The 71,202-nt window shown below is 35.9% G+C and overlaps 8 protein-coding genes and 1 pseudogene across 10 annotated transcripts in view; 3 read left to right on the top strand and 6 right to left on the bottom strand.

The window, feature by feature from the left end:
* The first annotated feature begins 18,006 nt into the window (after positions 1–18,006).
* Positions 18,007–21,806, top strand: LOC106657879 (tankyrase-1-like). The gene is made up of 5 exons (XM_014379575.2): positions 18,007–18,257; positions 18,544–19,070; positions 19,152–19,668; positions 19,756–20,131; positions 21,280–21,806. The coding sequence occupies exons 1-5, from the start codon at positions 18,255–18,257 to the stop codon at positions 21,588–21,590; spliced, it is 1,734 nt and encodes a 577-aa protein (XP_014235061.1). The 5' UTR covers positions 18,007–18,254; the 3' UTR covers positions 21,591–21,806.
* Positions 21,807–28,856: 7,050 nt separating this feature from the next.
* On the top strand, positions 28,857–32,797 carry LOC106657895 (otopetrin-3-like). Of its 2 annotated transcripts, XM_014379592.2 has the most exons (9): positions 28,857–29,858; positions 29,916–30,140; positions 30,224–30,474; positions 30,604–30,827; positions 30,952–31,494; positions 31,605–31,864; positions 31,922–32,055; positions 32,119–32,351; positions 32,442–32,797. In XM_014379592.2, the coding sequence occupies exons 1-9, from the start codon at positions 29,836–29,838 to the stop codon at positions 32,742–32,744; spliced, it is 2,196 nt and encodes a 731-aa protein (XP_014235078.1). In that variant the 5' UTR covers positions 28,857–29,835; the 3' UTR covers positions 32,745–32,797. The 2 variants fall into 2 exon arrangements, with proteins under 2 accessions (XP_014235078.1, XP_014235079.1); XM_014379593.1 differs by lacking the exon at positions 28,857–29,858 and having other exon boundaries at positions 30,131–30,134.
* Positions 32,798–35,533: 2,736 nt separating this feature from the next.
* LOC106657884 (probable enoyl-CoA hydratase, mitochondrial) lies at positions 35,534–37,810 on the bottom strand. The gene is made up of 5 exons (XM_014379581.2): positions 37,592–37,810; positions 36,429–36,763; positions 35,987–36,311; positions 35,846–35,913; positions 35,534–35,769 (listed from the first exon to the last, which is right to left on the bottom strand). The coding sequence occupies exons 1-5, from the start codon at positions 37,674–37,676 to the stop codon at positions 35,704–35,706; spliced, it is 879 nt and encodes a 292-aa protein (XP_014235067.1). The 5' UTR covers positions 37,677–37,810; the 3' UTR covers positions 35,534–35,703.
* Positions 37,811–38,401: 591 nt separating this feature from the next.
* Positions 38,402–39,805, bottom strand: LOC106657816. Its single transcript, XM_023461834.1, has 5 exons — positions 39,781–39,805; positions 39,415–39,692; positions 39,136–39,309; positions 38,706–39,064; positions 38,402–38,438 (listed from the first exon to the last, which is right to left on the bottom strand). The coding sequence occupies exons 2-5, from the start codon at positions 39,442–39,444 to the stop codon at positions 38,402–38,404; spliced, it is 600 nt and encodes a 199-aa protein (XP_023317602.1). The 5' UTR covers positions 39,445–39,692; positions 39,781–39,805.
* A 72-nt stretch (positions 39,806–39,877) lies between these two features.
* On the bottom strand, positions 39,878–41,082 carry LOC106657817 (SET and MYND domain-containing protein 4-like; the record flags this gene model as incomplete). The annotated part of the gene is made up of 1 exon (XM_014379494.2): positions 39,878–41,082. A coding segment is annotated over exon 1 (903 nt), but the record flags the coding sequence as incomplete, so codon positions are not given.
* Positions 41,083–41,335: 253 nt separating this feature from the next.
* LOC106657846 (isoleucine--tRNA ligase, mitochondrial) lies at positions 41,336–45,760 on the bottom strand. Of its 2 annotated transcripts, XM_014379530.2 has the most exons (13): positions 45,167–45,760; positions 44,983–45,105; positions 44,748–44,910; positions 44,476–44,680; positions 44,103–44,407; positions 43,457–44,033; positions 43,246–43,384; positions 43,013–43,170; positions 42,790–42,933; positions 42,493–42,712; positions 42,168–42,420; positions 41,910–42,106; positions 41,336–41,823 (listed from the first exon to the last, which is right to left on the bottom strand). In XM_014379530.2, the coding sequence occupies exons 1-13, from the start codon at positions 45,368–45,370 to the stop codon at positions 41,608–41,610; spliced, it is 2,904 nt and encodes a 967-aa protein (XP_014235016.1). In that variant the 5' UTR covers positions 45,371–45,760; the 3' UTR covers positions 41,336–41,607. The 2 variants fall into 2 exon arrangements, with proteins under 2 accessions (XP_014235016.1, XP_023317568.1); XM_023461800.1 differs by lacking the exons at positions 44,983–45,105; positions 45,167–45,760 and having other exon boundaries at positions 41,337–41,823; positions 44,476–44,676; positions 44,748–44,823.
* Positions 45,761–45,843: 83 nt separating this feature from the next.
* LOC106657847 lies at positions 45,844–47,668 on the bottom strand (annotated as a pseudogene).
* A 47-nt stretch (positions 47,669–47,715) lies between these two features.
* Positions 47,716–50,944, top strand: LOC106657923 (protein CLP1 homolog). The gene is made up of 4 exons (XM_014379638.2): positions 47,716–47,799; positions 47,895–48,008; positions 49,319–49,653; positions 49,734–50,944. Exons 3-4 carry the CDS (start codon positions 49,558–49,560, stop codon positions 50,892–50,894), a joined length of 1,257 nt encoding a protein of 418 aa, XP_014235124.1. The 5' UTR covers positions 47,716–47,799; positions 47,895–48,008; positions 49,319–49,557; the 3' UTR covers positions 50,895–50,944.
* Positions 50,945–70,247: 19,303 nt separating this feature from the next.
* Positions 70,248–71,202, bottom strand: part of LOC111694285 (extracellular signal-regulated kinase 1-like) — a 1,786-nt gene continuing 831 nt past the window's right edge. Inside the window, exon 4 of the mRNA XM_023461833.1 lies at positions 70,248–71,202. This exon is cut by the window's right edge and continues 70 nt beyond it. Within this exon, the coding sequence (XP_023317601.1) occupies positions 70,248–71,202 (955 nt within the window).

The raw sequence follows: 71,202 nt of genomic DNA, 5'->3' as shown, positions 1-71,202 counted from the left end.
ACGCTTGACGCAGTAGTACGAGTCAACGTGTGTATTTCACTTTGATCCGAGTTGTCCGAGACCCGTTTTTCACCAAAACGTTCCTTGCCCGACTTTGAATTGATGCTGTTTTTCTCGTCGGCGGTCGCTTAGTTGCCTAGTCGTGTCGGAGAAGCAAACGAGAAAAAAGGACAAGTTTTATCTTCCCTGAACAAATCAGCTCACGTCCATGCACGAGCAGTAAGCGAGACAGTGAGAGTGAGAAGGCAAGGGATCTAATGGCAATCTGCAATAACATGAAATCGACTGACGTGACCCCGACCGAGCGTTGACCTGACAATATCGTTTCCTAATTTCCGTAATATACACCGAGAAGCGACGAAGAAGTGTTTACAACCTTTTCTCGCTCAATATATGTAAAATACACGTTCACGATAATTGTGTTCTTTGGAAAGCTTGCAGTTTAGTCGACGATCTGCATTTCATTACAGGCCATTCAACAAAACTTTAATTAAATAAGAAAACACGCCTATAAAGCAGCGGTAAAACTTACAGGATCAGAAATTATGTAACGTAAAATTTTGTGTATCGAATTATTCGTTAATACTTTTACTTATAGATTTATAATAGAGTATAAAAATTGACGGAATTGAATCATCGATATGAACGATGACTCAAAAGAGCCGAGAATACCAATCCAAACTTTCTCGTTTCAAATCAACTTTGGAAAGACGCAACTTGTATTTTTTCAAGATTCCCTACAAAATTTACGAATCAAACTTCACAAATACCAACTTCACGAAAATTTCACAAAGTCATTAGAAAAGTTAATATGCAATTAAAATCTTCATATTACAGTTTTTGCTATATTGCGTATGTAATCTATGGCAGTGCCGAATCTGACATGTTTCGGGTAAAATTTCTCCATCGAGCGTAATTTTTTTCTAAGCATCACACCACTTTCTTTCGATAAACCTTCAATTGATTTTCCTTGCGTAAGTTCCACTAATTTTACCTCAGTATCGCCCTTAAGAAATTCCTTCGATGCAGAGTACAGATTGGGGTGGAGTTTACTGACTGGTCAGTTCTGAAACGATTTTACAAGCTTTCAGAGTTACTGTTTGTTGCATCCTGACCCTAAAGTACAACTATATATTGCGTCCTTAACTCAATGAAATGTCTGGGTACTATGACAACTGCACGAAAACTCCATATGAAATAATCCATGAAAACACAGACAAGATGGTACTGCTTTTTAGTATACCCAATATTTTCGCAACGTCTGATTATTTGTTATTTTCACATAGTTGCCACTTTCTCTAACAAGCTCAGCAAAGCAACATTGGCTGCACAATTGATTATCCCAATAGTTTTTGTTTTGTTTTCCTTTATGTTATCGTAAAATTAATCGACTTTATAGAAAAGGCCTTCTTTCGTGGCATAGGCCTGTATACTATTTTTCAAACCCAGTGGCCCAAAAATCGCTCTTCTCGCTTTGCGCAGCGACAGGCAAGTAGTCACTTTCGGGACACTGGTATGAAAGTTTGATTTTTGCGAAGTATAAATTTCATAAATAATGTGTTTTCGGGAAATTCGTTTCGTAATTAGTGCATTCGTGAAATTGGATCTTTGTGCCACTCCAACCTAAAGTAATAAATGCTCCCACCGAGCAAAATTAAAACATGACTTTTGGCTGGGGGATTCACCAAAAACTGAATTTCCACTTATGTAGAAAAAAAGAAAGTCTCATATCAGACACGACAAAACCGACTTTCCATTTTTTTCACCCGTAGGTGCAATATATACTTTTTTGTGGTATTGGTATTCATGAATTTCGATTCGTGATTATGGCTGGATATCATTTTTCAGCACTATTAATTTAAAATTTCAAAGAAAGATCAAAACTCTGTTGTTTACATATATCATCAGCTGATACGAGATGCGCGTTTAACGCCAAATCTATAAACTATATTTATCAAGTACAAAGCCGAAACTCTGGCTCGAGTACTCGCACATGCGTATATGTAGAGAAAAGCGGGAGCCGCTGCCTCTGTCAGCGCGACGTACAACAATAGAGTCAACATTTCATTCGTTGAGTTTCTCTCGAGTCGCGAATGGTCGATTAACTTGACATTGTATGGTATATACGCGATGCTTTGGTACAGCGGCGTTAACTGGCAGAGAAAGAGAGCACACATAGAAGATGCGAGCGAGCGAGAGAGAGAGAAATAATGAACTGAAGCAACCGCCAGCGAGGCTTCCGCTTTGCTTTCCGTGTACCACAAGCTCGCTCATATATAGCGTGTGCGAGTCTATAGGAAGACGCGTGCCTACCAGATATGATTGTCTCTACGCCTATATACTTTCTCTCTCTGTCTCTCCGTCGCAACTCGTGAAGAGACAGAGGGAAACTCTCGAGGATCAAGGTGTGACAATTGAACGATGTTACGTGCATGCCGGTCTTTTTCGAGCACTAGCTGTATAATGCATAATCAGAGCTTTGCTTGTATAATATCGAAGCTGCCGCTACATTTAGTAAAATGTGTTGCTAGACTTTTATTCTTCAAGTTCTACTCATTATTATGACTTCAGTACATTTTTGAGAAAGGATTAACCTGCCAAAAGATCATAATTTTCATTTATTTTTAACGCATCATTAAAAAAAATTGTCAATTTTTATTAATTTTTTCAAATACGGCGTTAGATTAATCATTTTGCATTGCTATTTTTAAAATTCATTTGTTAAAAAAGAAAAACTTCGATTTTGAAAATTTGATTACACATCAATTGTATTTACTAGGATCATTGTACACTTGGACTGGTGGCATATGAGACAATACTAAAAAGTAGTGGCATTGGTTCATCCAGATTCAAGATGCTGACCAGAAATATCTATATCCAAATATTTATAACCAAAAATTATGTGGCCATATCAACAAATTTCGAAATCATCAAAAAAATCTGAAAAATTAATACGTATTTTTTAACTAATTGAAAAACTTTTTGTTCTTTTCTTCTTTTTCGAAGTCGTTTTGTTGAAATGAAGAATCGCATGGTTAAACATTTTGGTATTTTAAACTCAACTCTTTAGATAAATTTACTTCATTATACAATACGTTTTTTATTACTGCAATTTTTCTTTTGAAAACAAAAGACTTTAGTAAAAAAAGAACAAAAAAGTTTTTAGATTCGTCCCTTTAGAAATGAAAATAATTTGATTCATTTTTTTCATATAGAAACATTTCGAAAATTATAAAAATATATAAGAAAATTTCTGGAATTTTTAACTCAAAAACGATGAATTCTTAAAATTTATCAAAGAACTCATTCATCAGTAAACATTTTTCCTTATATATTTTTGGGTTCCAGTCGACATTTTTGTACTTAAAATCATATTTTACTAATTGGAACTGTCATTACTTTAAGAGAAGGACCCATGGACGCCGAAATTTGAAAAAAATGAAAGCCATTGTACCGAATATGCTAGGACTAATAAAAGATTTTCATGTGAAAATTCGAAAAGAAGAACAATTTTTTTTTAAACCATCCTTAACTTTTAACCTGTTTGTTATGTCGAAAATCTGATACCAGATGCGGAAAGTTCATTAAATTTTACTTAGAATATGCTTACTCGCAAGTTCTCCAGATCCCATTTTCAGCAAAAGTACAACCGTTCAAAAAAGTATCAAAAATGTGTCCGTCCCGGACTTAATGAATTAAGATTTAATTAACTTTTTTAGAAGTTGTTAAAGAAGTCAAAAAGAGAATTCCAGGAAATTCCGCCTACAATAGAAAAAATGTATCTAAAGTCTCATATAATTTTTTTTATAGTTGAATTGAAAGATCAAAAAAAAGAGTTTTTCACTATTTATAAAGGGAATGTCCTCTTCAAAAAATCTATGTATTATTTTTATCTCAAAAAGAAATACTTTTTAGGAAAAAAATTCAAACAGCAAAGAACCTTAGAATTAATCAAGGAATTTGTCTAAATTTGTATAACATTTTGAGTTACATGAGTTCTTTAAGCATGATTTTATTTCTTCCGCATTTTAGTGTTGCTTCATGTACTTGAAGTGAATTGACGAAGCTCAAAATTCGTATTTTTAATATTTTTTTTCTGTCTTCCTCATTAAAATAAAATCTTTCATGTCATTGTATGATTACTATTTGTTTGGTTCATAAAAGAGAGGAATAAAGTAGGCACGTGCACACTAGTAAAAGGCAAAATTCTAAAGCAAGGCAAATAAATAAAATTGTTCACTCACGGTGAATAGTTTGCCGCTCTTCAATTGCAGTCTGTACAAAATTCATCTCTCTCGCTCTATATTTCAAACGTGGATCCCCTCTTGCATACACTACCACACGTCCGTCGAGACTTGACGAACGACTGCGACACGATGCTTGCATACATGTGTAAAATGGGGGAAAACGGAAGTTAATGTGATTTCTCCGAATTTAAGTGACTCGCCTACCCACCCTCTCTCTCTCTCTCTCTCTCTCTCTCTCTCTCTGGCTGTTAATTACATTAAAACGAGTTGTTCACTAATACGTTTAAAGAAATACTCTCTCGACTTTTTCACTCACAAGCTCACGTACACACGTGCTTGGTGCACATGTATCTATGAGTGCGATACAACCACACATGCGAGAGAGGAAAATATTATTTTCTAATTTTTCCGTATAACACTCGTACATACTGATATCGCTTTTTTTGCTTGATACATTTTTTTCGTACACACAGTTTGAGCTCGAGCTTTATGAAAAGTTTCACGTGTACAATGTACATGTGCAACTGTTTTTATTTATAAAGTAACCTGTTCATTTATTAATCACGTTTTTATTAACGTACTGTATTGAATTATAAATTAATAAACATTTATCAAGCGCGCAAGGCTCTTTTTTATATAATACCTTTTTTATATAATATAATGATTGGTTAGCAAACAGTATGGCCAACTGTTAGTTATTTATTGATTAAACCAGACCATGAGCATTGTTCAGATTTATTATAATTTTTTTATTTTCAAGTTTAGTGACAATTTCCAAGAATGTCGATCCGTTAAGAATAAAATCATCAAAGTGCGTCAAAAAGTTTCTCTATCGCGTCCCGTTGAAAAATATGCATTCGCATTAAAATTGTCAAGAATCACGCAAAATATGTATAAGCAATTATTAAGAGCATTTACAATACACATATTCATAGGAGCTTGAACGTCAATGTAATTAGCATGACGCAGGGCCTCGGTGCTATATACTCTTGCGTGCGTTCTGAGTAAGTGGGCTGCTGCTGTAACGATGCACGAGAGGGAGGCCGCATATATGTATATGTGGAGAGGGACTTGCTGTTATCGTCTAATGGTTTTATGCGGTTATTGACGTTTTAGGCCAAAATCGAATTACTCGATACAACCAGCCATATGTGCATATACATCCGTACTTGATGTGCCGCACTGTGCCGTGCAACCACCACCACCGCCACCACCTATATAGATTCCCTAGACAGCTATTATTGCCTTCAATATATATGTACCAAGAGAGGGAGAGAGAAGATTTTCCACAGAAGGATCGATTTAATATTATGGCTTAAAAATGCTGAACTTATAAAACAGCGCAGAATGAGCTCTATTATAAGTTCTTGGTTTTAAAAAAATGCCAAAGCTGGCAGTGAATTCGCTGGAACACGTTTATTCAAAAATATGGCTAGAATTAAAGAAAAAACAAGCAACGCACTTGCAGTAGCACATGAAGGGGCGAGTTAGTTAAAGGGCCGTTCGCAGTTGCTTACGCGTGGATTTAATTCGACAAGCTCAAGAGAACTGAAAATACAAAAGATGAACGAGCGTGCAATATTTCGCGCCAGGCCTATTGCACGGCTGCCTCTGAGCTTCGAAGTTTCACTTACCCGCTAAGGGCGTAACTGCACATAAAAACCATCTTTTACACTAGACTGCTTTCATTTTTGTTGACTGACGAATTTTTCAATGAATGTTTGCTGATAATTCGTGAGCACGACTATGTCAAGAGAGAGAAATAAGTTTAGTTCACTGCGAAAGAGGAGAATAATAATAAAATCTGACAAATGTAAGCTGATTACGTGTCAATTATTTTTTACCCCTGTTTATTGCTCAACAAATGAAAAATGCTCTCACGATCATGTGTTTATAAATTCGTCGTATAAAGCATTGTTTGATATTACGCGATATGAAAAACTAAACGTGAACCAAGTATTATATAACAACGTTGTAGCAGCTATCGCAATAGCAGATCCGAGAAGTTATATTATATCGTGTATATAAGCCGCAGAGTACACAAAATGAAGAGCTGTTCGAAGCTCAAAGTCGAGTGCAATCTAAAAAGCTCTCAAGGCCAACTACCGTGCAACTAATTGTTATTCATTTTGTAATCTGTTTTTTATGACGTTGCGTTTGAGCTAATCAACCAGCAAATCCACAACGTAATGAACATTTAACTATCCATAAAGCTTAATTTATTTTTTATCGATTGTTTTGATAATTTTCAATGTTCATCGCAAGCTCTGCCGTAACGATTTGTGCAAAAAGCTTCGCTGACTGTACGCTGACATGATCATTGCGTCCGAGCTAAATATTTCAATTAGTGCACAAAAATGTGCATGTTCAGGCATGATGACGGACCGAAAATTTTAGGTAAGAACCTGTGTGCGGCCGGAGGCAATGACGAGCCGCGAGTGATCGAAGCCGCATTAAAGGCGAGCTGCTCTATAAGGCTGCTACAAGCTACAGTACTTTTAGTCATAATCCTTTTCTTTGATACGCTTGCTTTGATCAGAGTCCTTCGATTGGCACACTACTACTGCCGAGTGGCTATACTCTCCTGTGCAGTCGCATTGAATATATGCAGGTTCGTATTGATGCTACGTAGCAGCACGCCATCAGTTTTTCACTTCTATTTTTACGGCTGCGTGCGTGCGCGACTGTGGAGACTATGAGAGTACTACGCGTCTCTATCAGCTTCTCACCTTTTTCCACTTTTTTCTTTTGATAAAACATCAATGAATAGATGGATTAGCTCTCGCTTCGGCGTATTATAGCTCAGCGACGCCAAATTGTCCTGTATGATCCTGCGTGTGCTCGTTGCACCGCTTGCGAATGATACGCGCGCTCTCTCTCTCTCTCTTTCTTTCTATCTCATACTTTTTTTCCATATCTATACTTGACTCGAGTATGGTATCAATTGTAATTAAATAAAAATTAAAAAATGTATCTCACGAAATCATTGTGATACGTGTGTGCCTGCATCAGTTCTAGCAGTTGATCGGAAAAATCCTCGCTGCGTCAAGCTGCTGCGTGTCCGATGTTTTTTAATTGACTATTTTTCGCGCGTAAAGACAAGCAGCAGTTCGAGTTTTACTCTTGCATACAACACAGTTGCAGTATATACATTTTAATAAGCATTTTTGTTGGTGCGATGGAACTTGAAATTTTTCTTTTGAAGACCATCACACATAGGAGTGAGGTTAAAAACATCTGTATCAAAAACTTACGGCAAAAAAAATCTCTTTTTCAATCATGCGAACAAACAAATTCTTTTAAAAAAAATTTCTATAAGAAAATCTCTCCAGAAAAATGGTGGAGAAAAAAAATCAATTACTTTTTCGTAATTATTTTATAACATTTTTTCCCCGGCAAATCAAGAAAAAGTCATCTTCATGTCCAAATTTTGTTTTAAAAATATTTTCTTGACCACATTTTCGGAAGAGAGATTTCCTTCTGTTCAAGAGATTCGCAAAGGGTCGATATACATAATTTACAACAGTTTTTTGCTCGTATATATATGAAATTATCCGCTGTCTTATAGTTATCAGCGCAGATGACCAAGTAAATATTTACTTGATTATCGATAAGTTTCGAGATAAAGAAAAATAATAATTTGCCTTACACGGGATGTACGATTTTTCGAAATAATTCTTTTCCCCCGTGAAGCAATAAATTAATTAACCTTGATACAAAAATAACAAGAGAACTGTTAAATTACAACAAACAAAAATCAGAATTGTTCCTGAACGTTGAAACGGAGTTTCTTCCTGATAAGCAGTTATGAATTTAGAGCTTAATTACGTATGGATTCCCCCTGAATTAATTGACTCGCACGCCCGGTCGCCCTTATGAGTATGCTGAGCTCAGGGTTTAAGCACGCACCGAATAATAGAAGGTTTTGGGTTGCAGCGCAAGCTGCACTCTAACATATAATTATATCATACTTGCCCAGGCGCCTTTCCCGATTAGTACGGCCCGAAGCGTACTATGTGCTGAAATATAAGCGCACACTCGCGCACACGCACGACACAGAAACTTGTACCTATCGCTGCGCTGCCTGTACAGTATTGCTCGTAAACTCCAAACGTAAATAATACAATACAAATTCGATGATCCGGCCTGTGATCGAATTTTCCACTCTAATCAAATCGAAAACAATACTGTTTTGAAAGAAAACGCTAAGTTTTTCACGATTTTCACTTTATTCGTTGATCAAGCTTTTTCAAGAATTTTCAAAATAACATTTTTTATTGTTCTTCCTTTGTGACTAATAATAGTGTATAAGTTAAAGGATAAAATACTTTCTTGATAATTAATAAATGACATTTTTATTTTATTTTATTTTATTGTACAAAATTTGTGTTCGACCAATTAAGTGGAAAAAATACACAGATAGCGTCTAGAGCCAAAAAACACTATATTTAACAAAATAGGTTCCTAAAACCCAGAGGTTACGGTAAAATATTTTAAAATACTTTTTTTGAATTCCTTGTTAAATTTCAATAAATTTTGATTCTTCAATTTTTTCGATTGAAGCCTCCTAGCTCGTTCTAGAGCATCGCAAAGATTAATCCGAAATTCTGAAGACAATTTGAAAAATAATGTTTGATGAATGTCTTGAAATCTTGCGATAGAAATTCTCAATAATATTAGAATCAACTTTTGAAAATAGTTCTTATGAAAAATTATTTGTCTTCTTTAAATTATTCATTACTTATCAAAGTTATATTGGCATAGTTAGACGGTAGTAACCGAAGCTTAGTTACCGGACTCAAATGACCATTAGTAGTAAATATATCATTTGTAGAATAAGTCGTAGAAAGTTGTATTTGTAGAATATTTTAAATTCTATAAATTTTAGCATAAAATATAAAAAATTCATCAATAAAAGAAGTCTAGATTGTATGTATTTAAAAAGTTTCGAGTAACTGCTGTAATGTGAATGCGTATAAGTAAGCTTTGCGCAATCTGATCCACTGGCTTTTCATAAAAACATTGTTGATGTCACAATACGTGCAAAGGTTGACGTGAAAAATTACAACATTTTCATCGCGAAAAATATGTTTCACAGTTGAATTATCTTGGAATTTTGACATTTTTAACTCTGATTACTTGGTTTTATTGATAAGTCATTGAAGTCATTGAATCATTGAATCATTAAATTCTAGGCATTGAATAATGTGATGTTAACCGAATCGATATTTGGAAGAATCGGTCTGATGCATTCACATTACTGAATTTTATGCATATAGTAGGCTTCAATCTCACAAGTGCGAAGTATATGCAACAGCAACAGGATCTGAAAGCCGAGAATTTCTAATGGACTTTATAAAGAAAGCTGCTACACATGCATACGTACACAAACATCTATACGCGTCGACTAGCTAGTGGTACTTAGAAGCGTATACAGACGAAGCAAACACTTTGAATTTGATCTCAACTCGGCGTTATTAATCCAGTTCACTCAGTCGAACTAAACTTCGACGCGTGTCCGCTTTCTCGTACGATTATAAAAGCACGTGAAAATGAGTAGTAATACGTATATCTATTCATATTGAATGATATTGTAGAGGAAGCGCCTAAAAGTGGGTTATTGAAAAAATTCTAGTTTGCCGATCTCATTCATTCATTTGAGCTTTCTTACAAACAAAAATTTTTCACGCTGCCTAGCTTGTTTTAAGAAAATAATTGTCATGGCTTTCAGTTGTTAATTAATTTAAAGCTTTAGGGAGCTTGTATGTTAAATGATTAATTTTAAACTTCATATTTTTGCAATTTTGGATTATTAAATTTGTCAAACACGTATTACAAACAAAAAATATATCAGAGATATAACAGAAAATAAACATATTTTTTTATACGACAGACTAGGGGGCTTTGCCCCCTTGCTAGCTCCACTTTCCAACCCCCCATTTGAATCAATATACGCTGCCGTTCAATCACTTTTGCCATACCTAAGTAAAAAAATAGTAAACTTCAAAACGTCATAACTCAGTCAATAAAAGTCGTATCAGGATTTTAAAGATACCATTTGAAAGGTCTTTTCAAGTCCTTTCTAACCATATAAATAAGTATTAGGATTTTCAGTTATTCACTTATTTTTGTGAACAATTAACGAGTCGAAAAAAAAGTTTTTCTGGTCTTTGCTACTTCTGCTATCAGTTTAGTAAGAAGACTCGTAAAATCATTCTGAGCCTATCAATTTGTAGGTTTTGTCATCTCATTTACAAAGTCGTTTTTAATTTGAAAAATGAAAACAATTATTTCTCAACAGTTAAACCATCGTATCTGCGAGGATCATTTTTTAAGTAGTGAAAGCTATTATTTTTTATAAAAAGTCGAAAAGTTTAGCAAAATTTCCCATCGTATATGAGCAAATCCAGATTTTTTTCTTTCATTTCGCGGGCTGAAATCAACACCAAAAATTTTAAAAATGCTTAAACACGGAAAATTTTGATAGTGTTTTTGTTTATATGCACTTTTGTATCACATATACGAAATAATACCATTTTTGCATTGAAAATCACATAAAAAGTTGGAAATCCCTGAAAATTTTTTGGAGTAAGCTTAAAAAAACCCATATCTGACGTATTTTCTAATGAGGAATCTAATGGTGACCTTGGTGGTGGGGTCAGAACTTCTGACTTAGAAGTTATGCGAATAAGCTTTTTCAACGTAAAATTGAATTTTACCAGAGCAAAATAAGTTTTTTCAAAAGCTATACAAGATTTTATTCAAAAAACATGGTTTAAAAAATAGGGAAATTCGGAAATTTAAAGATTGTTATTAGTAAATGATGTAATCTATTAATTGGCACCACTACTGCTGAGCATGGAGAGCAGTAGAGAAATTTTCCCCCTCTCTCTCTCTCTCTCTCTCTCTCTCTCTCTCTCTCTCTCTCTCTCTCTGTCTCTCTCAGGGAGTAAGCAACACAATTAACTGAATGTAGGGGACAGTATAGTGGCGTCAGTGGCAATCCCTGTGATCATCAGAGAGAGAGAGAGAGAGAGAGAGGGAGAAGAGTGTGCGCGCATCAAGCTATCCTCCTATCATGTAGTTTATATTGCCCTTAACTCTCTTGCTTTCTCATAGAGTTCGCTTACCTCTCTTGATACACAGCACCCCTAGAGAGAAACATACTCTAATATTGAGATTTAATGTTGTAGGTGACTGCTTATTGATCGTAAGTAAATGTTTGCCCTTTTAACCTTGTTTAAAAACGTACCTTAAAAAATATTGTTGACATTATGAGGGCATAGGTAAATCCGCTGACTCGTTCATATTCTTTCAAAAAAATCATGTCAATAAACACGGATTTACCCCCGTAATCACGGATTGTCGCAATTTGTCGTATTCACGGTACCCTCGTTGGTGACCCAACCTCACTATTTGGGTTTTTTGTTTTTGTATGACTCAACGAACGCAAAAAAGACCGTTTTCAAACGAAAAAAAGCGCGATAAAAAAGTTCTGAATTTGGCCGAAAATATCGAAATTCTTGATGCATTGGCAGCTGGTGAAAAGCTGACGAAATGGTTGTAAACAATGAAGAATTAGAACCTATACTTACGGACAAAATTATTGGAAAAATTTTGGTCAATGCAGAACAAATCATTTAACAAGTCTTGAAACATGATTCAATCATGATTTGCAGCCTTGAATTTATGCAAAATATTAAAAAATTATTGCAGTGTTACAAAAATTTCTACAAAGATTTCGTGCGCAGAGCAAAGCAAAAAAGTTTGACTGAGTATTTTTCTCGGATATAAATTAATATTTATTATAATCTTGATTTTTGCTTTAAAAAAATGTTGTTTTACTTATTCTTACATTGAAATGTCAGCCAGATGAGGTACCGAACACCCCTTTTCTCATAAGAACAATGCTTCACAATGCAAGCTTTTTTTGATGCGGAAAATAAATGTTTGTTGCAAATCTTTTTCAGTGTGTCATAATGAATATTTTTGCAGTTTTTGCAATTTGCAGTTTATATAATGAATGTTAAAATATCATTCGGAATTATGCAGTTTTCCGCCTGCGTTCTCTGATCAATGATTTATATGAACTATACGTATCCATGTATGAAGTAACAGCCTCGTTACTAATGATTCAGCGCAGATATTAAGTAGGACATAAAAATAACAAGTTATGCGATGAAGCGCTTAGTAAGAGGCTCTTACATCTTAGGCAAAAAATTCAGAAAATTTGGTAAGTTTGTATCAATATTACTTTTAAGTGAACGCAATAATGTTATTGATGATAAAAATTTTCAGTGGGCCAAGAGAAAAATATGTACGCAAATAGACTGGAAGCAGACGTACGGGTTTCGTGGCAAGCGAGCCGTACCCATTGATATTGGTTCGTTGTCGACGAAACTTGCACGATTTGTGACCATTTCATCTCAACGCTTTATCATAATGCACTGTTGCAGATATATCGATTGCGGTGCACCCGTTTATTCGATAGACATTTTTCACACGAGAATCCTGAAACGTTAATTTTACACTAAACATCTATATAATTGTAGGATCATAGCGATTGAAGAATTTGCAACTGGCATAGCAGTATCATCCAAACTTAAACCTTAAATGCGATGTATTTGCGAGTTTAGGCCCGCTAATTCCAGGCTGAAGCTCTTATCCGCATGAACGTCAAATATTAGCTACTCTCTCGCTCTCAAACGAGTTTATAATTAGCCCAGTTGCTCGCATCAGTAACGCGCCTAGTCGACGTTTATATACGAGAGACGGAGTTGAAGCACGCGCAAGCTCGAGCCGCACGGAGCAACTGAGATTTCGTGTATCAGCCTCGTTTGGAGCAACTTGATCGTTTCTACGTGCACTCGCGACTTTCGCGATAGGTATTCTACAAGTGCTCGGATGTGCGCGCACGCACAGCTACATGTATATATGCATAGCAATCTAGCTTTATGGTGAAGAATTGAGATACATGCGTTGCCACGTGTTGTTGGGCTGCAGATTTTTTGAAACTTGCACGGAAACCGCAGCATTGTGAGCCTCAATTTCGTGACATGGATAGCGTGTGCTGCTGCTGCTGCTGCTGCTGCTGCTTTTGTGTTGCACGCGTATCATTGACGCGCCAAGCCTATGGAAGGCTAACCGCTACTCAAACTCCGTCAAGGGGCGGTCGTTCGTTGGCTCCGCAAAGGCTGGCTGACATCCAGCAGCAGCGCCGAAATCGCTTTCTCTCTCTCTCCCTCGCTAACTTGCTTTAGTATATAGCCAAACCTCGGCACACGTGGGGCTGAGCTTTAAACGCGCGTACATTGCATCCAGAGAAAGGTAAAAGCCATCATCGTTATACTCTCTGCGGAATATATGTGCACAAGCGCTAGTGTATGAATACATGGACGCATGTTCACTTATATTGGGATACGTAAGCGCGTGTGCAAGGATATCTCTCGCGATACCAGCCTAACTTGAGATTAACTTGAGGCTAATTCACTTACGTACATATAGAACGAGACTCGCTACGGTCGCGCTTGTTCGCAAAGCCTCTAGGCCACCATTAGTATTAGAGCCTCGTGGTATTTAGGATTAGTTTTCCGGTGTGCCCTACCATACACACACCCACACACGCACACACACACATGCATTAGCAACCGAGAATTCATACTTTACATATAAGCTATGCAAACACGCAGACAAGTTTCGATATATCGGTAAAATTACGAATCGAGATACTTATAATTACTAGGGTTACTTTACTCCTTAACTACCGATTCAAGTACACACAACACATCCTCGTTTGATATCTTATCGATTTCTAGTTTTTTTACCAACTAAAAGCGTGTTTCTTCTCATTCGTAAGAATTTGTTACGTTACTTCTTCAAAAGCTTTTGCATTTAAACTGTAAAGTTTACTCACCGATTAATTTATACTCCAGATTATTTTCTCAGTGAGTTTTTTGTTGTTGTTGTTCCTTTACGTATTTGCTCGATAAACTACTTTGCGCTTCATTGTGAGTGACATAAAATTTTGCCGGCTTTTGCAAGAAATAACTTTGTGCTCTTAACTTGACAAAGTTCAATCATCTCTTCATTTAATTAAGGAAAATCATCCTGTATATACAGTGCATAAACAACTGAATTATCATAACTTATTCATGAAACTAGGCAACTTTAAAATAGTACAAACAATATGCCAACTGAAGCACGAAGGTCGTTCTGAGCTCGAGCTGTACAAATGCATGTATTTATAAATGCATGCGGCCATCAGGAGGTATAAGTCATTTTCAAACAAGAAAAGAAAGAACGTATACAAGTGGATCAAAAGAAAATTCATATCTTTAGAATGACAACTAGGATCCATCTTTGTGGTTGTTGTATGTTATACACATCAAAGTTATACACACGCCAAGCACATGTTGCATCAACTACTCAGATTTCTTTCATATATTTATGCATGTATTTTCAAATGATATTTAAATGAGCAGAGAGTAAGAGAGAAAGAGAGAAAGAAAAGAAGATAAAAAAGTTTCATCGAGAGATTGAACTACCACCTTCCTTCTGGTAGACGAGCACATGTGCACATACTCTTATTACGTACTGAAGAGCGAACTAGAGATAAAAGCAAAAGTCGTGCAGGACAAAATAGGGCGAAAACGGCTGCTTTGCTTAGATATATAGTCCGAGACGAACTTGGAGTTGATGCGTATATATGTTTAAAGTATATGGGGGGGTACCAGAAAGAGACAGAAAGAAAGGAGACTGCAGAAAACTTGCGTTATTTTCACAAGGTTCTAGTCTTTATTTAAGTTTACTCTCTGTCTCTCTGTCTCTCTCTCTCTCTCTCTCTCTCTCTCTCTCTCTCTTTCTCTCTCTTTCTCTCTCTTTCTCCTTCTCTCTTTCTTTCTCTCTTTTTCTCACTTCGATCACTTCACACATACTTCAGCATCGTACATACCGTTACATATACACACATAGTTGGTAACCTTTGCCCTGCACAAGCATACTTTCATTCGAAAGTTTTTATCTATTTTTTTGTCTCCATTTTCTCCTGCTGGTAGTAGCTAGTTTAAATATTCACTCGCAAGCAAGTTTTCCGAATATATATGCGTGTATGGGACAGGTGAAATTGACGCTAAAGAGTGAAAAAGAGGTACGAAGTGCTTTTCTTTCTCTATCTCTCTTTCTCTGTCTCTCTCTTTTTCACTAAATTTTTTGTACTTATTTCGAAATAGTTTGTACTTGCTTCTGACGTACTTTTTAAATGTGCATACACCATGAGTCGTGTGAAATTTTTTCATCATCCATAGTTTTAACGATTTTATAACGTATGGCAAAATAAAATTTGAATTAATGAATATTTTCCCACGCGTACAGTGGTAATTTATTTTAAGCTACAACATTTTTGAGTGTACAAAATTATACGAGTATATTATCATAAAGGTTGATGAAAGTTTTTGAAACCTGTGCAGCTTATTACATACTTAAAAAATTCGCATTTTGAAATAGATTATCAAGGTAATAAATAAGATGTGTAACATTTTAGTATATTACTGCCCTAGGCCGCGAAAAACAGAAAAGTCCCAGAGTACGTGTAATTAGAGGCCGAGGCGAAGCCGAGGCCGATAAACATGTGCTCTGGGGCTTTCTTTTTTCGCGGCATAGGCCTGTATACTATTTTTCATACACAGTGGCCCGAAAATCGCTCTTCCCGCTTTGCGCAGCGGCAGGGAAGTAGTCACTTTCGGGCCGCTGGTATGAAAATTTATTTTTTCTTCTTCAAATGATGCAATCGATAGGTACGTATTATTTTAGACGTTAAAAATGTCAAAAAATTGAAAAAATCGAGAAGTATTAATTTGAATGCGTAAATTTTACCATGAGTATTTAATTGTCAGATATAAAAAAGTAGTGTAAGCATCTAAACATTATTTTTGCCAATTTTTACTGACAAAATGCTTCTTTGAAGCCAACAGAAAATAATAAAATTAAAAATTTCTTGTAATAAAGAACACATTTCGAAATATAAAAATTTTGTTCTCGTAGAAGTGTGTTGTAAAAGTAAAGCTTTGACGAAATTATTAATGATGATGTACAATATACTTATACTCTTAATTCAGATAAACATAAATGTATATACTTATGATGCACATATTTTACTCGTTCAAAAAGTAGACCGTGGAAACTTTACTTAATACAAATGACTCATTGTGTATATCGCATCCAAAATATGTACACTTATAAAGGTGCATTGTGTATCACGCGAGGGCGTAAAATGTACTACTCGAGCTTGCCGAGCGCGAGCTGCAAACTTCTATGAGACAATTCTCTACTAACGCCAGTTGCTATACTTATATATAAGATCGTGTATCATATACAGGCAACGGACCGTCGAGTTGATAGTAATTTTCTAAACGCATCGTAAAACTACACCCTATGCATAAGGAGATCTGGACCCCACATTTTTATCGTCCGAGACACGCAAAGTTTCTTTTATTTTTAACTTTTTCTGTAATTCGAATTTCGACAAATGGCTCTATGGCGACCTTCACTTTGTCTCTAAGAATAAGTAGTTAAAATTGCAGCCCATTCCATTGCGTAAATTTCCCGGAAAACTGGATTAAAATTTTTGATCCTGACTTTTGATCCATGGCTTGATCAAAATTTTCAATCCAGTTTTCCGGGAAATCTGCTCAATAGAATGGGCTGTAATTTTAACTACTTATTCTTAGAGACAAAATGAAGGTCGCCATAGAGCCATTTGTCGAAATTCGAATTACAGAAAAAGTTAAAAATAAAAGAAACTTTGCGTGTCTCGGCCGATAAAAACGTGGGGTCCAGATCTCCATAAGTCAATCGCCCCTCAAACACGCAGCTACAAACTTAGAAATGTAGTGCGATATTGCATGCAAATTTCAGGGACGTTTGTTTCTATATGAATGAGTTTACACGTGTGTAAGGAAAAAAGAGCGCTAAATTCTACTCTTTTTCATATAGTTTGAGTTTCCTCTAAATTGAAAATCAGACACTTAGTAAATATTTTTATGAAATCAAATAGTCACTCAAACGCTAAAGTGTTCATAGACCATCTTGCCTGCACTCATCGAACGGAATGTATACTGTATTACGCTTTGTATTATGCATTAAAATATGTATACTACCAAAAATATAAACTATTTAGTATATTTTTAATTATGCTATCTATTCATGACCTGGTCAAGTTAGATGAACTTGATCTTAGTCCTTCTTAATTTATAAAAATATTCTTGGTGTGCGGTTCCCGTGATTGTTTGACTTTTTCGTTTGCTTCGTCGCTGCATATCTTTGTAATAATGAAGAGAACATTTTTATTGATACTAGGGCAAAAAGACTATTTCTATTAATATTTACATTGTACAAAACTCCATTTGAAATTAATTCATATGTTTTGGTAATAATTGTAAAATCTACCTACACCTCGTCAACAATTAATTCAATACCAATATATTATAAAATGAATTATTATACATTTAACAAACCAATTACATACAATCTAAAAAACGGCGACTATCAGTAAGGATTTGTTATCATGCCTTTTTAAGATATCATCATTGTATTTAATATTATCAATGATAATATTTATCTCTTGCTTAGGACACTTTGAACAATTTGGATCAGCTAGACGATAGTGTGATTGAACTAGTATACACACACGAAATTAAATCAACTTAACCGTGTAAACAAATTTCAAGTATATCCACAGCATTGAGTGAGAAAATTTTGATTGCTACAATTACAAATGGGCGATCGGTGAGAAATGAGCTCATGGGTGCCCCGAAGTCACGAGGCTCTCTGACTAATATTTTTTTCTTATACTTGAGATCTTATCGTTCCTGGTAGTTAGCATTAGAAAAGAAGAAAAAAGTAAAATCTCCACCTCAGTTTTGTTCCATCTTGTGAGAGACTCATTTTCATGAATGTTTGCAACACCAGCATTTAGTGTTTTGTGTTAATTTTGATTTTTTTTCGCAAAAAATGGTGAGTTTTAATTTTTAATTTATTATAATCATACGCTAAAAATTGATTTATAAATGTATTTAAATTATTTAAAACTTGGTTAACCTAATTTTCTATACTACTGAAAGTGCCAAATTTTATGAAATTCTAATGTTTACGTTATTGATGTACGTATGGAGTAATTTCTGTTGATTTATTACGAGATAATGTGAATGAATGATAATTACTAAACTCAATAGAGTCTGAAATAGTTGAAATATCGTCGAATAAAATAGTTGTTTAAACGTCAAAATGAATTAAAATTCAGATGAGGAAAAGGAAGCTGACCGTAGACTCGTCAGGAGGAAAGAATGGTAAAAATAATAAAGGCAGTGAACAAAACGCCATGATATGGAACGATACAAACATAGACTCGGACGACCCTGCGCTTCCTCATACTCGACCGAAGACAAAAAAATTTGGCAAGACTCTTCCCCCTCTCGAAATCAAGCCTGCTCTATCCGACGGCATATTGTCGCCAAATCTAGTGACGCCTCCCACACCAGGACTGTTGGAGGCACTCGATAAATTCTTACCAAGAACGCCTATCTTCGCCGACGTGTACGGCAATGTCAAAACCGACGAGGTAACTAAGTGGATATTCAGCGATCACTGGAACAATGAAACGCGCCTCTGTCAATACTTTAGCACGAAACCTTACGACGAAGTGTGCAATTTTGTAAAGGATGAGTTGCAAAAGCGTAAATTACGCTCCAAGTGCATTTGCTGCGGCAACTCTCTGTTGCATTTGTCGATACGGGTAGGCTACGACAAGATATCGATGCTGCTTATGAGGTATTGATAATACTTGCTCGAACATGAACGTGATTATGCTCCGACCAAGCTCACTGGTTTGTTTTTTGCAATTTGTTCAAGCGAAAATTTGATCCACTGCAAGAATGATCTGGGCGAGACTCCACTGCACACGGCATGCGACGTTGGCAGTCTGGAAATCGTAGACGAATTGATCGAGAACGGAGCCGATCCCTCCGCCAAAGATAATAGTGGCATAGCGCCGGTTTACATTGCACTGGCTAAAGGTCGTAGCGAGATGGTGGATTTCTTCATTCAGAATGGTACCGATGTGAATCAACCGCTTTCACAATTTTACAAAATTATGCCGTTGCATGTGGCCGCTCTCAAAGGCTTCTCCTACATAGTTAGCATGTTGCTTCACTACGGTGCCGATCCCGAGGCACAAACGAAGCAAGGCCACAGCGCCGCCAGCATTGCCATCGTTTCGAATCATACGGAATGTGCTAAACAAATCTTGGCTACCATACCGGATTTAAACGTAGATTTGAGACACATCAATAATCAGACGCTTCTGCACTTATCGTGCCAATACGATCGAGAGGAATGCGTGAAAATGTTACTTCTTCTGGGAGCCGATGTGAGTTCTGTCCTGCCAAAATATCTCTTTATTCTCTCGAGCCTCGCGCAATATTGCGTCCTTTCTTCTCTCGTTCTTTTTTCTCAGATACATTTGCAGGATGAAAACGGAATGACAGCTTTACATATCGTAGCTCACAAGAATCACCTGAATTTAATGCAAATACTTTTGAGTTATGGTTGTAACGTCAACGTCACCGACAAATGGAACCGTACACCCCTTTACTCCGCCGTGATGAGCAATCACGCAAGCATGGTGAAAATGCTGTTGACCTACGGTGCTAACACGGACTCAATCGGAATGGCTTTGCACAAAGCATTGAAAAACAATCAACGCCAAGTTGTCATGCTGCTGTTGAATCATGGCGTCGATGTTCAAAGTCGAGATTTGGTCGGCAACACGTTACTCCAGACTACCGTCAAACAAGGAGACGTTGAAATAACTAGACAGCTGCTTCGATTGGGTACGTTTTTTCATATTTTGCATTACAATTGAAAGCTATAATTAGTTGAACATAGTTCAACTGGATCGATGTGACAATTTCATCAGTTTCACACCAGTTCCTTAAAAACCACCATCATAGTATAGATAGCGTTAACAAGACATATAAATCCTTAAATAGAATTTCTTTTCTTTTTTTAAATGTGATTTCTTCCCTTTTCTGTAGGCATTTATACAAATTTCAAAATGATTATTTTTCGCCCAGATACTACTATTTTCGCGAGCCTTTTTCCCATGCTTGAGAGCTGCATTTTTCTTACTTTGTGTTTTCTGGCATTTAATTTTTTTTTAAATGCATCTCACTTATCCTTATTTTAGTTGCAAACCGTTTAAACTACAGTGTCCGAGTTTTGTACACTTGTTTGTATAATGAACAGTTACGATCACTACCTCAGGCGAAGTGATTAGAGCTGCAGATAACTCTACGCAAAGACTTGAGTATTTACGTTTTCTTTTTATTGTCTTAATTAATCTTAATTATAAATCTATTAATCAAGAGCGACCTGAGGGTTCTATCACTTCCCCCGAAGTCCCGGACACAATTATTCATATTCTGAAAAAGTGTACGCGACCCTGGGGCTGTAACTTCAACAGTTCGTTCTGAAAGTAACACTACATCAACGCGTTTCTGAAAAATATTACTAGCCAAAAAATACAAAAAAAGGAAAATTTCATTTAAAAATAAAATAAAAAAGCCGATTGTAAGGTATATGTGTCGGATTAAGGGGGGGGGGGGAGGCAGATTTTTGAGCGAAATTTAAGCCATAAAAGTATTGTTTGAGAGTGACTTATAAGTTCCATCATTCCTAAAGTGCTTGTGTTCGTAAGCATTGATGTTCTGAAAAAGTGTACTCTGAAAGTTACGACGGATGACCAAAAACACTACTCGACAGAAAACGCAAAAGAAGAAAAAATTTAACCCGTAAAGCATAGGAAAAAAGCTCACGGAAACAGCAAAAAATTTTGGAACTTCGAAAAATGCAATGAAAAGGGGAGAAAAAATCCTACTCAAAAATCCAATAAAATTTTTTCGATTTTAAGGAGCTTTTCCCCCCTTAAGTCAATCGATCTGTTTTCTTTGCTACAACTAATATCTTTTGATCATCTTAGGTGCCGATGTTAGTTTGATTGGGGGAATTAATTCACTGATGCCGGATGCGATGAGAAGTAAAAATCCTCAACTCGTCGCTTTGTTGTGCGATGCTGGTGCCGATGTCGATAATCCGAATGAAGACGGCACTACACCGATCGAGCGAGCTATGCTCATAGGAAATCACGAGATCTTAGATATCCTTTTGAGATACACTAAAAAGTCTGACCAAAAAATAATGACTAGAAAGGCAAGCCAGGATCGTGACAATCCGCTCGAATATCACGCAGAAGAATTGAAACAATTATGGGAAAAGTTTCGTTACGAATGATGTTTTATGGCTTTCAGGATTTTTATAATTAATTCAACAAAACATAGGACGTTTTGCGTATGCATAAAATTTCAAATGTGTAGCTGTATTCAGAGTAGAACTATTTCATATGATTGACATTCAATTGTGACAATGCAAAAGTACCATACTTATTAATTGTTAAGGTTAACTTACACGAAAAGCTGCTTAGCTGAATGAAACTTGATTAAAGGCCAAGAGTAAATGGCGACGAAGTACCAAATAAGATTAAATCTCATCAATACGTAATAAGAAGATGTGCGCGTACCCGAGAGAAATTGGGTAAACCATTACTTGATGACTTAAAAAACAAACTTGAATATTATTTATCAAACAGTACCACTATTGATTGTTAATTACTGAGAAGACTAATTTTCTCAGTCTGCGTGATCTTTTTTGTCATACGCGAAAAGAAATCATTGATTTCAAAATGTATCGATCCACATAAGTATAATTTGAATGAAAAAGGGTATCAGCTTATTTCGGGCTACCTCAGAAGTATCAGCTCGCGGTACCCTGATAGAATTGCAACATTTTTATGGGAAAAAGCGTTACACCAATGGTGTAAAAATGTTGCGTTTGACCAGGGTATACAGCGGGCTATAGGCTGGCACACCTTTGATAAGTTATACATTTTCAACGGGTTCAATTTGAATATATACAACCTGAAAGACTGTAAAATTATCATTTTTTTTATATGTTTGTGGATATTCAATTCTAGTACTATTATAATATTAAGTCCCAAAGTCATTTAAAATTTGTCTTGGAAGTATAAAAATTATTGTATCATTTTTTGTAATGGTCAACGTACGCGCTAAAATTTAATCACGTGAGCTCAATATGTGGAAAGGGAAAGTTTTATTTATACAAATTTTCATCTGTTACAGCCAATTGTAATCAGTGGTACTACAATACATGTAATCCTGGATAGAGTCAGAATTATATATATAAAAAATATAACATTGATCAAGAGACTTTTCTCATTTTTTATTCTGTACATTTTTTGAGAAATAAAAAAATATATATGTATTAAATGGAATGTGCACAAAACAAGTGTTTTTAATCTTTTACTATCAAAGATAATATTTTTATCGATTTACCTACAGTTTTGTGTAATTTGTATGTAACAAAGGACTGTATTTTGGTTCAATGTATCATTTCTATTTTATCTATAGCATGAGGCACAAATCTTTGTTAGGTATGATACATGACTGTTACTATTTCTATCATTGTGCCATTCCACACTATTATTATTTCGATTTTTGCATAAATTAGTCCATCAAAGTTTTTATTTATAAATTTCACCAGGACGGACGGAAAAATTTTACCGAGCTGAAATCGGATTTGAATATTTATCATTTGATTGTGTGATATACATTGTGTACATATAACATCAATTCAAAAACTAAGTCATATATTCGCTTTTTTATGGAACGTAAACACATTCAACGTTTACGTTCCAACGTTTTCGTAAACTCAACTAAAACGAAAAATTTTTTTACGACTAAAAAGTGATACATGCTCATGGGGGTGCTTTTAATAAGTTGATTAAATAAAGTGAAAAGTATATTCATTAGGAATGAGAAGAGAAAGTATGCACAACGCGTAGATTATTCTATTATAGAAAAAAGAAGTATAAATAAAATTATTTTATTTCTTGAAACTTCATGGTTTTAGTTGAAGGATTAGTGAAATACGCTTTGCAAATACCAAAATAGTTTAAATATGATTAGAAATTCGTTTAAAATATTTCTAAAAGCTCTAACTGCCAAAACAATATCACAAGCTGAAGCAATTTAAAACCAATTGTACCGTCTGCAATAACGAGTATTCGAAGGTATCTAACATTTCATGCACGTTACACCACCATCACAAAAATATTTATGTATACGTGTATATCGATGGTACATTTGCACGTAACATGCCACGTATTTTACAGTGGCAACAGTATAATACATACGACAATGTTAACAGTGTTCCATCCTGCATTCAACATTCCAAAATTTAAATTTGAGCTCTTTTACAACGTCAGACACATTTTGTACTAATATATTTCCTCTCTTCCCCTTTCCCTCTCTCTCTCTCTCTCTCTCTTTTATATGCTTTTTATATGCTCTCAAAATTGGGTGAATTTTTTTTACAAATTTTTTGAAGGACGCTTATTACTTCTGGAATGCGTAATTAAAAAAATGTTAAAAAAGCGATTATATATAGCACACGTAAGTCCTTACGTTTAGCTTTACAGATTCCGATATCATCATCATCAATTCAGTAAAATATTGAATTTTCACCTCATGCGACCGTCAAAGTGTTTTTTTTTCAAGCGATCCAAACCGAGCATGAATGGAATCTTTTCTGCTGTAGAAGTACCACTGTTATAACACAAATACGGCATGCACGAGGATTGTGTGTCAATTGTTTGTGCACATCTATTTTGAATTATATTAACGAGAGCATTATATGAAAAGAAATAAAGGTAGTGAGAGAGAGAGAGAGAGATATATAATGTTAGCAATCATCATCGTGTGAGCAAAATTTACATTTCCATTTAGTATCGACGCGCGCGAGAGAGGCCGAAGTTGACCAAGAATTCCACTGGCAATTGCTTCGCGTTCATATTAACACAATTTCCGATAAATATAAAAGTGGGAGATACGCTTGCACGCTCGATCGAGTCCTGATATAAAAAGCGACGAAAATGAACGAGTGCGCGAGCTCAGAGTTGCCGATTGGAATTCGCGCGAGGCAACCGATGTGCCACCACTAGCGAGCATCAACAATTGTTGCAAGCCTCAGTTTTTTTTGCCTTCGTCCGTCGCGACAAAGGAGAGTTCTATATATGAAATCTATTTCCGTATGGTTCGAGAACGTCGAAAGTTCTTTATTATACACTGAAATGCGCGTGCATGAGTGCTAGGAGGACAGTCATTCGTTACTCATCGATCCCTCGCTTGAATGAGCGCGAATTTGTGCGCAGGGCAGAGTACAGATAGGAGGCAACGACTTCATTCGTTTATTTTTGCTCTGAAAACTGCTGCTACCACTACTGTGCACATATAATAAAAGCTAAATAGAATCGTGATTCATGCGCACACGCTCGTCTGCATTGTACAGGCTATCTCTCTTTTTACACATACACCCAAACACACACACGCACACAAACACACGTACATTTACCTGCTATATCTATATTGTTATGCTCTTTTTAAGCTATATATAAATGGTAACATGGTTTTCCCTCATTTTCCATATTTTTCGCCCCAAATTTAGCAAAAGTTGCGTTTTGGTCTTTCAAGTAATATATTTCAATTCTAGCCTTATTGAAAGATATGAACTACTTCATTTTTGGACTTTTATGCTATTCTTACATTTTTAAGGAGTTTCGAGTTCATAAACATGATTTTTTACCACAAGGAATTAAAATTTTAATCCCTTAACAAAATTTATATCTAATATCATTCACCACAAAAAAGCAGAATAAAATTTGAACAATGAATATCTAACTTTTAGGCTCTGTAGATCCAAGAAGAAAGAACAGAAAAAATTGTCTCAAAAAATAAAGGGTTGAAAATTTAAGGATTTTCATTTTTTTCAATTTTTTCTTTGAAAGTACATAATTTCTTTAATTTTAACTTTGGCCCATTGCACTAATTCTGATTTAGCCTATTGCATTACAAGTGGCCATTACATATATTTCAAATCAGTTGCCTCTGTCTTTATTTTTCTCGCGCTCCACATAAATTGCAATTGTTAGCAAAATCGCACTCAACCGGTACCATTGAGATTCTCGCTGAGTATCGATAATACAACAAAAGTGTAATCTACCGGCGTAATATAATGTAAGTTGAGTCACGATCAACGTGAAAAGTTTCGAGCTCAACTTGCTTTTTTAAGACCTCGATTTATGCAATAAGCAATGTCCACATTTCGTTTTATCAAATTGTAATGTCGTATACTCTGCAGAGGACGCGAATCAGGAGCAAAAGAGAAGGAGGCGTTAACGCCATCGCATATAACTATCTATTGCGCGTACATATATAATACTCTCTCACACACATCGCACGCACAATATAATACCCACACAGATGCGTATAGGCTCGCAGCTCGTGACAGCTCTTCCGACAGGCGCAGAGAGCTTTCGCCACGTTCCAGGTGACATTTTGCGGCTGCCGCAATGCCTACAACGAGGCATCTAATTATTCTGCGAATCTCTCTCTCTCTCTCTCTATATATATATATATCTCGCTTGATTATGCTGCAAGACTCGAGTTTTGCAGTGATGCGCTGCAAGCGTCTGTGTGCAACAGTCCAGCGACTCGAAAATATTCGTGAGAACTCGTATTATTCATCTACGGTCAACAACGATTAAAAAAAGTCGTTAGATGTATTTTATCATTTGTATTCGCGCGACTGTGCACAAGGTGAGGGGTTTAACGAAAATTAGGAGTTTCTGCTGTATATATGAACAATTATTGATTAACAATGATTTACAATATCATGGATAAAATGTATCCATCGCGTGTAGCCTTTAGTTTTATACGTTATAGGTTCGTGCACGTATGTACTACGTACAAGCAGGCGTATACGAGTGTATCAGGTAGCTTTATATTCGAAACGTAAACAAAAACTTTTCATTTCTTCAGATGAGCGCTCAAGCGTATACGTATCTATGCGTCTCTGTGTGTCTCTGTGTGTGTAAGGCATTATGTACGTGTGGCCTATATGCGTGTACGTAACAGAGTGTGCCGAACCTGTATAGATTTCTTTTGTTGGCCTTTAATTGAAAAATATCGAAGTCAATTGTTGTCGAGCAACGTGGCGGCATGTGAACGCATACACCTATGCATTATATCAGGGCGTCGTGTATCGCGCACCATACACGATCTGACTCCATTTACGTACTGCACCTTTATTTTTCCCATTAAAAATATTTACATGTACAGACGTAAAAATAGCAGTAGCAAAATCAACGGCTTTGCTCTAAAAATGTATACTGCATGCAGGCGTATATATATGTATGAATGGTTATTATCATCAAGGCAGCTTATTGTTTTTTCCTCATCAGTCGACATCATTGAAAATTGTTATTATTATTAATATTCACGCTTGATTCGAACCAAATGATTCGCACACCTCGATGGCCCAACCTGTGCTATATTAATTGCGCGCGAGCACAAGCAGATATCTATGTACATGTGTGTGTGTGTGTGTGTGTGTGTGTGTGTGTGTGTGTGTGTGTGTGTAAAGTGCACGCGTATACACAGCTAGACGTCACCAATGCTCATGGGAAGGAAAGAGAACGAGCTTGAATGACACGTGAATTTCGTGGCTCGCATTTATGCACGTGTATAGGCACTGCTGCTGCTACTGCTGCTTGGGAGGGAGTATGCGTACGAGCATATTTAGATAGACACGCTGTTGCTAGAGTAGAGCTCGCATTCGATTGCTGAAAATTGATTCGTGGTGCGTGAATTGAAATTTCTCATCATTCCCCTTGGTCCATTGATGTTGGCGATGCATGTGCAGTCGCACTATAGCCGAACATTGCAGTAACTCACCTCCACAGCGTGCTCAACATGTGTGTGTGTGTGTGTGTATAGTTGCGGGTGTGCACGTAATACTCTTATAGCACGGCGCCCATTCGACGCTCAGCTACAGCTCTGATTTTACTCGGATATACCCGTTATATTACTATTATATTACAATATTCAAAATTGGAATGCGATGCAAGACGTTTTTGGAATTTTCACAGAGTTCCAGCAGAAAGCTCGGAGCAGCTCTAATTCGTGAAGGAGATTTGAAAAAGTTGACGAGCTCTTACATCGAGAGTCAACGGAATACTCAAGCTTCGAGTAAAATATGATGCTTAAAGCGTGTCATTTTCGTTGCGCCGCGAAAATTCCAACTTCGATATTAACACAGAGTAAAAAAGAGACAGAGATAAAAAAGGAAGGGAGCTGAGAGAGAGAAAGATAGAAAAGAGCTGAGCCAAGAGTTGCTGAGCGACAGGAAAGAGACCGGTAATGACAAAATCGTTTGGTTGCAGACATCAGGGATGGTTTAACGCATGTTGCAATGGTTATAGCGTGCGGAATCGATTATTAAATTTTGTTTCTCGCGCACGAGCGCGAGAGATGTGGGGGGCCAGGGCAGGCCAATTGTCCGCGACGGAAACTCATATCCGGGTACTTCCGTAGGCAATGTTGTCGCTCTAGCGACGGTCCTCCCTTCGCACTTTCTACTTACCCAATCCTTGCACTAAGGGGGGAGAGAGAGAGAGAGAAAATAACCAAACGCGCAGATAGCGGCTTGAGCCCATCAGCAAACGAGTAATGAAGTCACTTCCGGAATTGCAAGCTCCCTCTCACCTTGAATTCTCTCTTCGATAGGCAAAATTTGACTTTTCTCTCGCGAGCGAGGGTGTGAACAGCGGGCGTAGCTGGCAAGAGAGCAATAAATTTATGTATATATCCGTGCCGATGACTGGAATATACTTGAGAAACGGGGGACTTACGGCCATCCACCGAAAGTTCCAGTACGAAATCAAACAACGAGTTCGTAAAAAACACTGCATGTTTGCAGGTTCACTGCAATTAGAGTCATTTAGCACGCCACCACTAAAAGCTCAAAAGCACGAATACTTGTGCGGACATGGCGAATAATCGCGAAACTAATACTACCAAACCAAGTCTGCAAATAATATGCCTGTTTTCGACGCAGCTTCTTATCGTGTTAAATTATTTCAGAAGTACTATTACAATGTTATAGAACTCAATCTTGTATAATGAATGTACGCTCAAAAAAGTTATTCTGTGGGACCTTTCTATAACGAATACAACAAATTTACCTCAATAACAAAGAAAATCCAATATTTCATCCATGCAAGTGTAAAGATTCGGTTGATCAAAACATCTAAAAATAAAAAAATTCCACCAACCATCGACAAAAATAATTGTTGTCACGATCTTCATCCATGTTTCGGTTAAAAATTGTTCGCGTTATATATCTCGAAACACAATAAACTCATCACACAGACTCAGAGAGAAAAAGCTAAAAAAAAGAAAAAAAACCAAATGATAATAATTAATAAGTCAAACAATTCAAAAAGCAATCACTTAGACACCGACGTGTCTCTGGTAGTGGCGTCGTCGCGTGTTAGTTTTGCAACGCGATCTCACTGCTCGTGTACAAAACTAACAAATCGGGATCACCAATAGCCACACGGAATCGGTAGTGCAGAAGTAGCGCATCGCTTACATCCATGAGAGTCCGTCATTCGATAGTCGTTTCTTTTTTCTCTCTTTCTTTTCATTTCACTCAAAAAGTCACGATCATTATCATTGTTGTGTTATTATTGGTCCGAAATTCCCATAAGTGTTACGAAACTTGAATTAGATGCATGTGAGCTTAAATAATTGGCCGTGTTTACGAGCTTGGCGGTGCTTAGTTGGATGCCAGCTCATCGAATGATAGCATTTTGAAAGACCGATAGTAGTAGCGTATACATATTGTATATACATGTGAATTTGCACATGTGCGTGCTCTTGTGTGTGCGTATGCGTGAGTGTTTCGAAACAGTGATATACCTTTTAGCGCTTAATTGCACAATACATGCTCAAACATTATAATAAAATTATTATACTCTATAAATAGGCCTGTATAGGTAGACTACATAAAAGGCGTTATTGACTTAATGGACGAGCTCGTCGTACGCACGCGAGACATCGAAACATCCACTCACTGGAATGCGATTGTAATCGTATTTTACTTTCGTTTCATCGATGATTTTGTTTGCTTCTACCGGAATATTAATTTGCTCGCAGCCTCGACTAATGTCATTACGCAGTATCCCCTCACTATAACTTATTGTGTTTAGAAAATATTCTATTAGAGCCGAGATGTTTGGGTATTTTTATTTTAAAAAATAATGAACTTATCTGAGAAATTATCTGCAAAGCAGTTTTTATCAATCTTGAGCTGAGTTGGAGGATAAAGAGAAAATATTGCATAATCATTGCATGATGTTTAAAAAGAACAGCGAGCTTTTCATCGAGTTTGTATTTCCGTCGAAATTTTACAAACAGTGACGATTAAACATATTGGGTTCAGTCTATTTGCAATTTTGTGATAGTAATTTGTAATAGTATCTAACTCATTGCTGACGGGTGAAAAAGAGCGAGCTCGAGCAACCGAACAGTCGCTGCAGGCATAAAATTGCAGTTTCGAAATGCTAAACGGATCGCTCAATGCGTAAGTATAGTACATTACGATGCAAGTGCCATATAAGTAACACTTTTTTGACAACAGCTACGAGTGCGTGGATACTCCACAAGCAACGTCGAGCCAGATGCAGGCGGCTTCGCAGTCATCGTCAACCAGCAGTCCAAGAGTTCCCACGCATTTATCGATCGATTTGGAGAGCGGCGCGACCGAGAGCGAATATGGTCCTCAGCGTGGCAGATCGCAGAGCCTGCGCCGTCAAAGCATATCTCTGAACGCCGTTTTAAATAACCATCGACGCGCATTGTTCGGGTTAATTTTTGCTCTTTAATCCACAAGATTATTTTCGAAGGAGCATTTTTTTAATGATCAAATCGACACGTTGTGAATTGCAGTGCGCTGTTCACGCGCGTCGGCAGCAACATGTCCTTGCCGTCGTGCGTGCAGGACCAAGAAGCTCTGAGCATGGAATTGAACGAGGCATCCATATCCTCTAGCAGCAAGAGCAATCGTCCGGTAGACCCGGAGTCGACGAGTCGACCAATACTGTTGCAATTGACGTCCGCCACACCGATCGTCAACGTCAACGGCGCGGCTGCCACTGCCGTCCACAATTTACCGCTCGCAAATCTCAATCTCGACAAAGGTTCGCCATTTTTCTCTTGCAATAGTTTTCTTAAAAATGTTTAAATTCTGTCTCTGTAGAAAAAAAATACATGCTTCATGTTAAGATGTTAATATTAAATATGTACGCGCGCAATAATATGCCAAGCAGATAAAAGTAGAAACAGTTTCACGGGGGCTGGATCCGGGCCGGACGATCCATCTGGAGGACATGCCAAGCAGCAGCAGCAGCAGCGGCATACACGGCTGAGACAACAGCAAGCGCAACTGATGTCGAGCATAAGTACCCTCTACGCGAAATTGCTCGTAGTCGTGGGCGTAGCCGTGCCAGTGACGGCCAGCGTCAGCCAGCAAGTACCTGCAGCACTCGACCAGGTGATTGACCTATACTTACTTACCTCGCCCAAAGTGCGGCAATCAGAGCCTCTAACGTCGAGAGAGCTTTTTCCGAGTCAATCTTTCACACGTCGCTCCTCCTGTTACGCTCGCGCGCATTCAGGGCTTCTACCTGTACCTGTACTTGGGCAGCGTGGCGTTCGTCGTGGCCATTTACACGACTCTGCTGCGAGACAAGGCCCTGAAGAAGATGATCGTGAAGCACGTGAGACACGAGAGCACGTACAGCTTCGTCGAGTCGCAGCAGCTGCACCAGAAGAAGGAGCAGGTCGAGTCGACGGCCATCGAGATCAACTGCAAGTGCGGCCAGCTGGCCATGGCCGAGAGGATGCAGCGCCAACAGCGGGCCGCGGAGCCGGCTCTGGGACAGCCGTATCGAACCCAGCAGTACGGCAGCTTCTGCCTGAGACTCGGGGCGGTGGGCTTCGGCGCCGGCAGTCTCGTGTTCACCGGATTGCAGATCGGCGCCGAGCTCAGCAACGGTCCGTTTCGGGCTCTGATACCGGCCTCGCGCCTCCTGCTCGTCACCGCTCAGATGCACTTCATCTTTCTCAACAGCAAAGACCTCGAGCTGACGAGGCACGCGGCCTTCGCCAAGCTCGGCCTGATGCACCTCATAGCGACCAACATCTGCGAGTGGCTGCAGGTGGGTCATTTCATCCAGTGAGGCACTTTCATCCTCGATTCTTTCTTTTTTCTCTGCGATGCGTGTCGATGCCAATCGTAGCCATACGAAATTCTGTGATGTGAGCATAGGCATTGGTGGAAGAGACTCAGTACGAGATGGAGCAATTGGAGCACTCGCTGGAGCGCGACAACAGCATATTCATCAAGCTGCTGAGGGACGCGAGCCCCTTTCTGTTTCCCTGCACGATCGAGTTCAGTCTCATTTGCGCCGTCATACTGTTCGAGATGTGGAAGAGGATCGATCAGCGCAAGCACGCCGAGGCCAACGCGCACCTCATCGGCGGCAGATCGGTTCATCAGCTCAGCATCGATTGCGGTAGTGCGCACAGGTAATATATATATCACCTCGAGCATCCTTTCTTTCTTATTTTTTTTTTGGCATACAGGGGCCTCTTTGGCGGTATACTCGTGGTCGCCGCCACGGTACTGAGTCTCATCATGTTTTTCGTTCTGCGCGAGACCAATCCGCAGATGGCCATCGAGCAGGTGACGTCGCTCGAGGCCGCCATACAGACAGCAGGTTCGTGGCTCGAAATCGAACGACGCGTTAGCTCGACCAACGATTATCCTTTCTGTATGGCAGGTATGATAGCGTCGGTCGGGGGTGCGCTCAAGTTACGATCGCTGGATCACCGTAATACGAAGCCACCTCATCTCGACTCGACGCTGCTGACCGCAGCTCAAGCCGGCGTCTATCTTCACTGCATCTTCGGGGCTGTCGGCAGCATTTTGACGCGCGGCCCGACCTGGATCATATGCTTGGCCGCCAATTTTCTCGCTCTCCTGCAGAGCACGACTCAGACCATTCTCATACAGGTACGGTATACACGGAGAGACGCGAATCGCGTTGCTCGCGATCGATCGATTATCCATTATCCTGGCCCGCGTCTCGATTGCAATTTATAGATCGCCTGGCGGAGACGCTCGAGATCCAACGAAAAGCCCGGCAAGGAGCTCATCACTTTCCTCATTGTGGTCAATATCGCCATGTGGGCGGTCAATTCGTTGGAGAAGTCTCGAGCTGGTGTCAGGCCTGATCATCTGGAATTTTTTGGCATCTGGGCTTGGACCATCATAACTCACCTCTCCATACCGCTGGCAATATTTTACCGCTTCCATTCGGCTATATGCTTGTTCGAGGTGTGGAAGAGCTGCTACAAGTACAGGCCGCTACTGCTCGGCTCGCCTCTCAGCCACCATATCAAATGAAAATTATCTCTTTTTTTTTCTATTCTCAATAAATGTCTGTCGTTTAAGATTAATCTCAAGAGTACACTTTTTTAATAAAAAAAGGCCTGGCGAGCGCACAAGATGCGTGGGTCCTGGAAAAGCCTTACGTTCGCAGCCAGCGGTAAAATAAACACTTAGCCGGGAGTGCAGTCAAGAAACTGTATAAATACACGCGTGGCTCCCAAGATATGGTCGACACATAACATTTTAGCTTTGGCGGTTCTACTGAGCTTGCAATCAATTCCTGCGTTCCGTGGCATACATGTATTCACACACATATATATATAGACTTGTCTAAAGACGAGTGGAGCGCGTGAGAGCAACATCCTTGAAAGTGCCGAGAGTAACTAAATAGTAGTCCGACGTATAGCTCGCACTAGTAGGTCGAGAGACACAAGAGGTTCTTCCTTTGTCTATATAGGCGTGCGAGTGTGTGTATACTCGCACATCATACAACGAGGAGGTTGCGCACAGAGCGCGAGAGAGAGAGAGAGAAGCATTGATTTACTTACGTATGCTATACTACGAGACCACAGAGTGCGTCTAAAGACCAGCCAGTCAAGTTGCAAGAGAAACAGCCCCTGTGTACATACCCGCAAAAATGTACTCGAGTACCAAGACCAAAGCTTCTCTTCCGCGCCTTTTAGTCGTATTTTTTACCTAGCGTATGAATTCGTTGTCGATCTCATATATATACGTGTGCGTGTATACGTCGCTACGAAACTTTTCCGAATAGATCGACCTCACGCGCGCGTGAGTCTATGTTCAAGGCGGCTTTTAACATGATGGACCGTGCAACAGCGTGTAAGGGAAGAAAAATGCAATTTTCTGGGCCGACGCAAAAAAGGCAAAAAGGCAAAAAAATTGTGGGAACCAACTCGACCCGAGGCGCATCGGTCGCCTCGAGATGCACACCGGAGCTCGAGCCGGCCGATACATTATATTGTCATAAAAGCGCTGAACAAGATTCTAATTTCATTTTCCCATCCTGACTTTTCATCGTAATGCCCTATGAAATGTACGTATATATACATATAGGGAGCCACTCTTTTTGCGAAAAACGAGAAAGAACGAGTGAAAAACATGAGCTGCCTATATAAACAATAAACTCGGGGGTTATTTTATTTCTTCAAAGAAACTTGGCGCTCAGCTCGTTGAGCGTTTCAATTATATATATTCACCAGAATGGCTGCAGTGCCACTTGCGCATATTTCTTTTTTTTTTTACAGCTTGTTTGGAAAAGCGAAACTTTTATGAAGGTAAAAAAATATTTTCTCTTCCTCCCTCTCTATGCCCTGGAAATAAACGAAGGAAAGTTTATCGTTTGTGCATCGCGTTGCCACTGAAATTCGCTGTCATCTTCCGTGGGTAACATAATGAGCCTTGAGATTCGATTGAATAATGATGATGCACCCCCGCCTCCCTCGACTCGCACACATACATAAATCGTATATATTTTCGAGTGCAAGCCTCGTTACTTGGAACAGATCGAGCTTTTGCAACAATGTGGCAGCCGGGCTATATTGTGCACGGTTACGACATCGCGACATGTTGCTATTAAAAAGAAAAAGAAATTCATAGTCGGTCTGGGTGTAACACAAATTCGATTTCAGACCGTAAGACGTGCCTATTTTTTCAAACAACAACAAAAAAAGATACAAAATGACAAGCATCGAGAATGGCGCTCTAACAGTCAGCCATCTGTTATACGATTTGCAAATCCAAACTAGCGATGCCTTTATATTTGCTCATGGCCGCGATCTTTTGACAAACGACCACGACGAAGGATTTTTTTTCTTACGTGTAACTTTCCCACTCCAGTCACAATATCGTCGATCGCGTCCCGTCAATCGATGCATTTTGACGACTTTACGTCTCGATAAAATCTTGCCAAGACATACTAAACTCCACAGTTATTAATCCTCAGCAGGAGAAAATAAAAGCATTGAAATCTCACGATACCCAAGTCGTACGCTAATGAAAACTTTTATAATGTGATTCTGCTCGTGGGACGAGAAAAAGAGAGAAAGAGCAAAATGAGAGGGAACGAATAGATAGAATTACACGCACGAAAGAAGCTTTATGAACCATTCATATCCTGCGCAAATGGTTAAATTAACCAGAAGAGTGAAAGTAAAAGTAGGAGAGAACAAAAATAATCATTGCTGAAACTCTGGTTTAATTTAAAGTTTGTTATCATCGCGTAGATGGGATCAGCGATGTAAGGATGAATAAACTTTGTTTTTCATCCGAGAGCAATGCGTGCTGTTTTACTAATATTCTTTTTATCTATAGTCGCTTACAAGCAGCAGCTTTGCTCCGCGCGAAGCGTAAATCACACCCCAACCTTAACGCGCACGACTCAAGAAAGGCAAGAGTAAAAGAATAAATATGCGCTTATAAACGTGCATTGTCTGCATAGCGTGGCTGACAAAAGGGTAGGAAAAACGATAAGAAGGCTTGTGTGTAGCATCGTATATCGACGACTTTTGTTCGCACACTTTCAACTCCTTAAAAAGTATACGCGAGACAACCTAAACTTGGTTTTGTGTAAATCATAGTACTACTACGCAAGGCATTGATACGGAAAAAACTTTTTTCTTAGCACAGCCCAAGCCGTTCGGCTTCGCGCGAGGCCGGATTATCTGATCATCTTTGAGGATACAAATATACCTATACACCTTACGTATAAACGTTGATTCCGTGTGTAAGCTTGGAGCGTCCGGCGCAAAGTTCAGAGGTATTTCATCATAATTAAACAATTCAAGTATAGTAAAATTGAGTTTATTCGTTGTTATTTACAATTCGTGGAACGAGGTAGCAAATTCTTATATAAAAATAAACATCACAACAACATTTCATGGTTTTTCATGTAAAAAAAATCGTTGACATTGGTCAAAAAATAGAGTACGAATAATTCGTCATTAATTCATAACGCTCATTCGTTTTTGAAATTTGGTGGTCGCTTCTCTACGAATGCCTTCATGCCCTCTTTTTGATCGCTCTGTCAAACAAGGTAAAATCATTAGAACTTTGCTTTTTAATAGGATGAAGAATGAATGGAATAGAATGAAACTCACGGTGGCAAAGGTAGCCCAAAAGAGCCTCTTCTCGTAGTCTAAACCTTGCTGCAGAGTAGTTTCGTAAGCTGAAAGAAAAATGGCCAGTTAGCGAGTAAATGTCGATCTCATTCACGGAAAATTGAGGAAAAGTAAAAGCACCTTTGTTAACGGAATCCTTAGCCATGGCGACGGAAACCTGCGAGTGACTGGCAATCTTCTCGGCGAGCTTGACAGCCTCCTGCACGAGCTGATCGGCCGGCACGACTTTGCTGACGAGTCCGCTGCGCTCGGCCTCTTGAGCCGTGAACTGATTGCCGGTAAGAACGATCTCCATGGCTTTGCTCTTGCCAACGGCGCGAGTGAGCCTCTGAGTGCCACCGGCTCCGGGTATCGTGCCGATCGCTATTTCCGGCTGACCGAATTTCGCCTTATCCCCCGCGTAGATAATGTCGCACATCATTGCCAATTCGCAGCCCCCGCCAAGCTACAAGTGTATATAATACAAATAAATATGTGTGCGACATAATACGCAAACGTATAAGCTGGCACAAGCTCGCGCTTGTAAATGACTTTACGAAAAAAAAAAGAAAAACACACACACCGCGTAGCCGTTGACGGCAGCTATGGTTGGCTTGCGAGCGGCCGCGACGCCGTTCCAGTGCTCGAGAAAGTGGCCCTTGACGTTGTCCGAGTACGAATTTCCGGCCATCTCCTTGATATCGGCGCCGGCGGCGAAGGCCTTTTCGTTGCCGGTTATCACCACTGCGCCGACGCTGCCGTCCTGGTCCAGGGCTTTGATCGCGTCGTTCATCTCGTGCATGAGCTTGGCGCAGAGGGCATTCAGGGCTTTGGGCCTGTTCAAGGTGATCAAGGCTACGTTGCTCTTGGCGCCGGTTTTTTCGACCTTGATGAATTCATACGTTGGCGTCGCGCCGCCTGCGCATCGAACACATAAAAGAACATTTCTGAATTCAATGAAAAAAGACTTTTGCGTTGCTTTCCTTGGCTTTCGCAACGACTCGATGGGCGATAACGCGGCTTGCTCGATAAGCGCAACCGATACGTATTTCTACCGCACGGAGCAAATAATGTGTAAACAGCTTGTTGAACCGATGAAATCTCCCGGGAACGTTTCTTGCACAAATTTACGCGAACAAGCCTTGGACTTGTGATGTTAAACTAATCGTTTCTTCGATTTCTCACCGCACAATGTCTTTACAAAAACCGAACCTCGTAATAAAATTATTGCTTATGGTTTTTAACAACATGATAATTACAATTTTACATTGCGCACATGAAAATTGTATAACGATCAAAGGCTGCGCGTATTATTATTTTTATGCGCATAATAAAATATTAAATTGATTTTCGGCATTGCCATTTCTATGCTACATTTGTAACCTACAAATTAAATGGAAAGTAAAACGTACCTATCAAAAAGTCATAAATGGAGAAAATAACTAGCGATTTTTTCGAAATCGAAAAATTCTTCGAATTTTTTAACACGTCTTAGCTAGTGTATTATGAAAAACAAGTGCAATAATGATGCCAACAACTGACAATCAACAAACTTACACGAAATAAATGCACTTATTTAAAAGTAACAGTCAAATTATTCAGCATTAGTAAGCACCTTTAGAAAAAAAATCATACATATTCTGTAGCGTATTGATGAGAAGTAAATTATCGAACTCAAGTACATTAAAATCATGCGTCAACTGCAGACTTTAAAATATAAAAATATGTTTTGAAGGATCAACTTACTGGAATAGAATTTAGGCAGTTCATTGCACCTCAGCAAGTTCGTAAAACGACCTGAAACTGCACGAGTTACAGCAAAATTCACCATTTTTATCTTAATTTCGAGTAAAAATAAGCTCAAGTTCGTCAGTGAATATTGAGAATAAAGTGAATCGAAAGACCGGCTGCTCGTCACTGCGAGTATAAGATAAGATTCTAATTTGTTTGTGAATTCATGGCCGTCACGTAATATAGTCTGCACGGTACAGCATGTAGAAAGCGACGTTTAGGTCCGCATTATAATGATTGTGTGGAATCGAAATTTGCGTTGATCAATCAAAGCTATCAAAAGGGAAATACCGTATTTCCTTACATATTAAAATTATTGGATAAAAGTAGTTTGTACTTATAATGAACTTTTCATTGATCTTAACACAATAACAATTTTCAACAAACCAGATATGAAAATCAATACAGAAAAATTTTAAATTGTTCGTTAGAATTGATTTTTATTAAATAATTATAAATTTAGGGATTATTTATAACAACAGGAGTGTGACTCCAAATTTGCACACTAACTTTTTTTTGTTTATGTACAAAACAAATTTTATTTTTTCATCTCATCTTTGAAATACAAATACTAATTTCGAACTTTATTTTAGATATTTTATTGTATTCATTTATACAACATATGTTGAAAGAAATAAATAATACAAACTTTCAAAGATAATTTTTATAAAACAAAAAAATTTGAAATATCTTTCCAGTTTTTAAAACAATTTTCTAAGGTTTCTAAATTTTGGATAAATGTCTCAATCCAAGAGAAAATTTAAATTATACTTCTGACAAAACCTTATTGGACCTTAATATCCTACAGGTATCAATTGTCAATTGTATGGTAAAAAATTACATAATAATTCAATTCAATCTTACAAAAATGTAAACAAAAATTTATAGAACAATACTTTGAAGTATAAAAAAATTTGAGGAATGTGTTGGCATGACAATAATTTCAGTTTTACTAATTATTTATGAAATTATAAAAAAAATTTTATCATTTATCAAGAAAATAGTGAATCATTCAAAAGAAACTTAACAATCTTTAAAAACTATTTCAAAGCCAAACAATTTTTCACACATTTTTGAAAAATAATCAGTTAAGGTGCACCTGGCATAATTAGGTTGTGGTAATTTTTCAACAGCTTTATGAATTAATTTTTTTAATGATGATAGAGTGTCCCTATCGCATTTCTCATCACTCATCCATTTTTGTACGCATGAGATCATTTCTAATGTCATCTTTGTTTCATCCAACAATTTTGCAGATGAGTGAATTGATTTTCTGTAAACATAGTTCATACTTTCTGAAAATGGTAAATTTAGAAGAGGAGGCCAGTTATTTTTACAGGCTGGACATTCGCAATGGAAAAAAGTTTGGCTTTTTATCCTATCCACAGTTGAAACGTAATAAAAAAGAGGCTTGTATGATATAAATATCTGTATTAAATTAAAATTGAGATATTAAAAACATTTTGTGTGAGGATTTTTCAGCTATGACTTTTTTTTACCTGCATTCCTTTAGGTATTGGTTCCAAAGTATAATATATGATTTTCATATCATCTGTATGGCATTTACCAATATTTGCTACACAGCTATGATTAGCAAGAGAACTGATTAATCCCACAAAAATCCCTCTTCTCTTATTCGAAATACTAAGTGGCAAGGATGTTGGATGATCCATCTGTAAAAGTAATTTAATGCTACAAACTACTCAAATCATTTTTTCATCTTTTTTTACTCAAATTTTTTTAGGTGAAAAGTTGTTCGTAAAGAGAAACATTCTTACTTCAAATGAATTTGTTATTTCAATCTTCATTAATCTTAATATTATGCACCCGATAAAAATAAAATCATCATTATTCAACAAATGATTAAAAGAATCATCATTTATTAATTTCTTTTTAAATAGATCAGTAAATTTAGCAATAGCAAGTAAAGTTTGACCAGCACATCTAATCAAAGTTTCATTTATATTATCTGGTATTTTATAAGTTAAACTGAATACTTTTATCAATGAATCTTGAACAAATTTGCTTTCATTGGAATAATCGCCAAATTTACCATCTGGAAAAAAATAATTTTGAGTAAATAGTGTTAAACATCCAATAGTGTTAATATCGTTCACAAATATATTACAGGCAAATTTCATTACCTTGACTATCAATTTTTTTCAATTCAGATTGAATTTTATCAACTGTTTTATATTTTTTGAACAATAATATAATTATTTTTAAGCAAAAAAAAATGCTTTCTGAAAAATTCTGTTGATGCTGAACAATGTAGGCTGTGAACGAACATTCAATATCATGGTATTCTTTTTTAGCTGAATCTTTACATAATGTAGAACAAAATATACACTGTTTACATGTTTCACAAGGTATTCCATTCCATGCAACCCGTAAACAATGGTAGCAGTAAGCAAATGGATACATAACATTCGGAATAACAAAAACACTTTCTACCAATACTAATTCACCTACTTCAATATCACGAGTTGCATATAAGCCTCTGCCCATTTCCTTTGTCATTTTTATTTCAAGGCTATCAAAAGGACCGGTACTTTCTTTATTTTTAATTATGTTATCAAATTCTTCTTTTTCTTTTAAAAACTTTCTATTACTTGGAACAAATAATTTGTTAGCTATTAAAATTGATTTTGTTCTTTTTATTATTTCTGAGGCACAAGTTTGCTCGTCAATAGATAATTTTGCTTCATTAAAGATTTGAATAACTTGATTGAAGACATCTTTGTTTGCAGGAGAGCCCAGAGCAGTTAAACATTCAACTTTCCTGCAATATAATTTAATCCTTTTGATGTTCAATTTAGTTAATTCTAAAACTTTATCAATATCATCAATGCACTCTTTGTATTTATGTAAATGAAGCAAAAAAACCGATCGATTATTATAAGCTAACATTAATTCTTCTGATTCTTTAGGAGCACAAGCTATGCTTTCATTATACAAGTATAGAATATTCATATGATCTTCAGCACTGTGTTTTTTCTTCTTGAAAATTACATTTCCTTCATTTCGAATTATACGAGATTCTTCCGCACTTTTCAGGCTTTCTCTAATATTTAAATAAGTAACGTAAGCCTTGCTCTTCGGATCAGACAGAAAGCCTATAATCTCTTTGCGTTCAACATCCATGACAATCTTTCTGTTGTTTGTATTTTTATTAATTCCAACTTCAAACTAAAATTCATATGCGTAAGTGTCTATAACTATATACTTAACTTTTCCAATTATGATTTGAATACACGATCAAATGCACAAGTGGTAGACATATTTGCATCAAGCTAGCATACTGAAGTTTGCATCCATTGGATAAATAATGATTGAACCAGAATTTTCAGGCGATAATTAAAAATGTATGATTTCAATCGTTTCTTGTGTTCTCGAAAGAATTGGAAAATCCGTTGTTGAATAAGTTCGACCTTCCGAGATAAAAATCTGTTCGCACGTTGCAATATGCGATCTCGTAAGTTGGAACTCATAAGCGAAGTCAAGACAAAAAAAAAAGGCTAAAGTTATGTTGGACACACTGACACCTAGAAAAGAGACTCTCCTAACTCCTTAGACCTCAACTCATTGTTACCAAAGGGCCGTTTATAAACTGCATGTTAATTTGAATTGAAGTTCCGTCATCATTCGTAATATTTTGAATAAAAAATAAAATTGAGAAGATAATATTTTTCAATTAAAATTAAAGAATGATCATTTTATTACAATATGTACAGTAGTATCTTTAATTACATGATAAAGGTGGAAAAAAGGTGGTAAAATGTCAAACCAAAGAATTAATTTTGCTTTCAATTCACTTTTGAAATTATTTTCAGCAATCATAATTATTAAAAAATAAATTCATCAGTACTAATAAATGAAAATTACCTAACATCGTTTGATTACTACGTGTCAAAAGCCTATTTTTTTCACAAAAATTTTTTTTCTTAATATTAGTATCATGTCATAGTTAGTTATATGCTGCACAAAATTTCTGAACAACGATTACATATTTCTTCATTTCCTGATTCAGGATAACGTCTACATCTTTTACATAGATGTTGGTTTTCTATTTTATTCAAAGTTACGTTCATACTTTTGATTGAATTGTTTTTCAGGAGAGTAATTGAAGAAAGTTGACAGATATCACATAATTCAGATACACATGATGTTTCTGAGTTTTGCAGCATCTAGAATAATTAAAATATTTTTGATTTTTTAGTCAATGAATGAATTTAATGTTGTGCAAAATAAGAATATATTTTTCTATACATACAGATAATAATTTATAATCCTCTGAATTTACTTCTACAGTAGCCTTTAGTAACCATGGATTATTCATGTGTTTATCAAACGATATTATTTTGTTGATTTCATTCTTCAAGTCTAATGCTCTGGCAACAATAATTTTGGCTTCTGAGTTATTCCAGCTTTCCATAATATTTTGTTTTACATGAAAAAGTGGCACTGATGCTAAAAGTAAATAATTATTTTTAAAAAATTTTTTCAAATAAAGTTAATCTATATTACATACTTAGATTTTCTGGGTGATGAAGCCAAATTTCTTCAGCAAGATGTGGAAGAATAGGTGCTATCGATCTGACAGTTATTGCTAAAGCAATTGCAATAACATCTAAAGCTCCCAATCTATAGGGAGAATCTGATTTTTCACAGTAAATTCTATCTTTTATAAGATGACAGTAAATTGCAGAAACATCATTTGTAATAAAATTTACAATAGTGCGGCTGACATTGTGATATTGATATTTTTCATACATTGATTGTATCTAAAAAATATTTTTCTAATTATTATTTTTCAATTATTGCTCCCACCAATCATAGAAAATAAGTAAGCTTACATTATGGTGATAATGATAAAGCTGATACAGCATGTATTTATCTAGGTATTTATACTGAGGCTCTACCATTGAATTTTTTATTTCATAGTTAGATTGCAAGGCACCTAAAAGAAATTTAAAAACCAAACGAAATTTATGGATGGTATCAGCGCTCCCTTGAAGCAGAGTATTTTTCATTGGTATCAAAGTATGTTGAGTTCCATGACTTGCTACCCACCACCTTTAAAAGGTTACTATGATTAAAACTATGATTCAAAATTATAAAATAAATCTTAAATAATTTTTAATGTAAGTAACCTCAAGACATCAATGCCATAAACTGGATTTTTATTAATATCTTTTCCACCTTTAGTAATGAGTTCTGGGTTTATGACATTTCCAATTGATTTAGACATTTTGTTATTTTTATCATCTACAGCAAATCCATGAACAAATAAATCACTAAAAATTTTTGAACATGTTAAAATGTAGTTTGTTGAAAATATTTTTGACAAAGTAACTCAGATAAAATTTCACCTACTCGTAAGGTGAACATTCTTGTAATGCAACAGATGTAAGGAGAGACGACTGAAACCAACCATTAAATTGATCCATTCCTTCCATATAAAGATTTGCTTTTTTATTTGTTAAAACAGTAGACCAAGACACACCACTATCAAACCAAATATCTAAAATATCCTAAAAAAAATGAATAGATAACAATTCTCATTAGGGTTTTAACATATTATCTCAAAAAGACAAAAATATATGTACATTTCCTTTTTCCAAAGAAGAAGGCTCCACATTTAATTCTGCAATAAGTTTTTGACCTAAAAGTTTCTCTATTGGTAATTCCCACCAAAATTCATTACCGTATTTATTTACTAATTTTTCCAAGCGATCAATCCATTTGCTACAATAAAGATTATGAATGACAACACAATTGACAAAAAATGTATGCACATATTACTATAATAATGTATACCCTGAAATGAAAACTTTGTTGGTTCCTTTATAAAATAAAACTGGTATTGGCGTACCCCAAACTCTTTGTCTGGAAATGCACCAGTAAGGTCGCTTTTGCAACTGCGAAACTAGAGCATTTTTCCAAGAAACCCTATTTTGTTCAGGATAAATATTAATTTTTTGAACACATTCAATGGCTTTATCTTTTATTGAATTAGTGTCAATAAACCATTGATAGCTAGCAAGAACAATAACAGGTTTTTTTGTTCTCCAGTCATAAGGGTAACTATGAGTAATAGTTTCTGTATTTAAAATATCTTGACCAATCTTAGCTATTACTGCATTGGTACCTTGCTCTAATACACTTATACCTTCAAAGTCAGGTCCAGCTTGAGCATTATATTTACCATCTTCGTTGACAAAAGATTTGATGGCTATTTTATTTTCTAGCGCAACAAGGAAGTCTTCTTGACCATGAGCAGGAGCAGTGTGAACTAGACCTGTGCCTTGTTCAGTATTAACATGATTCCCAGCTAAGAAAGGTAAGACTTCACCTGTGATTGGATGTGCATATGTTGTTCCAAAAAGTTCGTAACCTATTACATAAAATAGCTTATAAATTGTCCTAAATTCGTGATAAAACTTGAGAAATAAAATCAAGTTACCCATAAATGTTTTTAAAACACTTAATGGACCAATTTTTTCCTGGTTTGATGTAATTAAGTCACTTGCCAATATGTATAAATTAGAGCTATAATCTTTTGCTAAACAATACTTGGCATTTGAACAATAAGACAAAGCTTGATTGGCAACTAATGTCCATGGAGTAGTTGTCCATGTAAGTGCATAGATAGGTTTATCTCCAAATGAAGCAAGTTTTTCTGGCAAATCAACTAAAAGTAATCTAACAGTTGCACATAAACTTTGATGATCATCTTTATATTCTAATTCAGATTCAGCAAGAGCTGTTCTAAAATGATTTAATACAATTAAATAAACTTTCTAAGATTTTTATATTCACAGTCATAAAATATTTACCTTGTGGATGGAGATACATAAACAGGCTTAAAATCTCTATAAACTAGATTTTTCTGATATAAATTGTAAAACTGACGAAATTGATTTTTAACATAGTCAGGGTTGTAAGTAAAATAGCAACCAGTATCTTTCCAATCAGCCATAATGCCCCATGATGCAAATATTTGACGCTGCTTACAAATAGCTTCTTCGGCAAATTTTCTAGCTAATAAAGTAAAATTACTATAAACAATTAGCTTAAAGCAAAGTTTAAATAAATGATTGTGCAAAACCTTGAGCTCTTATCTGAAGTGGGGATAGATCTGAATAATTATTTTTTTTAGTACTACTCAAAGCTTTTAATTCAATAGGTAGCCCATGACAATCCCATCCAGGGATATAATGAACTCTTTGACCTTTGATAACTTTGCTCCTGATTGTAATATCTTTGAGAATCTGAAATGTAATTTTACCATCCATTAATTTAATCATAATTCTTGGTTTTTTTAAAGCTTATTTTATAACTACTTTGTTGATTGTGTGACCCATGTGAGGATCACCATTAGCATAAGGAGGACCATCGTGTAATACAAAATCAGGACCTTTCAAATTTGCTCTTTGCCAATTGTATAGTTCAGAAAATCCACATTTCTACAAGAAAAAAAAAGAGAATGAATTGCCTATTAATCAATAAAATCCTTTTTGTTCTTACATCTTTTATGTACTGATCCATTTCGATTCTTTTTTTGCCATGTATTTTAGCTTGAAAGTTAGTCTTTGGCAAAATTACAGTGTCACTGTATCGCTTTTCAACAAATTTTTCTTTTTGAGACGAAAAAACTCGACATTGCATTTGCGATTGCCTGTAATATAGGATGTTACCTATATTAATAAATCTTTTTAAAGATTTCGTCATAATGAGATCGTATTATTTTGCTTTTGGGGAATTAATATTGTTACGTCATCCATTTAATGAACAGACCACTCTTCATTATGTCAAATAATATTAATTTTCCCCATTTTTATATTTACGCGACTCTGATAAAAATTAAACTTATTTTAAGACCATTGACCGGTGATGTACAAAGATGTGAGTTTTTCAAAGTCAATATATTTTTGGTTAGTTCAAAGTGTGCAGCTGCGCAAAGGCGCCGTCATCATGATGGGCGCGACAATTAGAACGTTGACAAAAATTTGTAAATGTGTGAGAGTAATATTTTTCTATTTGTATGATTTGTTCAAGTTAAAAAGAATTAGATGTGTTCACATCATTAACGATAAATTGAAAAAAGTATGGATTTAAAGACAAAATAATTTACATCATTCTAAAAGGTGGGCTCAACAAAAATTTGGATCATGCTTTCTTTATAATTTAATAAATGTCAAGAATTTTTCATAATATAATTTTTTATTATAAAATGTAATTTTTTTTAATATAGTTACAGATGGAAATTGTTAGATGTGAAATCAACTACTACTATGTTTTTATGAACGTACCAGCAAAATTCCATTCATAATTTTTTTATACAAAAACATAATGACATAAGTGATAATATTGCATTAATCTTTTTAAGCAATCTTCAAGCATAAAATGACATAGTTTAAAAAAAAGCTATAATAGGTAGGTTTTTATACTAATCTATAAAATATAAGCTTATTAATGAAAATACCCTATACTACAAAACTAATGAAACGGTCTAATAATTATCAATTAGTAAAACATTTAAGCTCCATTGGTGGTAGCGGTTAATGATGTGTCATGACTTTTAATGTATTCATCAAGTTGTGCATCCAGTTCTTCTGCTGTGACTGTAATTTTTTTACCCCGACTACTGTCAGGTTTATTGCGTGGCTTTCCTCCTGATGCATTACTGCGTCTTTGGTTGGGTTTATCTCCTAGCTTGCGAATCCCTCCTCCACCTAATCGTGATTGTTGAATCGATGGTCTACTACTTGGAATTTCACTTGTAGCTAGCATAATTTTCATTGATCTACCATCAAGTGGTACTCCATTATATTGTTTCATTGCTTTTAAAGCATCTCCTCTGCGTTCAAAAATCAAATCTGCAGTGCCAAGTGACCTTCCTGACCTATCGTAATGAACGCCAGCATGTTTTAAAGGTCCAAATTCACTAAATAATTCCAAAATATCTGAATCAGTCACACCAAAATCAAGATTAGATACTATTAATTTTGTGGACTCTTTTGGAGTTGTTTTCAAGCTGCCCCTGCTTGTGTTGCCAAGGAAAGCTTCTCGTTTACTGTGAGTCGTATTATTTACTTGACGGCGTGTAATTCCACCTTGAGGACGGTTACGTTGATCGCGATTAGCTCCTCCGCCAAAACGCTTAGCACCCCCTTTGTTACTGGGACCTCTACGATTCCCGTTACCACGACTGCCTTTGTTTTGTTTAATGATATCATCAAGACTCATATCCATCTTGTCACTGGCCATTTCAAGTAATTATTATTATTATTGTTGTAGATATCCTGTAAATAAATTACTATCATTAGTAATGGTGAAGTCATTTCATATTACATGTAAAAAATTGGACACTACATTCACTACTCTGATTGTAATCACAGCAATCTCTGAGATTTTACTTGTGTTTTACAAATTGAAACAAACAACATAACCAATAACTTGCGTTATCATTTACCATGACCTTTGAAAGCCTCACTTAAAGCCACGTGTTTACTTTATTTTATTTACAGCATGCTCAAGTTAGTCGGATACTTTGTTTGAAAATTTCATGATAACAAACTAGCTCAAATTTCAGCTTGAATAAATTCGAATCTTGAATAAAAATACATTTCACCTAGGGCCGGTACGGAAGTAATTCATTAATTACTTTAATGAAGTAAAAATTAAAGTTATTTTCTCAGTGATATAAAATTTCATTTTAACAATGTTTTTCAGCCAGGTAAAATGTATAAAAATTGTATTTCACACAACTTTTAAGGTTAAGTATGAAATAGTTGGTCACGAAGTAAATGACGAATACACGAATGGTTTTGCAATTCATTCAACAAAAAAATACGTCAAAACAACACAATATAATCATTACTTACTCAGAAGACTGACTTGAAGAGGCAAAAATACTGTCGGAGCCAGCTCGGTATTAACTGAAGTAAACAAATTTAAAAATGGAGGAACGTTCTCAGCAAGGCTCGATCGTGAAGCAGTGATGTCTACACAGTGACTGCCAAGCGCTTACTGAGTACTGAATCGTACCTCGAGGCGTGTATTGTATGAGGCTTGCCCGCGTTGCTTACTGACTTGCCGGCTGACGGCGCGGCATAAGTTGAACATATATAAGAAGTGTGAGCGCTATTGTTGTGGGGGTAAGTACAGTATTATGATGAACGGGCAGCGTGAGGTCATCTCGCCTGCATGTACTTGTATTGATAACTTTATCTTTACCACGTGTTCACATTAGGTTTCTAATAGCAGAGAGGCAAGCTAGGATGCTGTGAAATATCAGAAGGAAAGCAGCTGATTTGACTGGAGGCCAAACAAAGCGACCGCCCGTATACTTTACATGTTAAAGTTGGTTGGTAACAGTACTTATAATTAGTTTAACGCTCAGTAAAAAAATAAACAAAAAATATCTGGAGAAAGCGGAAATCCTTGTGTATCGAAATATCGAAGCGGTTTTTAGTTAAAGTCTTTAGATTGTAAATAAAAAAATTTTGAAATTTCGGCTTTTTTGTCTGTGATATTGTCAATAAACTCTAATAAAATAGTTATTAAAAGTGGTTTTTTGGGTTGCAATATAAACTCTCAAGCGGGGAAGTTTTTATTCTTTCAAATTACCAATGAAAAACTAAAAAAAAATCGTAATTTCGAAAAATTATGGAAATAATCTCGCAATCGTCTTCCAACCCAAGTCTGCTGTTGGTGGAAAGATAATATTCTTAATTACGATTGTTTCTGAGTTTTTCTTTGGTAATTTGAAAGAATAAAAACTTCACCGCTTGAGAGTTTATATTGCAACCCAAAAGACCACTTTTAATAACTATTTTATTAGAGTTTATTGACAATATCACAGACAAAAAAGCCGAAATTTCAATATTTTTTTATTTAAAATCTAAAGACTTTAACTAAAAACCGCTTCGATATTTCGATACACAAGGATTTCCGCTTTCTTCAGATATTTTTTGTTTATTTTTTTACTGAGCGTTAAACTAATTATAAGTACTTTTACCAACCAACTTAAACATGTAAAGTATACGGGCGGTCGCTTTCTTTGGCCTCCAGTCAAATCAGCTGGTCGATTTTTGACCGTCACTGACGACTGTGAAAACAGCCTATTAGAGGAGGGATTTGAATTTGGAACAGCGCGATGCCTTGTGCGCAACATTAAGGTCTTTCACAATCGCATTTCACATTCGCCGCCTATTAATAAATTTTAATAGATTAATAATTGATTAATAAATTGTATGTATGTATTTTATCAAAGCACGAATCACTATGTTTTTGAAGCATATCAGTTATTGGACTTTACCCTTTCATACATTTTTTACAGTAAGTTTTATTTTTATTATGTGGTAAATTCAAAACTTGTCCTATCTATTAATAAACAATATTCAATAATTGGTTTTACTATTGTAATAACGTATGTACATAACTAAAGCTAACTCTGAAGCATTTGTTACTATTCTCTGTATGAACTTTTAGCTGTTGTGTTCACAAAATAACACTAAAGTTCATGAACTATGAGGGTTTGTATTATGACTTTGTTATTAGAAAATATAATAGTAAACTTTATTTTTAATTGCTCTTTACATAATTTTAATTTTGCGGGGGAAGTTTGTCATTTGATGATATTGTGAACTACCTTAATGTTGCTCTTCGTTTCAGGCTCGATCAGACCAAATTCATGTTCCGCAGTTCAGTTCGCAGTTCGCACTTTTTATACACTGACAGCAACTTGCTACTCTCGCAAGTTGCACGTGCTCAGTAGACGTAATGTCAGTCGTGTTATTTCACGCAAGAAGTGTAGTTGTTTCGCTAGCACACGTGCATTGACATTAGCTGTCTAGTTATATTTACGTGATATCAACTTGCTATTCGCTTTTGGTTCATAATCAATAATCAATATGGTGGAAGAAGAACATACTCAAGAGTTCATTTTAGAAAAAGAGTGTGAACTTCGTTTTGAAGTTGAAAGTAAAGGACAAAAAGTTGAATTGGAGGTTAGTAATAATTCACCATAAAACTTTAGTTTACCTACTTGTTAATTGTTTAGCTTGTAACCACAATTATTTATTTGCAGTTGAAAAGTGGATTAGCTGAGGTGTTCGGCACCGAGTTAGTTAAACAGAAGAAGTACAAATTTTCTAATGGTTCTAAAGTGGCTGTATTCACTTGGCATGGTTGCACACTTCAATTAACTGGAAGAACGGAAGTAGCATATATAGCTAAAGAAACCCCAATGTCCATTTATAGTAATTGTCACCAAGCCCTAGAAGAATTGAGAAAGAAAGCTGATGATGATGATTTGCCAGGGCCTGTTGTAATGATTGTTGGTCCACGCGATGTAGGAAAGACAACTTTGTGTAAAATTTTATTAAATTATGCTGCAAGAATGCATCGTAGACCCACTTATATTGATCTGGATGTTACACGAGCCCAAATATGCATGCCTGGGTGTATTGGAGCTATAAGAGTTGAAAGGCAATTGAATCCTGCTGAAGGTTTTCATGTACAATCTCCTTTAACTTATCATTTTGGTAAACTATCTCCAAATGATAATATTGACCATTACAATATAGCTGTTACAGAATTAGCCAAACACTCTAAGTTAACAGATAATAAAAAAACCAAAATTTCTGGAACAATCATAAACACACCTGCTTGGGTCAAAGGTGAAAGTGAAAAACTAATACTTCACGCCATTGAATCATTTAAAGTAGATGCAGTGTTAGTGCTGGATCAAGAGAGACTTTATAACGAACTTGTAAAAATTAAGCCAGAATCACTAAAGGCGATACTTATACCAAAAAGTGGTGGTGTAGTTGCAAAAAGTCAATTACAAAGAGATGAAATACGTGAAATATTTATAAAAGAATATTTCTATGGTGGAAGGATACCACTTTATCCTCATAGTTTTGAAGTAAAATGGAGTGATGTAAATATTTTCAAAATTGGTGCACCATTGTTACCGTCATCATGTATGCCAGTTGGAATGAAAGTAGAAGATAATTCTACAAAAATTGTTAATATAACTCCCTCATTAAGTATATTGCATCATGTACTGTGTGTAACATTTGCTCAATCAGCTGAGACAATTTTTGAAACTAACTTAGCGGGATTTGTTGTTGTTACAAATGTTGATGTAGACAGGCAATGTCTTACATTATTAAGTCCGCAACCTGGACCTCTGATGCACAATCATTTAATTTTAAGTGATTTACAATTTATGGATACTCACTAAACTTTTTATTGAATGAACCACTGTAAATATATTTTTGTCATTAAAATTATTTTCATAATAAAAACTCAAAGCTCTATTTTTTTTCTTTTTCTTCTTGTTAAAAATAAATTGCTAGATTTTCAGGTGAAAAGGTAACTTGAAATCCAGCAGAATTTTATTCTGATACAACTTTCATAAGCAGTATATAAATCTTATAACAGTTCTAAATCTTATATCAGTTAGTATTTAGTGTTGTATTCGGGTTGCAGAAAAATGAAAATCCTCATCCCTCATAGATGTTCCTCGTAGAGCTCAAAGCTGAATTTTCATTTTTCAAATTGTTTTCTACTTTCTGAGGGTAGATATGAAAAAATTGTTGAAACATGATTTTTTATGTAAAATTTGATGAGGAATTCAGATTTGTTGCCAAAAATCATATTTGTAACCTTTCTCCTTATTAAAAATCGAAAATAGCATAAAAGTAAAAAATGTGTTTGTCTCCATCGATTAGGCCAATATTGTAATGGTCCAGTCAAATTAAAAATTTTCTGATGAAAAATAGTGACAGGATCGGACCATATGGGATATGTTGATCTTGATGAGGACAAGTAACCTTAGCTGCGTGACTTTTTGAGTTGCCGTTAGGGTAAGGGGAAGGTTAGAAGGGTGGTAAAATCACATTTTCACCTTTTTAGCTTTTCCATGGAAAGCAATCGAAAAAAAAATTCAAACTAAAGTTGTAGCGATTAATTAGACCTTTAATTTGAGCCGAACCATGATCAATTACGTTAATTATTTACCGAGACAAATGCGAAAAAACCCTCTGAAATGGCCATTTTTTCAATTGAATTTATTATAAACAATTTCAGTTCAATCGGCACTTACAATACATCAAAATGTAGGTCTTTTAACGACAAAAACAACGAACTTTTAAAAGTTAAGACCGGACGTATAGTTCCCGAGAAACAGTCATTTGTTTATTAAAACTCTCCCTCGAACGAGGCTGCGTCTCGATTGTTAATTACAATAGCGAGTCCGTTCGAAGCGCAAAAGAAAGTTTAAGACTTGTACTTATCCGTAGCAAAAAGTTTTAGACGGAGAATCAAAAAATATACGATAAACAATGCCATGATAATTCGGTATTTTTTCAGTTATAAACAAATAGACGCAGAGCGTCAATTATAATAGTTAGCCGGATAATTTATTTTTTGTTCAATAGCTAGCTGACATTCACAGTGTGCGTCTACAGTATATAGCCATGTTATATGGGGTATCACTGGCATAGCTGGAGCTATGATACAATTATAAAGCCGAGTAATATGGTTATTGCAAGATGCTTATTTAAATTTCTTTTTTTAATTGTCCCCGACGTGCTCGTAGGCTTGAAGATCAGCATTGTCCCTGGTGTTCTCCCACGCGCACTCATTTAAAATTTTTTTTTTAGAACGCATTCGAGTTTGGTAATAACCTGCCAACTGATTTGCACCTCGGTTTCGAACCGATTAATACCAGGTTTAATCCTGAGCGTTAGTGTCAAACCAGGTTTTTAATTAGATTAAATCTTAGTTTTAATTTAGTTTTACCACCGGTATTCCATCGGATTTTCACCGGCTTTATAACCGGGTTTTAACCAATTTTATATGATTTTTTTAATCTGGGTATCAACCAGTATTCCATCGGGTTAAAGCTTGATTATCCATAGGTTTTAATCCCGGGTTTTAACTCGTATTCAACCCGGATTAAACCCGGATTAAACACGATGAGATTTGGCGCTGCGCGGGGTACTGAGCACCGAATCAGCTGCCGCGCGGGCCGAAAAGTCGCGTTTTTACACGTTCATCGCTGTATTTCACTAAGTAATAATCAATACCACTCTTTGAAAACTTGCATATCGATAGGAAATTTCCTCAGCTTTTGATTGTGACTACTTAGAAAAATCTTAAAAATGCCCTTTTTGAGATATTTGACTTTGAAGGTTTTCCGGCAATTTTCTCGAGGAAAATGGAAAATTTTTGGAAATCTGACCTCACCATCGGAAAGCTGAGGTAAGTTCCAATCAAAATCATGTGGCTCTTATTTTTTCTAGGTGCATTTAGATGCTTTTCTGACGAGTTAGAAATTGAGCAATTTGGCTTAATAAGGCCGCTCGCGCGCACCGCTGGAGAATTGACGTGAAGTACCCCATTTTTATAAATGTTATGAATATTGATTCCCTACCCCAATGTCATGAAAAGTTAATAATTAATAGATATGAAAAAAAATAATAATAAATAATAAAATAGAAAACCTATTAACATATGGAATAAAATTGAAGAGGGGAACATAAAAGGAATGAAAAGGGTGCGATCACTGGATCACACCTTTTTCTCGGGGAAGGTGCTGTAATAAGCTGGCCTCCACGCAGCAACGCTATCTGCCCGAGCACCCGAGAAGTACGACAAACGCTTGGACGGGCGATGCTCAGCTTCGCTTTCGGAGCAGCCCGGCGCATCAATGAAAACAAGCTTCTAAGCTGAGCGACGCACTGCTTACCGAAAATAGCGAAGTTGAGCGACGCACGGCTCCTTCGAGGCGACGAAAAGCCTCTACGTTGAACGGCACAATTGCTTCACGATACGAGATGATATCGATATTGACCTATTATCGATTATCGTATCGAATAAAAACGATGTATATCGTATTGGTATCGATATCGTCAATATTCCATCATTAAAATATCGTATCGATATCGACGATATCGATAATCGAGGAATTTCCATATTTCAATAAAAATAATTTCTATTAACAAAATTTTATTAATTTTAAAAAGTTAATGAAAAAAACGTATAACTGAGGTAAAATTTTACAACTAAAGTTCTTACAATAAAAATCTTAAATTAAACCTCACAGATTTCTCACTTCACAGAGCTCTTCATCCATCGATTGATATACAGATGAGTTCGCGTATACTGTCGTCTTTGAGCGAAGTTCTCTTGTTATTAACCACAATTAGGCTTGCCTCTGAAAACAGTCTTTCCACGGGGACCGAAGTATACAGCTTGAATACATAAGATATCTCTTGCTATTAAAGACAAGATTGGATACTGTTGTTGGTGGTTTTTCCACCAATCAAGTATGTTCGTATTTGCGCCTGGTCTGGTAGCTCCCAATTAGTCATCAACTTCTTGAGTTGAATTGTTTGCAATACTTGGATCTTCAAATAAAATATTAAAATCGAGACCTCCGTCATCAATTTTTCTTTTTTTTACGCAGGGTTCGTTAATTGCACTGCCAAATTTTTCATGGTATTTTGAATACATTTCTTTTAATTTTTTTTACACTTTGGCTATTTTCATTTCGCGCCCCAAGGAGTTTTGTTCAAGCCAATTAATTTAACTTTAGGATCGAGCACCAAAGACACACAGTATACCCAATTACATTTAATATAATGCGCCAAAAGCTTGACTTTTCCCTCTTGGAAAGCGTGGATAAGTTTTTCATTCTCTTTATTAAACTCTTCTTCTTCATTTAGAATAAAAGATTTCTTTTCGATATAATCTAATAAGAGATTAAATGCTGTTGCAGCATCTGGCAATGTTATGCGGGTTTCCCCACTAATACGCCGATAAACAGTTTCAAAATTTCCCAAGTATTCCACTATGAATTGAATGCGAGCCCACTCTTTTTGAGAAATAGAGTATTGACTCAGTTTAGAATTTTCGCACAACATTACCAGAGCATCTTTTAACTGTAAAGCTACTTGTAGAATATGATAAGTGCTGTTCCAACGAGTTCGACAATCAACTATTGGCATCATATATTCTACTTTTAAAATGACACAACAATAAATGAGTTTATTGTTTTATAACTTCAGATCTTTTAATTTTTTTATGTAAGTTTCTTATCCTTTTTATTATACTACTCGTTGAACCGACTTCTGATTCTATATCTTCATCATCTTCTTTTTCTTCATCACTTTCTGAGATAGAGTTTTCTCGGTTTCCAATTTCATTTTTTTCACCACAATCATCATCGGTATTGCATTGAATATCTATCAATTTTAGCGTATTTTGCACGCCTAAATTCAGTACATGAGAGAGACATCGGAAATGCTGATCATCCATATCAAAATCACTGTCTACATCAGCTAGTAACTTCTTCAGTCCTTCAATAAACTTTGTGTTTGCTGAGGCATTATCTACAGTAATTCCTATAATTTTTTTTTCAATTTTATAAAATTTCACAACATTTAGAAAAATGTTGGCTATGTCAAAGCCTGTGTGACGTCCTTTCGAAGCGACAAAATCCAATGCAAGTGATCGTTGATTATCTATAAAATGTATCGTTATACCGTAATACGATTTACTGGCTTTCGATGACCATGCATATACGGTAAAAGCGAATTTTGAATTATTCATATTTAATATTTCTTTTAAATTTTCTTGCATTTTCTTCAATTCTTCTGTGATCATGTCACTGGACGTCGAGGAAACGACATTTGCTTATTAATGAATGCGAAGAAATTTTGAGTCTCTTGCCCCAATGAAAATATTTTATAAGTTCTTAGGCAAGATTTTAAAAAGATCTTGATAAAATTTTAAGACATCTGGTAGCAAGTTCTTATATAAGATCTTGATAAAACTGGAAGACTTCAGGTAGCAAATTCTTAGGAGAGTTTTTGATTTCATTACTAGACTTGAAATAAAAAGTACTTTATATATAATTTGAATTTCATGATTGTGATGAAGTTTTACTATTTTATCAAGATCTTATACAAGAACTTGCTACCAGATGTCTTACTATTTTATCAAGATCTTATACAAGAACTTGCTACTAGAAGTCTTACAATTTTATCAAGATCTTTTTAAAATCTTGCCTAAGAACTTATAAAATATTTTCATTGGGGTGGTTGTCAAAAAAATTTTTTGGCAAATTTTTGACAGCCATCCAAGTAACCACCATCCTGTTGGGATCTACAGTTGGTATACCTAGAAAAATGAATTTTATATTAGCCATGAAACAAAAGCATTTTTAGTAACAAAATTTAGGCGAGCATCTTACTTTAATCATAGAATCGATTCGTTTTTGTGAACTTTCAGATGACTTGGCTTTAAAAATTGAATCAGCTTCTTTCTTGGGGTGGTGTTGTAAATGCGACTTCAATCCACTGGTATTGCCTTTTGTCATTTTTATCATTGATTTAAAATTTCCATCTGAATTTTTTCTACATAGCAGACATAAACCATATTTAGTGCCATCAATTTTCTCGTAGTTAAAATAATCTTTGACAGACGGCTTTTGTGGATTATCATCATTGAGAGCACTTTCTTCCAACTTTTGTTTAACTTGCAACTGTGGTTTCAAATTTCGTTGCGCTAATTAATCATGTTCCATTTTCCTTTTAATTGACTTGTCATCATTTTTTTCTCTTGAATAAAAATCCACATCAAACCTTTCTTTTTTACCTAGAAATAACAAGGATTTTACTTAAAGTCACTGCAGTATTATTTTTATTAATTTTATAAAAAATTAATACGCAAGCTAACAATACTGACAATATTTTTTTTTTTTTTGAATCGACGGGACGCCCCCTCAAAAGTTTCAAACCCCCAAAAAAATGACCTCTACCAAGTTTCAGCTCATATGGTGAAAAAAAACCCGTGCCACAACACGGGTGTGGATTTACATTAAATTGACTAAAAATCGAGAAAAGTGCATTTGTTTCTTCAAAAAACGGCTCAGCAAGATCACCTATTGAAAAAATGTGAATGCATTGTTTAATCAGTTTTTGTCTCGCCTTTCCAACGCCGTATTCAGATTTTAAAACGGCCTTAATTTCCTCTAGATACAGCTGTTTTTGTGGGATGCGTTTTTGTAGCTGAAAATTCAGTAATTCGGCTTCGGGTCCTCGAAAAATCACGTTTTTCCTCACACTTTACAACATTCTGAGAAATCTATAGGAGCTACCGAAAAGAAATTTACTCTAATTTTTTTGGTATAATTTTTGCAAAATTTTGGTCACCCACTTCGCTCACGAGTGACGTGATGTAAGGTCAATGAGGGTATTTTTGCTCAGCTAAGCCCCTATTTTCGCTCAACTTTGAATTCAATTTTTACATGAAATCAAAACTTAATACCAGTATTTAAATAATAAATTTATGTTAAACATGCTCAGCTCAATACGATCAATTGAAAAAAAAAATTTTTGTGTTAAATTAGATCTTTAATATTAAATTATTGAGCGAATATAGAGACATGAGCAAAAATACCCACGTTGACCTTACTATTGCATACGTTATATATCTATGTGCATACAAAAATGGCAGACGCTAGTCGAGTCCCCATACTACACAGACATAGCGTTGTTCACTGCGCGCAAATTTGAAAACAACAAAATATTTCTGCGATATAGAAAAAGACCTTGCCTGCACCGCAAAAACCTATCCGTAAGAACATATCTACTGTATCAAAAATAGGCGCTTGGGTAGAATGAAAAATCATCAACGTTTGTCAAGCTAACAATTACAGATCTTTTAAGTTTATGACATATAAATCTAATAGTTAAAAATTAAAAACAACTTACTTTCATCGCATTCAATGCACAATCTCTTTTCACTCGAGCCTTCTTCTTGATTAATTGATATCGAGCATCCATCAATAATGTGCACAAATTTTTCACACATCACACATTTATGCTATGAGGGCTCATGCCCATTATCACAGGCTCTACACTTTCTCATAGTAAACTAAGAATAATAGTTGATAAGAAAAGAAGAATAATTAAGTCGAGCTCGATAATAAAACCAAGTTTAAGTGGATGACTAACTGCACTGAAAGCGAGTTTTTATGCTACCGCACTCTGAGTGTAGGTAGCGCGGGAAACAAAACACGGCTACTGCTCGGCAACATAACATGTGAATACTTGCCAGAGCGAGCGCGAGCGCGTTCCTCGATTTTTCTGTGCAGCCATAAGTGATACTAATCTTTTATATTTTTCAATATCTATTTTTGCAGTGAATACTTACAATACTATTTTTACATTCTTGTAAATATAAATGATGATAATTCCAAAAAAAACTTTTAATTATAAATTTAGCATTCCATTATTGTTTAGCCACATTTAATCTATAAATCTTGAAAAAATGAATGTAGAATTTTGAACTTATAACAGTTTATGAGTTTTTATAATATTTACAATTTTCGTTAATGCTAATCCTTTTTTGAGTAAAATAATTTAGACAATAAAGTTTCAGCTGCGTTGAATTGAAACATCGAATATATTAAAGTATAAACGTTTAAACACAACAACGTATTGAAACTTACAACTAGACTTTAAATCGTTTTATTAAGTTTCAAAAGAGCTCATTTAATGTTTAGTTTTATTTTCTGGAACTGGAAAAATTTATAATTTCTGTCTGGAAACCTCGGCTGGTTTGAAGTTTCACAAAAAAAGACAATAATTGTAGTTATGTTCAGTAAAGTAAAAAATAAAACCAAAAAGCTAAAAATTTTTACTAACATATGCTTCTAAATATTGTTTCTTACTTATAAAGTATTTATTATAAAGTCTTAACTTCAAAGTACTTCTGATAATTATTTTTTATACATTTTTATTAAATTTGATATGATTCTCGTTCAAAAAAATCTAATTGTTTATGTTAAACATAAGACTGTCTAATATCTATTGTTGTATTAACAATTATTATTTGATCATTTTCATATGTTTTATCATTCTGAATTCGAACTCAAAAAGAAAAACAACTAACCCTATGATATTTTTTACTTGGGAATGAAGAAATCCAAGTATATATTAAAATATTTATAGTTATCGCGCTACCCCAAGAAAATACATTATAATTTGCATAAGATCTTACACAACTTTTGGAAGATGACCGACTTTGATAGTTCTTTAGACCTTGATATTTTTGCCAGAATCATTTAAGAAGCAAGCTCTGACTTGAGTCTTTGTAGGGGATCTTGATTTGAATACTGGACTCGAATGAGACTGTAGTTCATTTTTGTACCTAAATTATACTACAGGGAATCTGCGCACTTCACCTGTCCCGATTTTTATTCAACCTTTAATACAAGAATGAAAATTTGTAATTATAAATAATTTTGAATTTGCTCTCAAATTATACCCTCATCATTACATTTTCAAATTGCTTTACTACCTATGTTTAAAGCAGTGACAAATAATTAGGCTTATCTTCACTCCGGTCTAAAGATTTTTTCAATTTCGCTACAGCCTCCTTAAGATATATTTTCTTGGTGGTAAGATTTCTTTTGACTTTTCTTATTATTTGCAGAATTATTCTCCTGAATCTGATGACCAGTGTATACCAAACGTAAATGAGCAAAGGTATGATGACAAGAGAAAAAAATCCACGTTTTGGAATCCTAAAAATTTATCCGATTTTATAAATTCTAAGGAGTTCTCCGAAGCTATAGAAACTAAAATATCTGTTAATAGGGGTCAACTTTTTTTCATGGTGTTAAAATTCTGCACAATGAATCAATTCCCGTCAATAATCACAACCAAATTATATCAGCTAATAAACGCAATGTTTGAGTGTCCTGTACTGCCAGGCTAGCAGTATATGCATGAAAAAAAAATTAAATCCTAAAGAAGGTGTTGAATTTCATGCAGTTTGTAACAATTGCTCTTCTTATATGGGTCAATTTGGTGAAACTGATTTATTAAAAAAATGTAGCTTCTGCGATACTGATGTTAATCTCGAGCAATCTTGCAATGAAAACTTCTTTACTTGAATAAACCCCTCAAAACAGATCAAAGACCTCATCGAAACACACGAAGAACATTACGACCAGATGATAAACTCTGAATTTAGACGTGATGAGTTAATTGAAGATATTTATGATGGAGCTATGTACATAGAATTTCGAAACCAATTACCCTTACCCGACAAAAAAGCATATTTAACAACAGTGCTTAATACAGACGGTGCATGTAAATTTGAAAGCTCTATAAAATCTATTTGGCCAATTTATCTGATGCGATAAATGAATTACCAAAACAACATAGATTAGACAACATTATATGCTGCGGGCTCTGGTTAAATGACAATAACCCCAAAATGTCTGTTTACCTACAAAAGTTTGTGGATATGTGCAATGAAATAACTAGAACAGGGATAATTTGCACTATTAAAAATAAAAATTTATGGATTAAACCATACGTCGTTGCGTGTTGCGTTGATGCTCCAGCTCGAGCAGCAGTTCAAGGGTTATAGCAGTTTAACGGACACTATGGATGCAATTGGTGCGTTCATCCTGGTGTAACTGATGGCTTTATGACATATCCGTTCTTGGAAACTGTTCCTAGATACAGAACACATGAAGAAACATTAACTATAATGTTAAGTTCGAGAGGAGAATTAGGAATAAAGCGCGCGTCTCCACTCATATGTCTTTCATCTTTCAATATTATCGATTGATTTGTCGTTGATTATTTACACTGCTGTTTGGAGGGAGTGGCAAAACGATTGACAAATTATTTCATGAAAAATGTAAGCGATTGTGTAATAGAATCTCTCGATGAAAAAATTTTAAGTATGGCCGTACCAAATCAGATCCAACGTTTAACGAGACCAATATCTAAACGTAACCAATAGAAAGCCCGAGAATGGGAAAATTTTATTTTATTTTATAGTATTCCTCTTTTACAAACAGTCATCAGCGATCGAAAGCTTCATCACTGGGCTCTCTTCGTAGAGGGCTTGTACATAATCTTACAGGGAAAAATAAAGTATGCTGAACTTAATAAAGCTAATGAATTATTTCATCTTTTCGTAAGTGATATGACTGAAGTTCATGGAACGAGAGGTATGACTTACAATACACATATTTTACTTCACATTTGTCGAACAGTATTCAATTGGGACCCGGTATCGTGCAATTCAACATTTGCTTTCGAATCAGCTAACCGACACATACTAAAATGCGATTAAATGTGCTCGTGGGGCTAGTCATCAAGTGGCTAGATATATAAATAGAAACCATAGTTTATCTATTATAGAAAAATGTTTGATCCCAGATGCATGTGACCAAATGATTCAATTCTGCTACGAGACTCTTGAATCAAGGCTTAATAAGATATGCAGTCATACGAATGGAACTACTTATATCGGATGTACTAAGGCCGTGAAAAATGTATTAAAGGAATCTCTCCATCTTACAGATAGTTCAGTCATTTATTACAAAATGATTAAAAATAGATGTTTATTCGAGTCTTCCAAATGAAACAAAGATCGAATAATTCGTACGCAATTTTAAGTGATGATTCGTATGTAAAATTATTGTATTTTATCGTGGATGAAGAAAAGCATGTTGAGTTGACCCAGTGCTATCGAATCAAAACTGAAAATTATATTTCAGGAAAATACTCAATGTTGCGAAGAATCACAGAGATTAATACAACAGTTACTACTATAGAAACCAATGATATTGTAAATATTTGCATAGGTCTAGTATTAAATAAGGATATTGTTCTATGTAAACTTCCCATTTTACTACATTATTAAAGTTTAATAAAAAATTTGTACTTATCTTATAAGGTATGTTTCTTTCACATAATTAGTAATATCATATTATTTATCTAATCCTTTGTTATTCTGGAATTTTGTTGTATTATTTATATTGTTTAAAAACATTCAATTGATATTCATATTTTAAAAACGACGATTTTTTTAAAAAATTAAAAAAAAAAGTCACCTGATGATTTGGCATGACTTATCACCTGACTTTTCACCTGACTATTCACCTGATTTTTCACCTGATGATGAGCGATGGTAGCGCCGGAAGCGAGAACCACACTCACAAGATGGCACTAGACAGCGAGTTCTAAAGAAGATGTCCAACTCAGGAGGAGATGCCAGCAATGTGTGACCACGCAGTAGACGGCTCTGAAGAAGGAGATACGACAATCGACGATGGCATCGTGCAGAATCGGAGGTTCACCAAGCAGAAAGAAAGATGAGTCCCTGAACCCCTAATCGTCGCATATCATTATGCGACGGATGGGGGACGTATGGAAAACAACGACTAACAGAAGTAGCAGAAATGCTCAACTAACCCCTGCCTCACCGAAGCAATGCCTAACGGCGGATACCGGTGAGTGTCCGAAGGGGGTGGAGTAGAAAAAAAAAAACTGTCAAGTTGTCGCGTTGCGCATATCGCGAAGTATTTATTTATTATTAATCATTGGAACTCGCTCCCTGGGATAAAAATTGAGTCTGCATGCTTCTTATGCAGTGGCGCCCCGAGCAACTTGTATTTGATATATTCTCGAGCCAATAATACATTTTCTTTATTATTTAATTATTAACTGATTGTGTGAATAATTATGTATTTCAACCTCCCACCAAAATCCCTCACAAATTGGCACCCATTTAACGTGGTGAGACGACCCAAGATAGAAATCGACAACAAATACGAAAACGAAAATCAGCTCGATAGTTACACCTTAGCAATAAGTATAAAATACTATAATCTAAAATAACTATTATTTTCATTAAAAATACTGTAAGTGTGTGAGTAACTAATGGGTAACTAATTGCTATATAATTTTTTTTTACACAATAACGATAAAATTGAAAAGAATTCCCAAGAATATCAACGTGTTCGAAATTACGACAATAAAAACAAGTAAATAGCGAATAACCTTACAAAGTCATGGTCGTATTAGCATCTCGTGGTTGAAAATCGTAGCATCAATGTCGACTTTCGGTCCAAACGTGAAAAGCAAAATTTAAGATCCGGACAGAGATTTCGAAACATAGCACTCGTAAACTCGATAAATACAAAGACGCGTAAGTCGATGCAGCTTGTACATATAGTCCAGTCAAATTAGTTTTGAACGTGAAAAAATTCGCAACCAGTGTTTCTCACCGGGATTAGTTAGGGTTCGATAGTAGGAATGAAGTAATAACAAATGCCACAGTTGAGTCGATTGGAATTTCAACAATTGGGCCCTTTAAAATTAGGAAAATCGGGTTTTCGGCTACAGATTGAAAACCGTATATTTTATGAAAAAAAGTTTCAAACAAAAGTTGTAGGTCCTTGCAAGACCTTCAATTTGACATATATAACATTGGAAATCGGTTCATTTGATTATTAAAAACGCCTCAATTGTCAATAACAACAAAAGGGACTTACAGACATCGCAAGAATATCCAGGTGGGCTCAAATGAAAGATAATTGCTTCTTATTTTGTAATCTATTATAAAAATATGTTATTTTACAAAAGTAGAAGTAATTATCTTTGATTTGAGCCCACTTAGATATTCTTGCGATGTCTGTAAGTTCCTTTTGTTGTTATTGACAATTGAGGCGTTTTTAATAATCAAATGAACCAATTTCCAATGTTATATATGTCAAATTGAAGGTCTTGCAAGGACCTACAACTTTTGTTTGAAACTTTTTTTCATAAAATGTACGGTTTTCAATCTGTAGCCGAAAAACCGATTTTCCTAATTTCAAAGGGCTCAATTGTTGAAATTCCAATTGACTCAACTGTGGCATTTGTTATCATTTCATTCCTACCATCGAACCCTAACGAATCCCGGTGAGAAACGCCGGTTGCGAATTTTTTCACTTTTAACATAGAGTCAGATCTAACTGGACTGGACTAATAGATAGTCTCGAGAGATAGTCGCGAAGTACAGTACTGTAACACATAGCAAGCGGGTACGAATACCAGAGTCAAAACAAAACGAAAATGATGACGGTAGAAAGCATCAATGCGCCGAAAGGTATGGAAGAAATAGCAGCAAAAGATTTTCACGATTTAAATGCCACATATGTTGAGAAAGAAATAGATGAATTACAGAGAATAGCAAGAACAGTTACTGTAAATGACGAAGGGGATAAGGAGACGTTAGTCGACAGATTAGTTCGCAGACAAATTCGAAAAGCGTATGGAAAAAATAGCGTCCCGTGGACAGACAACGATGAAGAAAAACGAAGCCCACCGAAACAAAATACGAAAGAAAAGCCAGACGCAAATTCGACAAAAATACATGACAGGCGCAGCGTTAATTTCAACATGACAATGAATACAACGCAAGATGACTTACTAAATTTATCAGGAGATAGCCAACATCAGCTCGACCTCACGGAAAAACTTTTGACCATGTTTTACGCTCGAATGCTGAAAACGAATCACACTCGAGTTCTACTGAGCTCGTTTCATAACCAGCACTGAGTGCGATTCACGCTCGAGCTCGAGCATGTATCACGCTCGAGTTCGGCTGAGCTCGTTTCGTCATCAGCACTGAGCGCGATTGACGCTCGAGGCTGAGCGTAAATCACGCTCGAGTTCGGCTGAGTTTGTTTCAGTGTTGCGGTGAATACGATTTACGCTCAGTCTTGAGCCACTCAGTCACAATTATTGAATAGATTTAACAAAAATGAATAAATATTGAATATAAGAAATTTATATGGGGTGGTGACTCTCGCAACATCCGTCCACAATGTAATACTTGGTCAATTTGACAATGAATTAAGTGTTATAGTCAAGTGAATTACTATGTAATGACTGTCATTTTGGTTTTACAAACTGTTTTTTAAAATAAATCAATGCAAATATAAAACACAGTATATTAAGCCCCCTTCAGCAGGCTGTAGCGAAAATGAAAAAAAATTTAGATGAAAGCGAAATTTTAACCAATGATAGTTTATTAAATGAAAAGATTATAGATGTTATAGAAAATCTTATTCGCTTTCGAATGATATAATTATAAATGGGTGTTTTCAACCATTTTCAAAAGATATTAAGAATCCAACATATTTCCCCTATGCTCTGTCATGCTAACTCTGTGTGCTGCGTTACGCATATAGACACATTAATCTTTCAAATTCATGATTCAGGATTAATTCGCTCGCATCGGCAGAACCCGAGAGCATTTCGTGCTCGGGTCTGAGCATGAACTGTTATCGACTTCAAGCGCGAATATCTTTCCAGATTGAGTTAAGGGTAACATCCTGCTCAGCGTCGATCATAATACGCACTCGACAGAACTCGAGGGCGTTTCGCGCTCGGGACTGAGCATGAATTGTGCTCGACTCAGAGCGTGAATGTATCTCTATGTATTCGAGCCTGAAACATGGTCAAAAGTTTTTCCGTGTACTAGCAAAACAATTCAATCCCAATGAGGTAGAAGTAAGTGCAGAAGAGAAATTAAACAATCTATACTTACAGTATAATATTCTCGTGGAACAAATAAACCAAACATGTCGGGACAACGCGTTACCAGCAATAACACCGGCGGTACCCTCAACTTCATTCAATAACAGCGCAAGTTTCGACAATGCAAAACGACAACAAATTGACATTAGTTGTAAAACTCAACAATTACTTAGAGAATATGATTTGAAATTCGGAAGAAATGATAAGGATGATGCGGAAAGTTTTATCGCAAAATTAAAAACTGTACAATACCTTACAAACATTGCAGATAAGGACCTGCTACGTTTCATGCCGTCGACGTTGACAGGCGACGCGGAGATATGGGCTGAACCATTATATACACAATGGGACACATTCGAAAAATTCATTGAAGATCTTAGATTACAATACGGTATACCGAATTTCCAGATGAGATTGGAAGACGAAATACGTAATAGAACTCAAGGACCGCACGAGAAATTAGCAACATTTATTGCAAAAATAAGACTATTGATGAATAAAATATCGCCCCAATGGAGTGAGAAAAAACAACTCGATTGAACATACGAGAATCTACACCCGAAATATTTGAAAAATATCAAAAGAAATCAATTCAATAACTTCAAGGAACTGCTACTTGTAGACCAAGAAGAAGAATCACTAATCGATAAAGAACAAAATTATAAACTACCTCCGACAGAAAGATCGTTAGTCCCGAAAGCGAGTAAGTAAAATAATAGCAATAACAGTACGAAAAAGAACGAGATAGCGGCGATCGAGAATAAAAGCCCGTAGAAACACAATAAACCTTCGAATAAAAATTATAATAAAAACCAAGCCTCGAGATCGTATAAAAATAACAATATAAAAGAAAATGGCAACACGATGAGCAAGGAAAATCGACAACAGAAGCCAGCACAGCAATCAGCAGCACCGGCGTACGAAAGAAATAAGCCGACGAGAAATGACCACTGCTGGATTGGCGACGCATCCAATCATTGGGCGATGTTTTGTCCGAACAAAGACGGCGATGTTTGTTATCGCTGCCGAACAAAAGGCTTTCGTATTTACAATTGCCCGACAGAAAGTTGTAAAGAGTTCGTAAAAAATCGAAAGACGGAAAACCTAAGAGGGGAAAAATAAAAAGGACCGAGTCAACCCCGGAAGGTAAATCGAAATGGGTCCTAAATTACCAATCAGATTATACAGACAATGAAGCAAAAACACACTATGAAATCAAAACCGATAAAGTTGATAAACATAGCTCGAACAATAACAGTAGCACCAATAAAAATAAGTTCATCCAACCGAAACAAATAGATAATCAAGTAGCATCTAAAAATAGTTCGAAAAATAAAGAACTCGACAAACATCGAAAACAAAATAGAAATACTCGTAAATCGAAATCGGAAAAGACGAATGAAATGGAAATACTACCAGCACTTCCAATAAGAAAAGGAGACCCTCGCATTTACGCAAAGGTAAAACTATGCGGAGAGAAATTCAATATGTTACTAGACCCCGGAGCAGTTTCTAGCTGGATCGGTGTACAACCAGCGAAACTACTACAATCGAAAATCAAAAAATCATCGTGTTACATGGAGGGACCGAGAGGTGAAATTACGCCAGACGACGGTAAGCTAACCATGACAATTAGTATCGAGAACTCGGAAATAGATTGGACGTTCGGAGTAATGAAATCACTCAAATATGAGATAGTGATGGGCATCGATCTACTCATGGCTTTAAAAATAACGACGTGCTTCGACACATTGAAATGGTGGACACCTGCTGGAATCAAACACCCGTTTAATTCGAAATTAGATAAATCAAAACTCGTAATACAAGCTGTTGGTGCAATCGGCGGATTAAAATCACCGGACGAAGCCGAAAAAGAAATAATGTCAGAACTTGTCGAAAAATTGATACCACCAGCGAGCGACACATGTAAAGCAGCGAAAATCACACCGCATATGATAGACGTACAAGGACATCCTCCAATACGAAAACATTCGAGACGCATAGCACAAAAGCTACTTAAAGCAGCACATGAGGAGGTCGACAGGTTAATTCGAGAAGATATCATTGAAGAAAGCGATAGCCCCTGGTGCAGCTGTCCGGTCATAGTACCGAAAAGTAACGGTAAAATACGGTTTTGTATAGACTTTAGAAAAATTAATCAAATTACGAGAAAAGATGCATACCCCATGCACCACATGGACTCGATACTGGATAACTTGAGAAACGCGGTATACTTATCGAAAATCGATCTGTCTCAAGCGTATCATCAAATACCGTGTACCCAGATAGTGTAATGACCCAGTCACAAGGGTCATAGCATCCTTACGGCCACGAGTAGGTAAAACACCGGGGCGGCAAATCAGCCCGGTGCAACACCAAGTCCCGAACGGGCATGCTGGTGTACGGCCGCACACGTACACCGCGGCGCGCACTGGTGTGAGTACGCACACGGACAGATACGGAAGCCTGTAGGTATCACGCGACTCCGCATGTGCGAGTGGTGGCTTTGATGACTGCGGCGCTCGCTAGCAGCGTGCGGGCGGAATCTCTATATTATTTTTTCTATGGTTTTTACACGTGAACATCGACAGAGTAAGGTTTTTTCTTGCTCTTTAAAGGTAAAAAAATGGATATAACAAGAGAAATCGAAATCAAAGAAGGCGAGTCGTCTCGTTTCTTTGAAGTGTCAAATGATAAAATATCATTGTCCACATTAGAAGTGTATTACCCGAAAATCAGTGGACTCACATATATTGATAAAGAAAAGTGTATTATAGTACCCATCATAAACAATAAGTTTGTTTTAAAAGCCAGTATAACGGAGTACACAGTATTTTATGCTGACTCCACAAATGAAAATGTAAACATACAAAGTGTTATTGTGAAATATTTTCAACTGTTATACTCCTACAAAGAGATATGCCATTTACTGGCTGTGAATCATAATTATCATATCTCAGTAATTACTCTAAAAAGGACATTGAAAAATCTTGGCTTAAGAAGAAAAAACTGTGTTGAGACTCCAGTGGAATTGCTTGTAAAAGCTATGATCGAGATCCAAGGAACTTCTGGCTTCAATTTGGGGTATAGATCTGTATGGTTGAGATTAAAAAGCGAATACCAGTTCACAGTTAAAAGAGACACAGTTTTAAAATTGCTAAGAATCATTGATCCAGAAGGAATAGAAGCACGTTCCAAATATAGGCTAAAACGAAGGCAGTATTGTGTTGCTGGACCCAACCACTTATGGCACGTTGATGGCCATGACAAATTGAAGAAATTTGGCTTTGCTATAAGTGGTTGCGTTGACGGATACTCTCGAAAAGTTATCTGGTTGAATGTGGCCTCAACCAATAACAATCCAGAAGTTATTGCTTATTACTACCTGCACTCATTACTCAATCATAAGTGTGTACCAAGTGTTGTTCGAAGCGACAAGGGCACAGAGAATACTTTAATAGAGCTGATGCAGATAGCACTACGTTTTCATGACCAGGACAGCAGAGCAGGGTACGAAAGTTTTTTAAAAGGCAAAAGTACAGCAAATGAAAGAATCGAAAAATACTGGAAGTAACTACGCAACCACATGACGGAATTTTATATAAGATTTTTTAAAAAAATGCAAGCACTGGGTGAAATTGATACGTCAAATAATATTCACATAGAGTGCCTTCGTTTTTGTTTTGGATATTTAATCCAATGTGACTTGGATAGGGCCATGAAAGAGTGGAATAATCACAGAGTGAGACAGCAAAACAATTGTAAATCTCCTTGTGGTATTCCAGACGTCATCTATTATTGGCCTGAAAATTTTCATGGAAAGAAATTCATTAAACACGCTGACGAAGAACAAATCAAGAAATTAATCAAAGAGTTCACCGTTCAACCAAAATTTTGCAGCCCAGAAATTGAGCTGATAATTGAAATGGTTCAACCAGGACTGAAGCCAACAATTAACTTAGAAGACTCTTATGTCAATTATAAGGAGCTAGTTAAAAAAATTGAAATGTTTAAAAGAAATGATGATTAATAGCTAATCCTGTTAAGTACTAAAAATGAAAAGTTGAGACTGAATCATTGTAAAATAACATTGCTTCTATTTGTATGAAATATATATTAACGCGTTTCACATCAATTAAAAATGTGATGTGTGTAATTATTTAATACAATTCTACTATATATATCAATATATTTTGTTTATGAATACAAAAGCTTAAATTACAGCTCTTATTATTTACCCAAACTCTGTAAATTCCATCACCAAAATCTCATATTATTTATAGATATAAAAATCTAGTATTCTTGTTTCATTTGCAGTAATAAAATAGCGCAATAAATAAGCTTTGACCAAATATATTTTATTTATGAAAATTCTAATTAGTTGTACACACTATACGTATAAAAGAATACAAATGAAAAATACATTGGTAAAGCAACAGTGAATAGTTATTCGACTATATCGCGTCAACTAGTTAAAGTTATAGAGATACGTCAACTTTGATTTTTTTAAACACTCATTAAGTGAAACGACTACAAATATGAACATAGTAACAAAGGAATCTAAAATTTATCTGTACTTAATGCATAAAACATAGTTTTTTATAATTTTCTTGAAAATATGATTGAGATGCATAGTCTAAACTCAAAATATCAGCTGTAACAGCAATTTTAACAAAAAGTGTAACGTTACTGGCACGCGTTCAAAATTGAAACGGATTTTTCTCATGTCTACTTAAAATCTACGTAATATAATTTTTTAATCCAGTATAATCGTATCGATTATGTACTATATTAATTTAAAATACTTAAACAAAGGTGCAAGTTGCACGTGCAGTATATAATACATATATAATATAATAATGCATTTTAATATATAATGTAGATATATAAATTGTACATTCTTCTATATATATCTTACATAAAATACACTAGCCGTGTATTGAACACAAATACTGCAATATTTTTGATTATGTCTCAGTGTTAGCATGCGAGTATATTCGTTTTTACATATATTTTGGCAGTATGCACAATTTTGCAAACATTTTTCTTCCTCGGCCCTCAGCAGCAATATGACCCCACGTGTGCGGCTATATTCAATTACCATTATCTTTGGACGTTTCAAACATTTTCTTCATGACAATTATAATTTCTTTGGCTACTGGTCTGGAACTGTAGTTGTAGTCAAATCACTTTTTCACCTGTGCTTTTATAATATCAGGTAAGTTATCACATTCTGGTGTACGTTTTTCTTTCAACAGCTTTACCAGATTTTTTTGTGAGTTTGCTATGCGCCAGACATGCTTTTCATTAAATAACTCGACAATAGTGCAAGCAAATGACCACATATCTGAGTACTCTGTTGCTTGCTGGCGGTTGATATAAATTTCAGGAGCCATGTACATTGGCGTACCAGCACAATTTACTCGACCATGAGTGGTCATTAATTGTGTGTAGAGCTCGTTGATTTTGGATACTCCTAGATCACATATTTTAACACCTTTTTCTTTGGTCAGAAGTATATTAGCTGGTTTTATGTCTCGGTGCACAATCTTCTTTGGAAAGCCATGAAGGAATGCAAGTCCAAGTAATATTTGAAATGTTATCTGGATCTTGTCTGAAGTGTCAAGTGGAAATATACATTTGATTCGATCTTTAAATATTAATTCCATTAGGGTGTAACCATCAACAAGCTCCATGATGATATAGAAATCATTGTTACTCATAGCGTATCCCATAATGGAGACAATGTTTTTATGTACAACTTGTCGCAGTATAGCCACTTCTTTTATGATATCTTTAGGATCTTCTTGTAATAAGTCTATGGTTTTAATAGCAACTTCAGTGAAATTCCAATCTCCCTTACGAACTTCTCCAAAAGCACCTCTTCCCAATACCACATCTGGGAAAGTAAAGTCACTCATGGGTACCTCAATGGCAACGTCTATTTTCACATTTCTGACATCATTTATGTGAGATATTTTTGATTTCTTTGTAGGAACATTTAACTGTTCAGAAAACTCCACACTGACTTTCTTTTTCAATGGAGAACTTTTAATTCTAGAGATCACTGGTGTTTTGAAAATTGAATTGCAGGAGGGCATTTGATCCAAGCTTATCGATGGAGAACTATTTTCTTTTGAA

This window comes from Trichogramma pretiosum, unplaced genomic scaffold, assembly GCF_000599845.2.
Source record: "Trichogramma pretiosum strain Unisexual culture from Peru unplaced genomic scaffold, Tpre_2.0 scaffold12, whole genome shotgun sequence".
Classification (NCBI taxonomy): domain Eukaryota; kingdom Metazoa; phylum Arthropoda; class Insecta; order Hymenoptera; family Trichogrammatidae; genus Trichogramma; species Trichogramma pretiosum.
The sequence above is the reverse complement of the archived record's forward strand: the minus strand, read 5'-3'. Positions and strand labels throughout refer to the sequence as shown.

Bases quoted from the DNA above. Each gene is read 5' to 3' on its own strand.
- LOC106657879 (XM_014379575.2), top strand. The intron at 19,071-19,151 runs GTATTGATAATA...AATTTGTTCAAG, and splicing joins ATATCGATGCTGCTTATGAG to CGAAAATTTGATCCACTGCA. The intron at 20,132-21,279 runs GTACGTTTTTTC...TGATCATCTTAG, and splicing joins TAGACAGCTGCTTCGATTGG to GTGCCGATGTTAGTTTGATT.
- LOC106657895 (XM_014379592.2), top strand. From the start codon at position 29,836: ATGCTAAACGGATCGCTCAATGC. The intron at 30,141-30,223 runs GTTAATTTTTGC...TGTGAATTGCAG, and splicing joins CATCGACGCGCATTGTTCGG to TGCGCTGTTCACGCGCGTCG. The intron at 30,828-30,951 runs GTGATTGACCTA...GCGCGCATTCAG, and splicing joins TACCTGCAGCACTCGACCAG to GGCTTCTACCTGTACCTGTA.
- LOC106657884 (XM_014379581.2), bottom strand. From the start codon at position 37,676: ATGGTGAATTTTGCTGTAACTCGTGCAGTTTCAGGTCGTTTTACGAAC. The intron at 36,312-36,428 runs GTGTGTGTGTTT...ATACACTTGTAG, and splicing joins CTGCCGTCAACGGCTACGCG to CTTGGCGGGGGCTGCGAATT. The intron at 35,770-35,845 runs GTGAGTTTCATT...CTTGTTTGACAG, and splicing joins TTTGGGCTACCTTTGCCACC to AGCGATCAAAAAGAGGGCAT.
- LOC106657816 (XM_023461834.1), bottom strand. From the start codon at position 39,444: ATGAAGATTGAAATAACAAATTCATTTGAA. The intron at 39,065-39,135 runs GTAAAAAAAAGT...AATTTAATACAG, and splicing joins CAATACCTAAAGGAATGCAG to ATATTTATATCATACAAGCC. The intron at 38,439-38,705 runs GTGTGAAAAATT...TGATACCTGTAG, and splicing joins ACTGATTATTTTTCAAAAAT to GATATTAAGGTCCAATAAGG.
- LOC106657846 (XM_014379530.2), bottom strand. From the start codon at position 45,370: ATGACGAAATCTTTAAAAAGATTTATTAATATAGGTAACATCCTATAT. The intron at 44,681-44,747 runs GTTTTGCACAAT...TTACTTTATTAG, and splicing joins ACTTCAGATAAGAGCTCAAG to CTAGAAAATTTGCCGAAGAA. The intron at 44,408-44,475 runs GTAAATATTTTA...AAATCATTTTAG, and splicing joins TATGTATCTCCATCCACAAG to AACAGCTCTTGCTGAATCTG.
- LOC106657923 (XM_014379638.2), top strand. From the start codon at position 49,558: ATGGTGGAAGAAGAACATACTCAAGAGTTCATTTTAGAAAAAGAGTGT. The intron at 49,654-49,733 runs GTTAGTAATAAT...ATTTATTTGCAG, and splicing joins GACAAAAAGTTGAATTGGAG to TTGAAAAGTGGATTAGCTGA.